The 55475-nt window shown below is 25.6% G+C and overlaps 5 protein-coding genes across 5 annotated transcripts in view; 1 reads left to right on the top strand and 4 right to left on the bottom strand.

The window, feature by feature from the left end:
• The first annotated feature begins 3237 nt into the window (after positions 1–3237).
• On the top strand, positions 3238–7996 carry LOC135926671 (uncharacterized). The gene is made up of 6 exons (XM_065462599.1): positions 3238–3398; positions 3908–4114; positions 4687–4799; positions 4847–5022; positions 6717–6770; positions 7928–7996. Exons 1-6 carry the CDS (start codon positions 3238–3240, stop codon positions 7994–7996), a joined length of 780 nt encoding a protein of 259 aa, XP_065318671.1.
• A 9725-nt stretch (positions 7997–17721) lies between these two features.
• On the bottom strand, positions 17722–28774 carry LOC135926670 (transmembrane protein 98-like). Its single transcript, XM_065462598.1, has 6 exons — positions 28623–28774; positions 26936–27133; positions 18992–19063; positions 18710–18850; positions 17974–18112; positions 17722–17856 (listed from the first exon to the last, which is right to left on the bottom strand). The coding sequence occupies exons 1-6, from the start codon at positions 28772–28774 to the stop codon at positions 17722–17724; spliced, it is 837 nt and encodes a 278-aa protein (XP_065318670.1).
• Positions 28775–31252: 2478 nt separating this feature from the next.
• On the bottom strand, positions 31253–33557 carry LOC135926371 (uncharacterized). Its single transcript, XM_065462224.1, has 5 exons — positions 33367–33557; positions 32477–32625; positions 32338–32393; positions 32200–32294; positions 31253–32146 (listed from the first exon to the last, which is right to left on the bottom strand). The coding sequence occupies exons 1-5, from the start codon at positions 33437–33439 to the stop codon at positions 31332–31334; spliced, it is 1188 nt and encodes a 395-aa protein (XP_065318296.1). The 5' UTR covers positions 33440–33557; the 3' UTR covers positions 31253–31331.
• Positions 33558–43828: 10271 nt separating this feature from the next.
• Positions 43829–50120, bottom strand: LOC135926369 (uncharacterized). The gene is made up of 8 exons (XM_065462221.1): positions 50059–50120; positions 49887–50016; positions 49704–49846; positions 49458–49661; positions 48199–48576; positions 45433–45584; positions 44495–44707; positions 43829–44262 (listed from the first exon to the last, which is right to left on the bottom strand). Exons 5-8 carry the CDS (start codon positions 48529–48531, stop codon positions 44034–44036), a joined length of 927 nt encoding a protein of 308 aa, XP_065318293.1. The 5' UTR covers positions 48532–48576; positions 49458–49661; positions 49704–49846; positions 49887–50016; positions 50059–50120; the 3' UTR covers positions 43829–44033.
• Positions 50121–55126: 5006 nt separating this feature from the next.
• The window catches only part of LOC135927244 (transcription factor COE1-like), a 24378-nt gene continuing 24029 nt past the window's right edge, over positions 55127–55475 (bottom strand). The window contains exon 14 of the mRNA XM_065463199.1: positions 55127–55475. This exon is cut by the window's right edge and continues 793 nt beyond it. Coding sequence (XP_065319271.1) covers positions 55288–55475 — 188 coding nt within the window. The 3' untranslated portion in view covers positions 55127–55287.

Raw genomic sequence — 55475 nt, 5'->3', positions numbered from 1 at the left:
TAGTCTCACGTATAAATCATTTTATGTGTTCAGTCTACCTCTCTTGGATGCCTATTCCCTATCAAATTTTGCACAATAACTTCTACCACTCTGTACATCCTGATTTTTACTAGAGATCTGCAAGGCCTATTATTTTTTAATTAAATTTGGTTCAGATTGTGTCGGGTCTATTTTTTACAAAAAAATTCAGGCCAGACTTAAATTTTTAAATATTATACCATATCAATTTTGTAAATAATTTTGACAAATTTTAAAATTTTTGCAGGAAGCAAGGGGCCAATATTATCTATTATAATATTATTTTTGCAATTAAAAATTAATGAAAAGTTTCCATATTAAAATAAATTCAGGCTGGAAGGACAAATAATCTTTATTTTAATTTCAAGTCGAGCTTTTTCTGATAAATTAATAAAAAAATAATGTTCGGGATAGGGCAGAGACGGACAAATTTTTTACAAAATATTTCAAGCATGACGGGGCTTAAAAATTTTGGCCCTATTTTTATTTTATTCTATTATTAAACGTAAAATTATCCATATTCGTACTACTATTTTATAATAGTCTTTATGGAGAGAGATGATTTTTGCAAATATCTAATGGAAAGTATAATATTTTTAATTTTATATAAGAAAAAATGTTATTTTTAAATTATTTATTGAACATGATTAGAAATGACTTTTTATTATAAAAAAAATCTAGTTTTATTTCTTTATAATATTTAAATATAAGGAGTCTTTAAAATATTTTATATTCATATAGATTATAATACCGGAGAGAAACGTAAGTTTTTTTTATGTTATTTCGAACTATGAGTTGTGTCATAACTTGAAAATTGTTCTTAATTAACTATGATACTCGTTTATATTTATATTTAGTTCTTGATGGATGACCTTACTAAAACAACTTCTTTGAATCTATTTTTTGAAATAAAGAATAATTATTTAGAATTTCTGCAATAATTATAAATCACTTATATAATTTAGTTTTTTTATTAGATAAGTCATATAATGAGAAATATGTTAAACCGGGGCTAGTGTTAGCCCTGGGTGTGTAATTTTTTATCATTTTCATTTATTTTCTTTATTAAGGCATTTATAAATATAAAATTTGATAAATCTCCGATTAGAATTGTTTTATTAATGTTTTACCAACTTCAAAGTTTTCCAAACAGGCTCACGCTGGATCTTTATATTTTTCGACCTCGTATGTTTTATTTTTATCTTAAGGAAATAAATTTTCAGCATATTTAGAAAAATATACCATGTAAAATTCAAACATGCCTTAAATTTTTGAATCTTAAAATTTATATAAAAAATCTATATAGTATATTATTTATTTATAAAATATAGTAATTGATATAAAACTACTTTCTTTAATACGATATATTATATATGATCAAAATTGACAAGCTTTTTTCATATATAAAAAGTCTTAATTTTATTATATAATATATCATAATAATTATTCATAGTGATATAAATATAAATATAAGCTCTCGCATTCCCCGCTATATTTCCTACAAAATCTATGAAAAAACTAGTATAAATTATATTGAGTTTAACAAAACTTTTATAACAAGGTTTTCAGCACATGTTGGAATAGTTATAATAAAAATATTTGTGTTTATAAAAACTTCCAGTTTTTTATCAAAAATCAATTAGATAATTGAACATCTTTAATTAATAAATAAAATTAGATATATTTTCATATTAAGAATCCTCATTAAATTAGAAAAAGAAATATTTAAAAAAAAAAAAATTTTTTTTAATTTTTTTTTTCTAAAACTTTACAAAAATATTTTTAAGAATAAATTTTTTATAACTATAATATTATATCAAATTTGATTGTGATTACGAAATATATAAATTTATATATTTTTTTAGAAATTTTACAAAAAAATTTTTAATTAATAAAAAAATAAATTTTTCTAAGTAAATATTATAAATCGATATAACATATAATTAAATTGCAAATTTAATGAGAATTCAAGATATTTATTAATTAAGGATGCACAAATGTCTAATTGCAATCTTTTCTCAGAAATGGAAGTATCAACAATATTTTTATTTACATTTTCATAAATGCTTTAATTTTAGTTATATTTCCTTTATTTTTTTTTTATTTAATTGATTTTGTCCAAAACATTTAGTATTCATTCTAAATTTTGGAGCGTTGAAAAATAATTAACACATTGACTGAAAAAACATATTAAAGCTAACATATATACATATTATTATATAAAATCAATATACATATATTAATTCAATTTATTATTTTATTTAGAATATTATGGTAACTTTTTTGAACTTAATTAAAATTATTTTATTTGGTAATAAAGTTTCAATAATTTTGTTAAGTAATCAATATAAAAATTTCCTAAATTTCAAATAAAAAGAAGTTATTTTATAAAATTTTATACCTATATTATATTGTCTTTTTAAAAAAATTCATAATCCATGTATTCAAGAATTTTTTGGTTGGATTCAATTTAGTTTTCAATCAAAACAAAATTTTTTAATAATCTTTATTCACTTTAAGATTCTCATCAATCTTACAGACTTTTGTAATACAATACCTTTTAAACTTTCTTAGGATCCAAACACTTAGCTCAGAGAGATATTAGATCATTTCTACTTTACCAAGTAAGAAATTTCGAACTCAACTATTTCTTAATAATAGTAATTCTGTTGTCCTCACATAGTTCAGATCCCTATTGGTGAGAAATAATACAAGTCTCTTTTTTAAGTTTTTTAGGGGTATTGGGTCTATTTTGGTATTATTTTAATAACTTTATGCCCATAGAAAATTTAAAACATCCTAAAGGTGCATATTTTTAATTCAGCTGTGATTTTCTGTGTAGCAGATTTGACTATTAAATCAAAAATGTCCTTTTAAAATCACAATCTACGATTAAACTTTATAAATATAGGTCATGTTGCCCAGAGTTGTTAAAGTAGCGCGCTACTTAGGGCGCTATCTATTTTGGTAGCTATAGCTAATAGCCGCTACTTTTTTTTAAATTATTTAATTTTTTTAGCGCGCTACTTTTTTTTAAAGTAGCTAAGTAGCGCGCTACTTCGCTACTTTTAAAAAATATAATGAATGTAAATATAAACATGAAAATTTAAATATAATATCATAATTAATTATAATTTTTATAATTTATTATTTAATTTTGAAATTTAAATATATTTTCAATTTTTAATTTATATTTTCAATCTGTGTTAATAATCTAAAATGGCATCGCCCATGGATATCCAAATCCTTGAAAGTGATTCGGACATGGAAGATTCAATGGAAGAAAATGTACTTAATAACTCTAATAATGATTTCCCATTCCCTAGATTTGAAAAATTTTTTAAAATAAATATTAAAACAAAATCTGGATTCAAATTCCTGTGCTTAAAATGTAAAAAAAAATATATCATCAAATCAATTGAGTAGCTATAACCTGAAGAAACACCTAAAGGTAAATTGTTATTTTTACATTATAATATTATTTATTTTATTAGACTGTTCACGCCAATTGCTATAAGGAAATAGAGAAACATATAAAAAATTTTGGTATAGGAGAATCTTCATTCAAAAAGACAAATACTATCCAAACCAAATTAACTGATAATAAACATGCCAATATTTCACAAAAATTGGCTGAGTAATTGTTGATTTTATTATTGACACAGTTCAGCCATTGTCCTTGGTTGATAATCCATCATTTACTATGATGACAACAGTTTTATGTCGCCAGACACTTATGAATAAAATAGCTTACAAAAGTGATGAAAGATGCTCTAATAGTAGAGTTATCAGATATATCTTATGTATGTACCACGGCAGATATTTGGACACATAACAGAAGGTAAAAACTTATTTATATTTATAAATTGATATGATTAAATATTTTTAGAACTTATTTGGGAATCACAGGCCATTGGTTAGACCCTAGGACTTTAAAAAGAAGATCTGTAGCCTTAGCCCTTAAAAGGATTATAGGATGCCAGACATATGACGTACTTGCAAATAAAATTATTGACATCCACAAGTCTTTTAGGATTCATAATAAAGTTTGCAAGATGGTTACTGATAATGGGTCTAACTACCTGAAGGCATTTAGGTTATATCACAAATTTATTTATAATATTTATTTTAAGTTATGATTTTTTGGGCAGTAAATTAATCAGAATGGAATGGTTATTATTTAATCTATAAAATATTTAGTATTTTAATATTTCACATTATTTATAGAATTTTTATTAACTAAATACACACATATTTAAGTAATATTATGATTATCATAATTTATATCAAATTATAAATAAAATTAGTGAAATTAACTAATAAAATATAAAACAGAGGTGGATTATTTCATTAATTTTTATTGTACAGTGTCATTGAGCTAATCTAACATTTAATAAGATATGGTTATTGAATATTTCATGGATGATTAGATTTTTACTATATTTATTTCTTATTGATTAATTGCCATCAATTTATATACAGTACAGGGAATTCATTCAATGTATTCATTTGATAAAATATTTTTGCTTAGTTACATTATAATTCTTGAGGTTCAAAATTTAGAATACTAAGAAATGATTTTTCCACACCATTTTTGATAAATATTACTAGACATTTCTATTAAAACTGGATGAATAATTTAATTTGTCCTATTTAATATGAATATAGAATATTTGGTGAGGATAATGCTGAAGATGAGATACAGAATGATAGTCAACATGCATTGGAAGAGGAGGAAATAGGTGTTGATGCCAATGATATTAATGAGATCTTAGAAGAAGGTTTAAATTATTTTATAATACATGTTAATTTAATCAATATTCTATAGGATCTTCAACTAACTCCACAATGTTACCCAGCCATCAGAGATGCTCCTGTCATAATTTAAATTTGATAGCAACAGTAGATGCTGAAGGAGCTTTAAATGATGAAGATTTTAAAAGGGTGTCAAGATCGACATTTTATGTCAAACTTTATGGAATAAGCAGAACAAATCTCCTAAAAGTTCTAACATGTTTAAAAAAAAATTAGGGAGGTATTTATTAACCCCTAATCGTACAAGATGGAATTCTGTATACCAAGCAATAAAACTAATCGCTTTTTTTCTGGAGGAAAGAAGATTAGAGATTAATTATCTCTGTGATCTTGTTAAAATTGAATATATTAACGATGAAGAGCATACTTTTATAAAAGAGTATACAGAAGTAATTCTAATTAATAATGATTCATTTCCATATCAAATATTTATTTATATTGCTTATTTTTTTATAATCTAAACTAACTATATTTTTATATTTATAAATGTTGATTTTTATATATTATTTATTATACATTTACATTATAAGCAAAAAAAAATAAAAAAAAATTGTTTCATTTGTTTCTAAATTTTTTTTTATAAAAAGTAGCTTAAAAGTATCTAATAGCGCGCTACTTTTTTTGACAAATAGCGAAAGCGGTAGCGCGCTACTTTTAAAAATAGCGTTTAACAACTCTGATGTTGCCAACCCATTGCAACCACATTTCTTTATATGACTTTATCGTTGCTACCTTATATTTACCAGTGATTTTTGACTTCTAAATTAAAATATAATAATTCAACCACGATCCCTATTTAACTTAGCTATATGATCTTGTTCTTCGCCTCTCTTAATTATAACTATATTCTTTAATTTCTATAAGAAATCAAGAACTAGGGGTTTTCATGAGAAAGACGAATTAATTTTTCAGTAGCTTTGGATAAGATTCATTGTCGTAATTCTTTATTACCTAATATTAATTTTGATTTCTATTTTAACTAATATCCGAAATGAATCATACATTAGACTATTTTTCAAGCTTTAAGCCTAAAAAATTGGCCAAAGCATATAATACAAGGCAGAATTCTTACATATAAAATTGCTTCTTTACCTTCCTCCCTTTCCTTTCTTTATTTTCTCTTTATTCTCCATACCCTCTTCCCACTATTTTAATTTTTTTTATACAACTTAATTTCATTCTTTATTTAAATATTTAGCAATTTTATTTTCATATTACATTCATTCAATTATTTGTAAAACGCCATAAGTTTTAATTTATTTAATATTTACAGAGAATCAATTATTTTCAATAATAGTATATAAACTTTAATGTATTAAATGTTTTTCAGGAGATGGATTCTTTGAAACACCTCTAAGTGAATATTATAGCGATTTAATAATATAATATATAAAATACTTTACTACTAATAATTTAGGAAAATACCTGTTAAAATGTCATTTAAATTATATTATTATACGTTCGTAAAAAAATAATACAAAACATCCCTTATTTGCCTCATTCTGATAATTTAAATTACCAAATAAATTTTGTATATATTGGCCTATTTTATTTTTAATTTTAAAGAATAGCATAAAATTATAAAAGTATATATGATCCTTACACTCTTTCCTTTCATTAGAATTCATGCGATTATTTTTGAAACGTCAAAAGTTTTAAATTTATTTAATTTTTTTTACAGAGAACAAAGATGATAAATAATAATATATCATTTTATGTATCTAATGTATTTCAGGTAGAATTTCAAGTAATTTATAAGATATTTTATTATTAATAATTGAGGAATACTTGTTAAAACTTTATTTAAATTGTATATGTATCTATCGGAGCAATTACCATGATATTCATAGTTAATTTAAGATTCCATATTTTTTTTCTCTTAGAAAAACGACGTATTCAGATACCTCACGCTAGGATTTAGAATATCTCAGTTTCAAGTAAGTTTTCACAGAAATTGATATCAGCCATATAAATTTTAGACAATTCCTACATTAATTTTTCTGTATTTTTTTTTATATAAAAATCCCTTTATTTATAAAATTAATGTAAAAATAAGAGTATGTAGTTCAAAAGTTCACTACCCAATTATCTAAAAATTTACAGGGTAAATATACTCTATACCATCTGAAATACAACTTCTGTAGAAAATTAGATTTTTAAAACCTTCCTCCTAAAATGAAAATTGAGAGAGTCTGAATCCTCGCGTGAATATACCTGATGCCATTGAGAATATTATTTACTTTCTTAAATATCCAAGAATTATATTCATTCATCATAAATATTATAACAAAACACATTTTTTTTGTACTATTTCATTTATTTAACTTTTTCAAGTTACCTGGCCATCCGATGTCATTTATATCGACAGTAAAATACATAAAAGCTACTAATTTTATATACACGAACCTCTTAAAAATCAATGCTAACCTTCCCAAATCACATGTCATAATCCATTAAAATAAAATTAATCTTATCAAATAATTCAATTTAACAAGATAAGGTAATGATAGATTCTTAAATATATTTTTAATAGTGTTGTTTTAGGTATAGATTTTGAAAAAAAAACAACTGTAATGGGTTATTTTTGAAAAGCGACAAAACTTAACTAGTTACTTCAAATTAATTATTAAAATAAATATAAAATATTCATTGATTTTCGAAATTTTAAAGTTGCTGTTTATTAAATTTAATGTCTCACTTACAAAAAGCACTCCCATATAACATTTGTTTAGTCTAGGGAAGCTTATTTTGAATAAATATTTAGCACATCTTACATAAATTTTTAAAAAATGAATATTGTTTAAAGTCAGATAAAAATTTAAAAACTAAAAATTTTATGAAAAATAATATATTGTATTATTTTTAAATTTTTTCGCTATAATCAATTATAATCTATAATTTTATATGAAAATAATTTAGAATATAAAATTAAAATAAGGGAATAACTAAAAAAAATCATATATCTTAAAATAAGTAAATCAAAAAATTAAAAAATGAGATCATTAACAATTATCTATTAAATAGTAATAATTTACATTTAGTAATTGGTTTTAATTTAAAGAATATAATTAAATTATTTACATTTATGCTAAAGACCAAAAAGATCGATATTGGAGTAAGTAGTAATAAACTTTATATGGACAATATAATGCCACGCTTATGATAATTTTTTAATAAAAACGTCTTTTTCATGGAAACTCCTAAATTTATTAATATTTATATTTTACAGGAGACGCAGAACCTCAAAAATATGACGGTGAGAATTTATATCGTACTATTTATTAAACTAAATTAATTGCAGAATATTGCTATAATACTTAAGTCTTCTTCCATTTATTATCTCATTCACCGGATTATCATTCTCCATTCATTTGAATTCCGTTATTTCTCCAGAGGTTATATCCAGGTTTTCTTTTTCCTAAGAGATGCAAAAGTTCTCACCATGCCCTTTTACACATTTTTTTTCCATGACTATTTAATAATTAACCCTTTAAAAAATGTACCACCTCTATCCATAAAATATTATTTTTGAATATAGGTGAATACTTTAATATAAAATAATTATACAAAAAATCATACCTTTAACGTTAATTCTATACTATTATATATAATTTTTAAAAAATAATTAAAAAAATATGTTGGTAAAATTTTAATGAAATGATAGTATTCTAAAATATAATAAAAAAAGATTCCGTGGAAAATTATTTTTCACCAAAAAATATTTTTATATAGTAAATAGAAAAAATTATATTATATATGTTTTAAAATAATTTGCATGTCTTTTATATTTATTTATAATATAGTTTTATAAAAAAATTTAATATTTCAAAAGAGGTATTGTTACTACCCTGAACCCTAAATTTTTTTTTAAAAAAGGGTTAGTTTACTAAAATATTAAAGGTTAAAGAGTTCTGGTTCACAGCCTTGCTTCTTCAGCTTTATAAATTTGTCATATTTATCGATCACCCTTATTTTGCCTGAAATACCATCGTCAATTTTCCGATATTCTTTCTAACATAAGGGGATTCTAATTGGTACTCCTGAACTTTATCAACCTCAAATTAAATATGTTAGCTCTTCCCTCAATTCATAATTATTATCATTAAAAAGACACTATTTCTCAAAATACTTATTTCTGCATTTTCACCATATGGCATAATAATATAATTCTTTTAAAGTTTTTACAGAGAGTTGCTCATATTGATCTGCATCGGGCCTAATTTTTAAAGCCCGGCCCGGCCCGAAATTTATTTTATAAAGTTTTGCCCGGTCCGGCCCGAATTTATTTAAATATAGGAATTAATTTTTATAATTACTCAAAATAAACGATATAGTTATTTGACGTCTACTTTCTATAAATATATCACATATTTTTATTTTACATAAAAAATTCAACATTAAATTGATAAATTTAGATATATTTTAAAAAATTTATAAGGCCCGACCCGAATTTTCTTAAAAAATGTTAGACCGGTTTTGGCCGGGTACGCAGATCTCTAACTCATACGCCTTTATATATCAAAAATTCATATAATTTAAGTTAACGGTATTTTTTTTAACCCCCTAAGTCTCTCTTAATAACTTCATCATATCCATAGATAGGGAAATGGAAGTGGGTGAGGCTCATAAGCAAATATAATTTGATATATATTATTTATTTTTATTTACCATCATATATATTTATATTATTTTTTAATTTAGAAGTAGAAAAGGGTATATTATTATTTTTATAATACTATTCTTATTTTATTAAAAGTTTATTCTGTTATACTCACAATTTTTTGATGGTTTGGTGTATTTAAGTTAAAAATATATGAAGGGATTACATAATTAAGTAATTAATAATGTTAGAGTATTGCCGCCGAAGGTGGTGAAACATTTTTAGGGTGCTATGGTTATTGAGGAAGGTTTACCTTCAACGAATATTCTGCCGTTTTAGACGCAGTAAGGTTAAACATGCAACAAAATTACTACAAAAGTTACTGCATCACTATAATAAAAATTAAATTAAAGTGCATTTAGTATAACTTTTTATGTATAGAATAAATTGTCACAATAAGTATAAATATTTAATTTAAATTACTAAATAAATCTAATCATAAAATGTATAAATATAATTTTAAAGAAACGCTTATTTAAAACTATACTTTTTCTTAATATATTCTTTTCTTTTAATTTTATTCTCAATTATTTATCGATATGTAAAAAATCCTCCCATGGTGATTAGGATTCTCATAACCATTTACTCAAGGCCATTTATAATGCGAAAATAGACCTAATTTTGCCAGAAACAAATTCCAGCATTTGTATTGTTCTAAAAATTTTAGACAATGTTTCTATATATCTTTCTGTTATTTTTTAAAATTTTATATAAAACAATCTATAAATATAAATTAAAAATATTTAAAATTTTTCTCAGTATAAATTCTTTATAATATGCAAGATAGGTACATATATATTATTTAATAGTGATCTGCACCAAGCCTAATCTTTCTCCCGACTTGCCCCAAATTTTTTTTTTACGAAAAGTCTGATATGAAAATAAAAATATAAATTATTTGTTGACCCATGTCCGAATTTTATTTAAATATAGAAAAATTTAATTATTTTTTTTTATTGTAAAAAAAAATTATTCTACAAATAAAAAAATTATTAACGCCTTGTTTCTTGCAAGAATATAAAAAATATATCAATTTTAAAATTTAATAATATCTTACTTAGCCCGAATTTTTTAAAAAAAATATTAGACCTGAACCGAAATTATCTTTAAAAAGTATCGGACCAGGCAGTGATTTACATCAATCCCTGTTGTAATTTATTTTCGATTAAAATCAGATTTTCAAATTTAAGAATCGCCTCTTTAGTATAATTTATAATTGAAAGAATAATTAATCACCGTGGGAGGATTGTGGATTATTCTTTATTACATAAAAACTAATGTAATACTATCTTATCTAAGAATAAAATAAATAATATATTTGTTATAAGTATTACTTTAATTTTAGAAAAATAATTTTAAAATCTTTCTCTCATATTTTATTACTTGACATCTGATAGAACCAATATCCGAATCTGGAGAAGAGTCGTCTACTATGAAAAAAGGTACACAAATACTTTTCTTAAAAAAATATTTTTATTCACTTCATATTATATATACAAAATAAACAATTAATCGAGTTGGAAGATTATTTTACACCTTCTCTTTATTACAATATAGACAGGAATAAATTTGAAGGTATAAAAAAAAATAGGGCTCAAATAGGATATTAAAGTTATAAAATAATTATATTTTAAAGAATTAACGAATATTTTAAATAAACCCGAATGTTATTTTATTTAGAAAATCTTGTTCATTTCAATTATATCAGTGTTTTAGACATTTTACCAAATATAGTTAAAGTTTTTTCAAACTTTTTATTAAAAGGTGTCATCAAAAAATCTTCATTCTCAGGTAAATATTTATTTATGAGTGTTGGAAGCTTAGTTTATTAATTAAATTATAATAATTTGGCTCAGAGGCCTTCAGAGTTACTTTATTTTACACGGCCCGGCCCGGATTTTTTAATATATATTTTGTAAAAATTTTTATATAGCTATTTAAAATATTAGGTTTTTATAACATATTGCCCGGCTTATTTTAAAATTTTTTTAGGCCCTGTTCGGGTATATTTAAAAAGGCTTATTCGGCCCGTGTTCACGAGTCGGGCTTAGGGCCAGGCCTGTAGATCTCTGATTTAGCTATACAAAAATTGAACTCTGCTTGTGAAATATTTAAATAAGTCATTTAATTAAATAATTTATGTGCATCATGCATATTAACACATTGCATATTTGAACATAATGTGAATAGCCAATAAACTCTCTCACTCTCATTAAAGTTATTAAATTGTTTTTTAGTTAAAAAAATTCTACCAAAAGGAGAGGAAACTGCTATTGAACATTGAAAAATTTTAATTTATATATATTATCGTTTTCAATATATTTAAATTATGGATTTAATTATTATTATATAAAACACTAATTAAAACAAATATGGTTTGTGATTATTGCATTTGCGGGATAAAATTTTAACAAATGTATGGGTTTTTTTTGTATTAGGGTTTACAACTTTAAAAGAATTTGAATAAAGACTTTGATTATAAAAAAAATCTACTAAATTTAATATAATTTAATCATTACATTTATGTTTAGATTATTATTAATAGAATGTTTATTATGAATTTTAAGGCTTATGGAAAGCTTATATCGTTTCATCACGAATTTAAACATCATTAACTTAACTGATCACTTCCATTGTCGATAGCAAAATAAGTTTAGAATTTGATGTGTTTCAATAAGATTGGATATTATTTTAAATTTATTGTTTTAAAATTTTTTTTACCACTATCCATTGCAGAAATTTAAATATAGATAATAATATTTAATAAATCAATAATTTATAATATATCGTAGGAAGAAATCTGGGTTTTATTTAACAAATTTTTAACACACAATCTATTAAAGCTCTTTAATTTTTGATAATTTGATTTCTCTGAAATATATTTACTATTTATCAAAAAAAATTTCTGTAAATTTAAAATATTTTAATTTAATTTGTGGAGTGGTCAAAAAATACTTTTCTTGAGCAAAATCTTCAAAAACATACCCAAATGCTAGATATAGATATAATTTTCCCTTAATAATTGTAGTTCAAAAATGCTTTATTTTCCCATCATTCGAAAATTCCAGAGTTGTTAAAGTAGCGCGCTACTTAGCGCGCTATCTTTTTTGGTAGCTATAGCTAATAGCCGCTACTTTTTTAAAATTATTTAATTTTTTAGCGCGCTACTTTTTTTAAAAGTAGCTAAGCGCGCTACTTCGCTACTTTTAAAAATATAATGAATGTAAGTATAAACATAAAAATTTAAATATAATATCATAATTAATTATAATTTATTATTTAATTTTGAAATTTAAATATGTTTTCAATTTTTAATTTATATTTTCAATCTGTGTTAATAATCTAAAATGGCATCGTCCATGGATATCCAAATCCTTGAAAGTGATTCAGATATGGAAGATTCAATGGAAGAAAATGTACTTAATAGCTCTAATAACGTTTTTCCATTCCCTAAATTTGAAAAATTTTTTAAAATAAATATTAAAACAAAATCTGGATTCAAATTCATGTGCTTAAAATGTAAAAAAAATATATCATCAAATCAATCGAGTAGCTATAACCTGAAGAAACACCTAAAGGTAAATTGTTATTTTTACATTATAATAATATTTATTTTATTAGACTGTTCACGCCAATTGCTATAAGGAAATAGAGAAACATATAAAAAATTTTGGTATAGGAGAATCTTCATTCAAAAAGACAAATACTATCCAAACCAAATTAACGGATAATAAACATGCCAATATTTCACAAAAATTGGCTGATAAAGTTATTGTTGATTTTATTATTGACACAGATCAGCCAGTGTCTTTGGTTGATAATCCATCATTTACTCTGATGATTAAAACTTTATCCCCTGGCACAACAGTTTATGTCGCCAGACACTTATGAATAAAATAGCCGACAACTTCAAAGTGATGAAAGATGCTCTAATAGTAGAGTTATCAGATATATCTTATGTATGTACCATAGCAGATAGTTGGACACATAACAGAAGGTAAAAACTTATTTATATTTATAAATTGATCTGATTAAATATTTTTAGAGCTTATTTGGGAATCACAGGCCATTGGTTAGACCCTAGGACTTTAAAAAGAAGATCTGTTTTTTGAAATTAAAGATGATTTAATATAAAATCCAATTGATATTTTTTTTCAATCAAAAAATATTGAAATGAATATTTTTGATAATTTTTCATATATTAAAAATTTATATATAAAATTTAATACCCCCTTGCCCTCAAGTGCTAGTGTCGAGAGATTATTTAGTAAAGCAAAGCTTATAATTTCTGATCGTCGCTCTAGACTTGGGGATGATAATATTGAAATGATATTATTATTAAAATGCAACAAATTAAAATAAATATTTATTTATATTACTTATTTTTTTATAATCTAAACTAACTATATTTTTATATTTATAAATGTTGATTTTTATATATTATTTATTATACATTTACATTATAAGAAAAAAAAAATAAAAAAAATTTGTTTCATTTGTTACTAAATTTTTTTTTATAAAAAGTAGCTTAAAAGTAGCTAAAGCTACTTTTGAAAAAAAGTAGCTAATAGCGCGCTACTTTTTTTGACAAATAGCGAAAGCGGTAGCGCGCTACTTTTTTTGACAAATAGCTATTACGGTAGCGCGCTACTTTTAAAAATAGCGTTTAACAACTCTGGAAAATTCTATCAATGTTTCTAGGCAAGTTGTATTTTTATTGAGGTGGGGGGGGGGGGGTAGTATTTTGTCATTTTAATATAAGGAATTTAAAGAAAGAAAGGAAAGAAAGAATAAAGAAAGAGAATTGAAAATGGCTCAGTACATTACTATTGGTGACAAAATTAGTTGTTAAATCTTCTAAAAGTGCTTGGGTTATGATTTAAGATCTTTTTACAAAATTATCAATAGGTGACTTTTTGATAATGAAAATGTCGGTGAATAGCCTAAATCAGGATTTTCTTTATTTACTTTATTTTACTTCTGCTTTTTTATTTTCAATAAAAGCCTATTATGTTTTATCCAAAAATAATAAATAATATTAGAATTATTAATATATAATTTCATTAATATGTCAATTTAAAAAATAATCACATTTGTTAGTATATCTTTTAAAGATAAATAATAATATTTAAATAATATAAATAAATATATAGTAAATTAATATAATAAATTGAGCATATGATATAAAAGAATTATGAGTTTTCATAGTTTGCCCTTCGGTTTTTCTTCTTCTTAAGTAGTTTACAATGTTGAATATTGGAATAATAAATGAAAGACACGGCAAACATTTTATGAAGGAATTTTATGGTTATACTTTGACATTTTATTCTAAAGTAGGTTTTATAAATTGACTAAGGGAAATTCAATATTTTAAATAATTGATTTTGGGTACATTATTAAAAAAATATTGTATATATGAATATTTATTAAATGTAATTATAATTTAAAATTTACCATGTTGGCGTCATCAAAGCGTAAAATAAAATTTTTAATGAAGAATTGAAATATTATATTTGTTATGATAAAAACTTAAATTAAAATTATGTCAAAATATATCCAAAAATACATATAGTTACAGATATTTTTATAATCGCATCCAAATACAAAATTTTTATTTATTTAAAGTTTCCTAATAAATAAAAATATATAGCTAAATATTATTGAAATCATAAGGTAGATATTAACTAATGTTAATTGATAGCCAGAATGGGGTGTTTCCCCCTACTATGGAAAAGGATATTTTTAACAAATATAACAGAGTCGCCTCCTGTTTAGATCTATTTTTTATTATTAACTGATTTCTATTCAGAATAGCACCCTGAACACTATATATTATTATAATAATAAATCTTGACATCGGATTATATCCTAAAAATACACCTAACCCTTAATTCATAGCTAGCGCAAATTCACGTTCATTGTAAATGTGTACTTACATCAAATTATTAAATACAAAATATAATGATGAGCTAGAAATAGCCTAAGGACTTCAAAAACTCCTCAAAATAAAAACTCAAATGCCTCGAAAGAAAATCTTTCCAGGTCAATTTTTTTTTTACTGAAAATCTTAGATATATATTTCCTACTAACCAAATTTTTTTCGTATTAATGTTAGATATTATGGATGTTTTTGTTAGAACTAACTGTTTTTCATATAATTTTAATTTTTTAAACTAGTTGGCATTGGAAGCTAAATTTTTAAAGGAACATCAAGGAAGGGGTTTAACGCAGGCGCTTAATGCTGCGATGTGGGGGTATTTACCTCGACTCGTAGCAAGGCAAGCCTATCATTCCAATATTAATATAGGGTCAGTCAAAGAATACTATAGAATAAATCTCTTTATTCCCTTCTTACTTGAATAAATACCCCCTTTTAAGGTCTGGCGTAATTACCTTCCAAAAATTAAAAATAAATTCTTAATTAATCAGGCAGTACTTACAAATCAGCATATATTATTACCTCAGAACCCTTCCGAATCTATTTCATATCTATTTTGTTGTGAGGATGCTAAAGTATCCCACGATGCATTACTAGTTTAATACAAATTATGAAAGGTTAAATAAATAAATATGGTAGGAAATGTCCTCCAAAATTGCTATAGATGCTTTGCATAATTTCAGACTATTTTCCTAATGTATACAAATTATATTTTTCTTTACCAATAAAAGAACATTTTCTTTAACAATAATAAAAGATACCTAAAAAGTAGTGTTGTTAAATGCTAGATTTGAGCCGATTTTTAATATTAAGAAAAATATTGACCAATCCTCAAGTTTTCGCAAATAGATGTCCAAATTAGATTTCTGCAAAGGGCGGGTTTTCGCAAAAAGCCCACTAATAAATGTCCAAATATTTGGGCCATATATGAGCCAAATCTTCAGACTTGCGTTAAATTTTTCTGGATAGAGTATTGGTTTGGCATTTTTAGAAATCGGCTTAAATCGAGCCATAATCACTAAGTCTTAATAAATTTATGAAACTTAAGTTATTCAATAACTCCTAGAATAATTTTTGTAAATAAATTTAATTATTCAACCCCTCCGCGTACGTGCCTAGTTGAACAAGAATTATTAGAAGATCATATATTGCTCTATAATAATTCATATAATCGTAAAATAAAATTTTTATGGCACAATGATAAAATAGATTTAATGGATTTAAATATCTTTCTGTCTTTGATTTTTAAATTTCATGAAATTAATAGACTAGCTACAGCTTTTTTAATTTTTTAATTTTTTTGGGCGTGCAATTGTTTCCTTTTCTGTTTAACTAACCCTTAAATTATTAAAATGTAATAATAGTTGCCTTGGAATATTATCATATTTCTACATTAAGACTTTCTAATATCATTTTTTTATATTTTATATAAGAGAATATTTATTCAAATATTCACGAGTTCTTTGGTCTAATAAACTTGGATAGTACTTTTAGTTAAAGTTTTCTGAAATCTACTAGAAAATAAATATATCAAATTAAAAAAAAAAATAGGGTAGCTTTAAATCCCGATGATTTTTCCTAAAGAAGCTGATCGATTTCCCCAACGATTTATCTTAATTATAACTATTATTGTCGTTCATTCTTTTTATATTATTATAACGAAATTATTTTTCTTATTATTCTTAAATTACAATTTTTTACCATATTTTTCGATTATATTGAATTAAATCATGTAATAATCTAATCATTGCCTCAAAGAAATATAGAAATACCTATGTAAATAAAGTTTTTAATATTTTAAAAAGGACCCTCGAATAGAGCGTTCAAGTCAATAAAAACTATTCGTACGGGCCAGGTTAGAGCTTAATTTTTTTTTTAAATAAAGCTCTGACAAGGCTCGAATTTTAAAAAAAATTCTAAGAAATGAACTAAATAGGATACGATACATCATTTTATCAAAATTTTTCTGTTATTAGGAAAGCGAAATTGGCGATTTTTTTATTTCCATTGAACATAATAAAATGTGTTTTCTATATTTTCCGATTAAAAATTTCCCGAAATAAAATGGAATTTGCTGGGTTTCCAATCTCTAAAAATATGGGGAAGGGGTTCCTATAAATTTTGCAATATTGAAATTTCAGGGTATTCTGGAGATAGGAGGGATGGGACTAATTATTATAAAAATTAGTTTATATAATATTTAAAAAATATAGCTAAAGTTTTTGATTCATTTGTTTCACTCTAAGTTTTTAGAATATGGTGAAGAAGAAAATAAACTATGATCGTTCATTTATAAACTAATCACGGCTATATTTTGATTAGGAAAATTTTTTCCAATTTTATCGTAGCGAAAATTTTCGGTAGCATAACTCAAGTTTTGTAGCTGTATGCAGGTGTCAAAAGCTAGTGATACTTTTCTCAAAACCTATATATATGCAAAAAATATATTATTAACATGCTAAATACCTATGGTTATTTTTTTTTAATAAATATGTGCCTAGCTATTAAGGTTCAGACACAGAGAGACATATAACAAATAAACCTTCAAATTATCTTCGATACGTAGTATGCTCTGATTTAGCCAATGTTTTTGCATAGCAATTTCATTTTGAAATTCTGAGGACATTGATTTATTGGTAACGTAAACCAAATGGCAAACCGCTAGGTATAAAGACGTTAATCTATAAATATATATTGTGTATTTGAATAAATTTAAAGCCAATATTATGTCATAGAATTGAATATTTAGTGAATTCAGTAGTGTAGAAATAAATCTTTAAAGTTTAAATCGTTTGTGGATGATGACTTCCTTTAATTTTGAAAGATTTTATTATTGAGTGAAACCCTATAAATTTCATAAAATTTAGCAATGAATGCTTAAATAAATTTTAATTCCCTGCATTTTTGTATATTAATTAAATTTAACCAAAATTTTACTATAAATCTGTCTGAAAGGCCAAAAAAAGACTTTCAATATGAATTATTTTTAAATCTAAAAAAAGCGAATCAGTGAAGTATAATCCTGATTTCGGTTAAATCTTAATTACATGATGTTTTTTCTATATAATTTCAGTAAAAAAAAATATAATCTTTGCAAAAATTGTTTATATATAAAACATATGAAGGTAAGTAGCTTTACATATAATTTCGCTTAAAATGGTTAAGTTAAATTACATTTACTAGAAATGTTGAGAGATTAACTAATTTAAACTTTAAAGCAATAAACATATTATCTTTTAATATAAAACATCATCAATAAAGCTTAAGGTTTGGCATACCGGGCCTCCAGTAATCTCGGATCCAAAGGAGGGTACATAGCTCTCACCACATCATCTACCCTCGGGCCGATGGCTCTTGTGATTATGACTATTTCGGCTCTTTGTTCTTTGCTCAAATTTTTTTCCAACGTTGAAAACAAACTTTCGGATTTTATTTCTTCATTTATAACCGAGTTCGATGATTTACTATTTGGTTTGTAATAATCAGACGCGCTGTCAATTTGTCTAGGAGAAAAGCTCGAATAGCAGAGAGAAATGTCATCCTTGTCACATTCTCCGTACTTACCGGACACAAGTCGACGGGTTATATTTTGGCAAAGCTTCAATATGCTAAGACAGTGTGGCATCAAATTGCTTAATGAAATTATGTATTTTTTTTCAAAAAATTACTAATATAATTTAACACATTTTGAATTTAATGTTTGCGTTTTGAATTTAAGCTTCGTCCTATTTAAAGTACAGCCCAGGTAATGAGTCATATACGAGCGCCAGACAAATAAATTTAAACATGAAACCTCGGATATTCTGCAAATCTCTCATACTTATTACAAGGATTTTATAGTATAAAAAAACAGATATGATAATTATTACTTTATATTTTGATAGAAAGAGACTATAATAATCAAAGTACAACGTAGAAATGAAAATGCCATATATATTCAATTCATTAAATATTAATTGGAGTGGGTATATGAAGTTGAGATCCTCAAATCACGGCCGGTTCATACCTGGCCCGAACGGGTTTCGGGCCGGGCGGGCTGAGTCGTGCTATTTTAAAATTATATTTTGTGAAACAAATTAATATATTTTAATATTCTTTCAGGAAACAGGCTTTAAATTTTTTTTACGATCAAAAAATATATTAAATTTATCTATATTTAAATAAATTCGGGCCGGCACGGGCGGACAATTAATTTTTATTTTTATTTCGGGTCGGGTTTTTCGCAACGTTCAAAAAAAATTCGGGCCGGGTATGAAAAATAAGGCCAGAAGTAACTCACTAATATGAAGTGTTTTTATCTTTGTTGAATTACGAAACTAATTCACGGTATGAGGATTTGTATATTAAAGGAATATATTGGAACAATGTGGATTTATATATATAATTTAATGATAGTCGATTTATTTGATAATATTGATATATAAAATAATAAATAACTTGTAAATTGTACTAAAATAATTATATTTATTTTATGGTAAAAAATCCATTATTTATCGATTAAAATTAATTTTATAAAATGAGGGTTATTATTTAACACAAATATATCGTTCATATTTTATTTCAATTTATGGCGATATTGGGTCAAATATAGCTCAGATTGGATGAAGGGTAGTTCTGAGATAAGTGAATCTGTTTTTCCTCGCTCTATTCTATAATTTTTATTAATTGGATAATTTAGATGAAAGTCAAATTTTAATGGTCAATAGGCATACACCAAAGTATGGCATGAACTAATGTTATTAAACAGCTCGTTTTTTAAGCCGATTTTTAAAAACGGCTAACTCATCCATAAAAATATTACAAAGCCTGAAGATTTTGTTCATAGAATGAAATAAAGGTCTAAACATATATTATAAATCTCGAGACTTAGGCAATATTTTTTCGAAAGTTCATTTTTAGTTTATCAAATTTATAATATTATATAATTAATAAAAGTAGGAGTATAAATCTTCCAAAAAAAAAAATTGTTATTAAATCAAAAGATTTTAAAAGAAAACTCTTTAAAACTAGATTAAAGAAATTAGTTGATTCGTTTCTTTTTCGGAATTTGTTTAAAATTATATTCCAATTTATTTTTTGCCTTAAAACAAATTTTTACAAAAGCATGTGAAAGGATTTTGTATTTGTGTTGTCTCGATTTTAGCCTATTTTTAATAACGGGTAATTCAATATTTTAGCCAGAAAAATATTGAATAAACTTCGAGATTTGGCTAATAGATGTCCAAACCTTTGTGTCATCTATGGGCAACAAAACATTGAGTTAGCCCTTTTAAAAAAATCGGCTCAAATCGAACCGTTTAACATGACTATTTTGTATTTAGGGATAATTTTTTTTAAAAAAAATTTAATAATTTTTTAATGGATTATTCAAATTGAATAAATGAACATAGGTAGGTTAAAAAGGATTTGGGACTTATATTGTTAAATTCTATACGTAATGAAAAATTAGTTCAATATATATTTTTTTGTTATGACGAAATATTTTCTTGTAGTATAAGCTAGAGATTAAATCTTTACAAGGCACAAACAATAAAACTTTTTTTTTCTCTTATATTAGGTAAATGTATTATGCTTATTTACCATTTACTAAAATTAAATATAGCCATCTTATATAACCCAAAAGTTAATGTACAATTTATAAATCATGTTAAAAAAAAATCCGTAGGTTGGCGTTTATTTTTTGAAAAAAAGTATTTTCAATTTTAAATCGGCGATATTTTTATGTTTTGGGTTGTAAATAATGGGGAAAGTTTGAAAATAAAGTAGAATATAAGATTTTTTTAAAATTTAATCTTAATTATTGCAATTAAATATAGTTTATTATAAAGGTAATTTACTACACTATAATTTACATTCACCTTTCTCCTATTTAGTAAAATATAATTTATTAATCACAAAGAAAAAGAAATTCTTTAGAAACAGAATCTGTTTGGGAAAGTTAGAAAAATTTATTTCACTTGAAATTTTGAATGATAGAATGATTCGAATACTCTTCCTGGTTATGTTCTAGAACATTTATAAGTATATCCCAGCCTTCCAGCATAATTCCCATCTAAAATCTTCTTTGAATAAAAATTTAACATTTCATTGAGTCTCTTTTGGTCTTAAAGTTTTCTGATTTTTGGCCATTTGCCTCTTTGCCAGGGCCTTAAATTTTTACCCCCTATTTAATAAAAACTTCTTGTTTCCTTTTGTCTTGGATATCTTTTAATAATTCTATTTCCTTGCTTATTTAGTATGCTGAGAAATCATAATCTTTCCTTAAGATCCTTATTTTTTCAAAATGTTTATTAAATTAACCACATATATAATTAGCTTCCATTTAAAATATTATGACTTTTGAACAATAAAATAATAAAATTATTCGATACGTATCATAATTATTAAATAAAAATTCATTTCAATTCATTATAACAAAAAAAATTAATGGTTTAGGAAGCCCATTGCGGTGGTTGGGGCTTGTTGGGCAGAATTATATTTTAAAAAATATTTACAAGACAGAGAGTATAATTATAGGTATCGATTCATATATTGTTCTCTATAATATCTAAAAAAAAACCAAGGAGTTATAGCCGATTTGCAAAAATCGGTTCTACCAGCCCCAGTCTCCCCTACATATGATATATATTCCAAAATAACTTTTTCGAAAAAACAAAGAAAAACTAAATTTTCAAAATAAAATTTACAACGTAATTATCACATATTACCATCATCCAAAATGAAAAATCTTCTCGATTGCAAGGAACTTACTTTTAACATTTCAATCTATTCTCAATATTCGAATAATAATCAAGCTATCGAAAATGACAACGAAAACACTAATCCTCTTTATCAAGTGTAAAATTGATATTGAAATAAAAAATTCTGACGGCATTACCCCTTAAAACAATTTACATAGAAAAAGTCAGGCAAGAATTTTGCCATTAATCATTTCTGGCATTCCTTAAGGTCCCCGGCATTAAAAATCTATTTTGAGGGAATCAATTTGCTTTTGGCATATTAACTCTCACAAATAATGGAAAAATTTTCTTCTCCTTTTACGGTCACTTAAAAAAAGGATCTGACGGAGTTACTAGATTAATGGGAAGCTGTCAAGTTTCTTGGCATGGGATTTTTCTTGCATCGATCCACTAGCACGATCAAATTTTAACAAATATCTAATTGTAACAAAATACAAAACAGTTGTAATGTGATAGATGCATTCTTACTTATTACGTTGTGACCGTCTAAAGTTTTTCTTATTCGATTGTTAAAATTTTCCACCACAATGATTTAGAGTAATCCCAACTTTATTTCAATCCAATAAAAATAAATTTATAATCCAAAACCAAAAAAAAACAATAATTTAATAATAATCATAAAAAATTAATTTAAAAAAATTTAAAAAAAAATTAATTTAAAAAAAAAATTAATTAAAAAAAAAAATTAATTAAAAAAAAAATTAATTTAAAAAAAAATGAATTTAAAAAAAAATGAATTCAAAAAAGAAATGAATTCAAAAAAGAAATGAATTCAAAAAAGAAATGAATTGATTATTTACAATTTTCGCTTCCCTTTTATAGGGAAGCAATAATCATCACAAATAAATAATTAAATCCTATCATCATAATTTTACAATAATAAACTTTTATAAATCTAAAAATAAAATTTTAACGCGATTAAACTAAAACATAAAATTATAAAAATAACAATGACTCACCAATTTAACTAAAACATAAAATTATAAAAATAAAAATGACTCATCAAACGCAATACATACTGACTTTACCAAAAATCAAATTTTACAAATCAAAGTCTCCCAATTATGACATTACTAGAACAACCCGTAGATCCTATCATTATGATCGCAATCCTCAAGTAGCCCAAGATCTAATAAAAAAAAACTGGGCGGTAATTAAATTGTGGCGAAACAGAGGACCCCAAAGAAGGTTTTTACTTTCATCAAATACTAGAAATCCAAATCATCAAATCAAAGAAATTTTGATGTCTCTAACTGATTCTTTATTTACTTACCCTTATTCCGATCTCTTCCCTCACCTTTCCCCTAAAAATTAACCAAAAACATTTCCCTATATAATTTTTATTTTTCTTTTTATAAAACTTTCTTTTTTAGAGATTATTTTAAAAAATTCAGTTTTTAGTTAGCAATAGGAAAATAGTCCTCTATATCATAACGTGCCCATTTTTTATATGTATAAATATGTTTGTAACACCAATTTTAAGTTTTTTATAATCTCCATCCTTATAAACATTTTTATATGTGCAATATATAATAAAAGAATTTATGTAATTTTTTATATAATATCATTTTTGATTATTTTTTGAAAATTTATTTCTGATATACTAAATCCAATCTGATTTTTTCAAATTCGATCTAGCACGACCAATTCTATTTCAGTGTCAGTTTTAAATTGAGAAAATTTTTCCCTGCCAACTACCAGATATAAACTTGAGACCTTTCGTTTCAGAGACGAAGATTGGAGTCTTCGCTATTTGCAGATTTTTTTATACCTTATTTTGCTGTAAAAAAAATAGATAACGCCGTTCTTTAAGGTAACTAAATGTTTAAATTGACCATAAGTGACCCCTTTAACAGAGGTTTTAGCTATTTTTAAAAAGGATATTTATACTACTATCTGTCTAAATTAACCAGTTTTATTAAAATGACCACTTTATTGAGGTTTTTTTGTCAAATGAAACATATGAAAGTGACTTGTAATTGTAAATTAAATGACTCGCAATCTTTTGCAAAAATGATCCATCAAAAAAATTTCTAAGTTACAGCACCAATTTTATCAATTTTATCATATGGGGTAGTTAGCATACATATTAGATATAAGTTATGGCATGATTTTACTATTTTGGAATTGTTAATTATAAATACAATCAGAGTTGTTAAACGCTATTTTTAAAAGTAGCGCGCTACCGTAATAGCTATTTGTCAAAAAAAGTAGCGCGCTACCGCTTTCGCTATTTGTCAAAAAAAGTAGCGCGCTATTAGCTACTTTTTTTCAAAAGTAGCTTTAGCTACTTTTAAGCTACTTTTATAAAAAAAAATTTAGAAACAAATGAAACAAATTTTTTTTATTTTTTTTTTGCTTATAATGTAAATGTATAATAAATAATATATAAAAATCAACATTTATAAATATAAAAATATAGTTAGTTTAAATTATAAAAAAATAAGCAATATAAATAAATATTTATTTTAATTTGTTGCATTTTAATAATAATATCATTTCAATATTATCATCCCCAAGTCTAGAGCGACGATCAGAAAGTATAAGCTTTGCTTTACTAAATAATCTCTCGACACTAGCACTTGAGGGCAAGGGGGTATTAAATTTCATATATAAATTTTTAATATATGAAAAATTATCAAAAATATTCATCTCAATATTTTTTGATTGAAAAAAAAGATCAATTGGATTTTCTATTAAATCATCTTTAATTTCAAAAAAATTATTTGAGGATGTCTTCGTGGTAGATACTCGGCAATCTCTTCTCTGTTTGTTGGAGTAAGAATATTCAGCTTCGCCAATAGCCTATCTTATTTATAATTTGATACAAATTATGATAATCATAATATTACTAAAATATGTGTGTATTTAGTTAATAAAAATTCTATAAATAATGTGAAATATTAAAATACTAAATATTTTATAGATTAAATAATAACCATTCCATTCTGATAAAAATCATAACTTAAAATAAATATTATAAATAAATTTGTGATATAACCTAAATGCCTTCAGGTAGTTAGACCCATTATCAGTAACCATCTTGCAAACTTTATTATGAATCCTAAAAGACTTGTGGATGTCAATAATTTTATTTGCAAGTACGTCATATGTCTGGCATCCTATAATCCTTTTAAGGGCTAAGGCTACAGATCTTCTTTTTAAAGTCCTAGGGTCTAACCAATGGCCTGTGATTCCCAAATAAGCTCTAAAAATATTTAATCAGATCAATTTATAAATATAAATAAGTTTTTACCTTCTGTTATGTGTCCAACTATCTGCCGTGGTACATACATAAGATATATATGATAACTCTACTATTAGAGCATCTTTCATCACTTTGAAGTTGTCGGCTATTTTATTCATAAGTGTCTGGCGACATAAAACTGTTGCTGTTGTTCCAGGGGATAAAGTTTTAATCATCAGAGTAAATGATGGATTATCAACCAAAGACACTGGCTGAACTGTGTCAATAATAAAATCAACAATAACTTTATCAACCAATTTTTGTGAAATATTGGCATGTTTATTATCAGTTAATTTGGTTTGGATAGTATCTCTTTTTGAATGAAGATTCTCCTATACCAAATTTTTTTATATGTTTCTCTATTTCCTTATAGCAATTGGCGTGAACAGTCTAATAAAATAAATAATATTATAATGTAAAAATAACAATTTACCTTTAGGTGTTTTTCAGGTTATAGCTACTCGATTGATTTGATGATATATTTTTTTTACATTTTAAGCACATGAATTTGAATCCAGATTTTGTTTAATATTTATTTTAAAAAATTTTTCAAATTTAGGGAATGGAAAAACGTTATTAGAGCTATTAATTCCATTGAATCTTCCATATCTGAATCACTTTCAAAGATTTGGATATCCATGGACGATGCCATTTTAGATTATTAACACAGATTGAAAATATAAATTAAAAATTGAAAATATATTTAAATTTCAAAATTAAATAATAAATTATAAAAATTATAATTAATTATGATATTATATTTAAATTTTCATGTTGTTTATACTTACATTCATTATATTTTTTAAAAGTAGCGAAGTAGCGCGCTACTTAGCTACTTTTAAAAAAAGTAGCGCGCTAAAAAATTAAATAATTTAAAAAAAGTAGCGCGATACTTTAACAACTCTGAATACAATGTCCTTTATAATTATTAAGCGTCATTTTTTACGATGCCACACCCATCATGCTTCCAGTGCAAATTGACGAATTTTGGATAAGATGGAAAATTTAAATATTCATCAATGGCTCTGAAATTAAATTATGTTTATTCTACCCTTAAAAAATATGAAGATGAATAAATATTAGATGTTTTCCGTCGCTCTATTTTTGAGATTTTCTTGTTTTTAATTTACTTTTTTATTGTAATATTCATTGTAAAAAAGAGCAAAAAACCTTCCATATAACCCCGGTCTCCCCCTGCAATCTATTATTTCGATGTCAAATGTTATGGCCACTTTATACCCAGTCTCCTAAGATGATTGTTAATATTTATTTGGTTTTTAGTTTTAGAATATAAATATTTAAAAAGAAAACATTTTTCATATATTCCTTTCCATTATTTCATCCATAATTTCTCATTTATTCTATTCCCATGAATTAATGCCATAGGTATAATATTGATGAGGAGAGATGGATTTTCTTTCTTTCTTTCTTTCTTTCTTTCTTTCTTTCTTTCTTTCTTTCTTTCTTTCTTTCTTTCTATCTTTCTTTCTAATTTTTATTTAAAAATATTATAATACCTCACTTCTTCCGCCCATTTTTGATTCTTCACAAATGTTTCGTTGAATTGCAATAGTCGTTCAGATATTACAAGTCTGTTAGGATCATTAGAAGAACTATTTGCAGCGGATACGGTGGAGATTGAGTCCTCTTTTGTGTCATGTTTAATCATTCCTACTTTCCAATCAGGCTCATTTTCATTTTTTACTAATATAGCCCTAAAAATAAAATTATAAAAGCATTAGCAAGTTATTTTTTCAAAATTTGCAAACAAAATAAAAGCTTAACCATTCTTATGTATCTTTTTTAAGAAATATTTCATATCTAAAAAAATATATAATAATATTCTTAAAGTATTTAAATTCGCCTAAACAAAATTGTTGTTATATCATTTATTTAAGTTATACCTTCCATCATTATACCAAGATTATTAACATTGGTCTTACATAAAACCTATCAATACACATAATTTTTATCGACATCTTCATCCGATTCTAGACAATCGAACTGAATTTTCATAGGGAAAACACTCATTGATAAAGAATTCGTACTCGCGAAATTAAAAAACTTTAAAAAATACTTTAAACTAAACCTTAAAAATCATATTAACAATAATAAAACTGATCGAAACGGCTTAAAAAAATATAGTATGAGAAAGGATTACAAATCACTTAACTAACAGTCTTAAACCAAAATGTTTTAGTCTAGGGATAAAGAATGGGCCATATTTAAAAATAGTCGAAAATATATTAACATTTTTCTTAACAAATTATTATACTTACCAAAAAATGCACAAGAATACAATTTAAGACTAAAATTTATAAAAAATCATAAAAATAAGCATTGTAATTTTTACAAGAATAAAGCAATTTTTAAAAAATAACTGTAATATTTTCTTTTCGTAATTATACCATTATTATCGGATATAGTAAACTTACACTACCTTTAACTAAATTTTTGTCCTCTCGTGGCTAACAATAACGAGGGCTTACTGTACAATTCTCCCTCTTAATAAATTTCTAAATAAAAGTGTATTATTTCAAATCTGTAAATAGTTTTAACAAATTAGATGGCGAGGCCGTTTTCCACGGCATATAAACTTGAACCGACCGGTATTTTTAGAACCGATGGAAATCGTCCTGATAGAATGTTCTTAATTCCTTGGTCATGGGGGCAGCTCCTCATTTGAGACTTCATTTGCATTAATCCAAATGCACCATTTAACCACAACGTAGATGCCCTCGCCCTCGCATAAACCCTAAAAATGACCAAATACAGTTTAGATATTTCTTTTTCATTCCTACCCATTATCTCATTCTCACCATCTTCGGTATCAAAATTGGGTAGACGGATTCGTGAAAAACCCGATTAATCTAAGAATTCCCTTTTCTTACAGACTTTTTACCGCCATTATTCACTCTAAATATCTAAATTTTATTTCTTCTATGTAGTTTTTATACTATTTTCTTTCATCCTCTTTTCCTTATCATTTCTCTTAAATTCTATTTTTATATTTTTCACCTCCATTAATTTTTTTTCTTAGACAAACCTATTGATAATATATTATATCAGCCTATTCATAAATAAACCAATGACTAGTTAAAAAAATAAAATAAATATGTAAGATATACGAAATAAAGTGTTATATTTAATATCATTATCAAATTTTTTTATATTAGTAATTATTTTAAAGAAAAAATATGTAACCCCTGTGATTCGTCCTCTAACACAGAATAAATGTTCATATATTTTTTTGACCTGGACCAGAATTTGTATTTTAGTATAAATCCTATAGATATGACAGCGAAAATAAGTATAATCATTAAAACTGTTATGGCTAAGATCACCACTGTCTCCATAATGACGATTAGTTATAGGATTTCGAATTTAATATCATGATATAGCTTTTGTGTAACATTCTCTAAAAAGTGATATTGTAATAAGAATTATGATGTCTCAGGGAATTACATGCCTATATTTTGCTTGTATAATAAAAATTTGAAAAAAAATTATTAAATAGCAAAAATAAATATATAATTATAAACAATTTATTTAATAGAAATAATAATAATAGGTAATGAAAGTGAAGAAATATAAGTTTAGGTCGATATTTACGGTAGAACGATTTTCAAAAGCTTGCACATTATGATTATCCTGTGTTCATGATGATATAAAAATTGATTATCATTTTCTTTCTTTCTTTCTTTTATTTATTTATATTATTTTGAATTGCATGATTTGTCCCACATCATGTTTTTCATAGAATCATATGTATTTTAATTTATTTGAAGGTTAGATTCAGATATAGACATAGTGAAAATTTTCTTAAAGTATTGAATTTTGTATTGCGTACCTATATATTTATCTTAGAGGTTTAGACACACTTTTTGCAGATCTCGTTTATTTAATGTTTTTTTTTCTGAAAAATTTCAAGTAATAATTATTATTTATACTTTATATATATTTTTAGTTATTGTTTATAATGACATATTTTATTACGGGGAGAGAGATGAGGGAAGCATATAGATAATAATTTTTATCAGCTTAAAATAAAATGCTATAATATAAACCTTAGCCAATTTGCTAATGAACTAGAACCCACATAAAAGTTTTCCAACTATCCCCGGTCTCTAGTGGCCCTACAAAGTAGGGGAGGGGTCCGAGGCAACTACTTCATAAAATTTAATAAAAAAATTAACTAATCAAAAAAAAAACAATCAATCCCTCTTTAATATTATAAAAAAATAAACGTAAAAAAAATTATATAAAATATAATAAATATCCCTCAAATAAAAAACTGCCCGATTAAGATTATAATCAAAATAATATTATGTAAACTTTGAGATTTTCTTCATTAGATGACCAGAAAATATCTATTTGCTAAATCTCGACTTACATAATATTATTTTGGCTAAAATCTTCGGGTCATTTTTGAAAATCGACCATGGGCTTTTTGCGACAACCAAAATTATTAAATTTTTTTTTGATTATATCAAAAAAATATTTTTTTTACAATAATTGCGGCAAGTAAAAATAACTGTATATATAAGAAAATTGTTTTTATATAAATACAAATATATTATGTGTTACATTGCAATAAATATATTATATTTTCCAAAAAAAAAATATGAAACGAAAAATTATATAAAGATCAAAGAATTTTTTTTTAATTAGTAAAGATGACTAGAGGGTATACTAATTTTTGGAAAAAAAATAAAATAAATATTAGCCAAAAGTCGCGTATCCAGGATTTTAAAGGGGGGGGGGGGGCATATTCAAAAAGTTGTTCTATTAATTTCAAATTCTTCATTATAGCGATACATTGTATACATTATTTGGGGATAGGAGGGAGGGTGAGGGAGGTTAATTCCTTAGACAGATTGAGACAGTCCCCCATGTTGGCTAATAATTATTCTTTCGCGAACTCGCGATACCAAAACCAAATATCCGTTCCAGTAACTTACAAAACTACCATCACCAAGAAACAGATGTCCAATTCATTCACCAAGACTGGTTATCTATTACCGACTATCAGCGAGAACATGTGCTCATATCACCCTAATGGTATGAGGGAAAATTTTTATTAGATTAAAATGATATTTACGAGATCAGGCATTTTTTTATAGTTTTTTTAAATAAGTTATATCCCTATAAAAGAAACTGAAAAAGATATTTTACTTAAAAATTTTAATAAATATGAATAAAAAACATATTAACCAGAATTATTTTAAATTGATTATGGTCTATTAGCTACGGATATTTTAATTTAGGCGATACCTATTGATCTATGCTGATTATGAAGATTGTTCAGTAAATTAATTAAAAATACGGAATGCAATTATTATTGTAAACTTCTTTAAAATTGGCAAAATAAGATGAAGAATCTTAACAGTAATATATTTTAATTATATAAATTAACATCCAAGATTTTAAAATCTGAAGATGATTTTAGAATATTTTGTTATAAATATATACCACTTCAATTTTTAATTAAGCAAAACTAATTGACAATGATAGAAATGCAAATAGGGGATTCAAAACAATGATTAAACTAGTACTCAAATAAATTGAACAGATCTATATCGGATAAACCTAAGCGTTTACGGTTATTGCGAAACTGGATTTAAATTTAAAGATGAGGCACTCACAATATCTTTCCCAACCTAATACATAGTATTCTAATTCAAATATCTTTGATAAAAAATATTTAAGTTAAATTGTACTCTTTTGTATTACAAATAGGTGTGATTTTTAACGATATTACTTAATCTACTAGATTATATACGGTAGATTACTGCCTAAAAGATTTATGTTATGCGCACCAAGTTATACACCTTATATTTTATTTAATCAAAATGTAAATTTTGAAACACAATAGATAAATACAATAATTTATTTAAATAATCCATAAAAATTTTAATATTCGTAAGAGTTGGGGGAATGTTCAGGATACTTAGAATTATCGGGCTGCTTATCCTTATAACTTGATGCCATATCCTTATATGATGGTCTATCATCATAATTAGAATTATCGGGATGTGTATCCTTATAACTTGATGCCTTATACTTATATGATGGCCTATTATTTTCATAATTAGAATCATACGAGTTTACATTAATTTGGTTGTAAGGATTTGGTTGATACTTTAATCTTTTGTTATTATCATCTTTGTATCTAAAATAATTTCTTTGATTGGACAGAGGTCGGATTTCTTGATAATTATCATTATAACGATTAGGAACTGGAATAGAAAGTTTTGAATAAGAGTTACTTTGATATCCAGAAGATGATCTATCTTTTGAATGAGGATCTTTATAATTCTTTGGTGCCTTTATTGCATAATCGGTTCTGTAAAATGGACTAGACTCATCATAGGATATTACCTTAATTTTGGGTTTGTAGCTTGATACATCATTATAGTCATCATCATCTGGAATAGGGGAATAACTAGATAAATCGTCGCCATAGTCATTCCTATAGGCAATGGGAGCATTGTGGTCAACTCCTCTTGATATGCGGAATCCTGTATTTCTTTTCTTTTTGGAAGGATAAATAGAGGATCTTATGCAAGTCAATAAACGTTGATCCCATATTGTTCCTTTAGCACATAGCATTACGTAGTTAATACTAGTCAAGGAACATTGAATGAACTTATAAGGCAAAGCTGGGTGAGGGTAATAAAAACGTTGAATAGGATCATATGGGTATAAGATAGGACAAGGGTTGGGACCTATATAAAAATTAATATGATAAATAAAACAAAATTATCTATATAATCTATACTTATATCAAGTTCGCACACGTAGGGTAGTAAGGTGTAACAAGATTCAATAACTAAACTTGGCCCATGGTGTTTTAAGCATGAATGGCTAGGATAACTAAATAAAATAAAATATTTTTTAAACAAAATATTATTTAAACCTAATTTCATCTCCAACCCATATGTCAGTTCCTTGGGAAATTTGAGAGACTAATTCCTTGTTTATTCATAAAATGATATTAAATTATATATATACACATGAACCTAAATTATTTTGTTATTAAATATATTTTTTTTTACTAGTTCCGGACCATTATCAATTATGACTAAAGCGGAATTTTTATAAGACGAACAGTAACCTTTTGCGTTATACCAAGTGGATGGTTGTGCTATAAATTTATAGCAAGTATAACTGTTTGGTAGCAACACCCACCCAGGAGGACATGAAACTAAATAAAATAGTATTAAATGTTTAAAAAATATCACGTAATCCATAATTTTTAAGATAATAGAAATTAAACAGCCCAAACTTATTTAATGATTTTATATAGATTTTTCATAGTGTTGTTAAAAGGCTCAATTTGAGCCAATTTTTATAAACTCATTAATTTAGCCTGAACAATATTGCCTAAACCTAAATAAATTCTTCATGCTTGTGTAATATTTTTCTGGTTAGCCGTTAATAAAAATCGGCTCAAATCGAGCCGTTACAACACTACACAAATTTTTATGGCGAAAATTCTGAAATTCATAGGTCCAGTGAAATCAGATTTTTAAATTTTAAAAATGACCCTTAGTTAATGATATAAACTTTTGGGACTCCCACATGAATTAAATAGTGGATATGTAATTCTTAGGGAAAAAAATCCCATCCACATCCCAATACGACATATCGTCACCCGAGAATCAGGTTATTCACAAATCAATTTTTTATAATTATACTATTCTATTAACAAAAATATCCAAAAAATTTAATAAAATAAGTCAAATGATAGCCAGCCAATATGGTTAACCATCCTACTAAAAATAGAAACTCTAATTTTTAAAATTGCTTTTCAAATTTACAAAAAGATAGAATAATATAATTCTCAGGCAAGGATATGCATAAGTTGCCTGCAATTATGTAAAAAGGTTCCACGACATTTAAAAATGGGTTCTGGTTCTTATAACTTAATATCTATAGTTTTTACTTGGAGGTCCATAACCAAGAACGGAATCAAGCAATGTTAATAAATATATAAATACAATAGAATTTAATAGCATTATATTGGAATTTAAGAGAGTTTAAATTTAAGAGAATTTATTTAAAATTTTAAAAGAATTAAATTATTTAAGTGATATTTCTTAAAATTTAAGAGAATTAAATTAAATGCTATAAAGGTTAAAATGATTCAATTATATATAAACGTTTAGACAAATTTGGACCAATTTTAGTTTAATATATATATATATATATTACAATAAATTAATTAGACAAATCGATTTAGATTTAATTTATTTTAAAACATTTTAAAAATGTTTGTGTAATTTCTAAATTTCACAACGCCTACAGCTTATCAAAATCTTCTTATTTTTTTAATTATTACAATTTATTATTCACACACAATCACTTTTACATTTGTAAAATGAAATATATTGAATATTTAAATTCTAATTATTATACCAATTGCCATTTTATTAAAAATATTATCGAATTAATTTAGAATAATTATTGAGCCTATATTTATTTACATCTTAAAAATATCAAAATAAATCTAAAATCTTACGCTTGGCTACTTTCTCTATCTCTCACTTTGTTACACATATGAGAGCGACTCGTTGGAATCGCCCGTTTAAATTTATAGTAACCTCGTTTATTGTTGTCGAGAGCGAAAAATAGCTGGCTAAAAATTTTAAATCAAATAAATATTATCTAAGCTTCTAGTTTGCTAATATAGATGGCAGAAAGTTTGATAAAAGCTAGAGGCTAGGGTAATATTTTCGGGAAAAAATCATGATGTTTATTTTTTTAAAAAATGGTTTTCCTCAACCCTAAATAGGAATTTATTAGACTTATAAGAGAGAGATTTTTTTACATATAAATATGATGGGGACTTGAATTTGCATATTATAGTATCTGGTAGAATTTTAAAAAAGTATCTAAATAAAGAATGGGTTAAAGGGTTATTCGAATAGTGCATTGGAGATCTGGGATCTCATGAGCATAAAATTCCTTCGAGAGCTCCTAGAATATTAAATTCTAACTTAACGCTTTTATGCATTTGCGTCTTTGAAAAAATATTTTTTATATATTGGACAATTTATATGAATTTAACACTTAAAAGTAACTTTTTCTTGCCTATACAATTATTCAAAAATGAAAACAAAATTAATAGAAGCTTAATTTTATAATAAATACGTTATATAAAAAGGATAAAAAAAAATATTAATAAAAACTTATACGATAAAAATTAAATTTTAGATCTTATAAAAAAAACCTGGGGATAGTTTTCAAAGGATCATTAGCAATTTTAAGATTTATAATATGACCTAATAAATTATGATTTTAATTTATTTTTAATATTTTTTTAAAAAAATAAATTAATATTTTATATAGTTCCCATGTATATCGACAAAACACCTTTACTCGGGTGCGGTGTATTCTTTCCCGAGATGTTTTTGGAAAAAAAATTAATATTTTGGATGTAAAAAAATATTAAGGCCGTCTACTAGGTCGGCTTAATTTGGATACTTGATTGTTTTTTAATATAAGTTAAAAAGTAAATATTTGATGGCATTATTATTTTTCATATTATTTTATTCTAAATTTTTTTTTCTTTTGCTTTTTTGGGCTATTTAGCCGATAATTAAAAGACGGCTAAATAGCCGGCTATAAAAGTATTAAATCCGACTAGAACACGGCCTAAATTATTTTTTATAACTTTTTTTTTATATGATGTAAAAATAAAGTAAGTAAAGAGAACAAAATAAGATAATAATAAATTTAATAAAGAAGTATAAAATTTGTTCTGCTTTTATTGCAGTTTGCCCTTTATAAAATATAAATAATGCAAAAAAAAAAGACTCAAAAATGTAGAAATTACTTTAATAAAAATGGTAAAAATGATAGGTCATAATTTGAAAAATGGAAGAATTAAATGGATAAACTAAAAAAAAAAAGCTCCAAAAAAATAATAAATGAATGTAATTTTTTTTATTGATAAATGCACTATTACTAGTGTTGTTAAACGGCTCGTTTTGAACCGATTTTTAAAAACGGCTAACTCAATATTTTAGCCAGAAAAACATTGCCTAAGCCCCGAGATTTTGCTAATAGATGTCCAAACCTTTGTTACTTCTATAGAAATATTGAGTTAGCCGTTTTTAATGATTAACAACACTAAGTTGTTAAATTCCCTCAATGGTAAGGTCTAACAAGTTATAGAATAAACTGTATAATTTAAAAAAGATAAATCTTTCAGGGAAAATAAGTAAATTAAAAGTGCACATTCAAGTCGACATTATGTAAGCCTGGAGATTTCGTTCATAGGTGGCAGAAAGGTTTGGAAATTCTATTTGCCAAATCTCTAAGGATTACATAATATTATTATGGTTAAAATTTTAATTGGGCTAAAAAATTGACCCAAATCCGACCATTAAACAAGTAGGTTAATAAAGGAAACTAAATAACAATCTCGATTGTTAAATTTAGAAATAATTAAAGCACTTACATTTGGGATAGGGGAGGATCTGGTTGCATTTTCTCGTTTTGAGGTTACTCTCAAGACTTAAAAAATTTAAAAGGTAGAGGTGTTTATGAAGCCAACCTGAACTAGTTTAAATTTATTCAATACTAATCTTTCGAATGCTTGTAAATCTCCGTTAAAGCCAATGGGTTGAAAAAGATTTATTTATAATATTGAATTAAAAATGAAAAGTCAAGTAAATATAAAAGGGCGGCTTTATTCAATCAAAAAGAAGGCCTAATATTAGGGTATCTAAAAAAAAGTAGGGATAAACAATATAAGAAAAACACTAAAACTTCGGTAGAAAGGTAGTAAAAATGCAGTCAAAACGTTTTTGGATTGGTGATTGGCGGGCTCTAATAAAAGCTATCTTGTCATTAAAAGGGGGGTTGGAGGGGGTTGCTGTTTGAGAGCAAAATAATATTTATGGATTGAATTTGTAACTATTTGCTATAATAGAACAGAATTGTGCGGAGGGTTTTGCAATTAATTAACGAGAATCGGCTATGAGAAATATGGTGTTAATACTGTGAAAGGCGGAGAACGAATAACGAATAGAACTTTTGAGTCTTTATCGGTTGATTAAAAAAAAAATTTTTTTATTAATTAATTTAAAAATTGAAAAATAAATGGACGCAAAAAAAAATGGGAAAAAAATTTTTTAAAAACAATTGTCAACTCACCAGTCCGCTTTCACTACACTTGCATCACTCTGTTTCTCAGAGAGCATGACTGATTATTGTAGCGTAGCGTCTTAGAATGAATTTTGACGTTAATATTAGTGTCAAGTGAACAAGGCTCAATCAATAAATATTACCTTAGGATTTGTATATAGAAATAGCTGCCTTTAGTTTAAAAGGTAGCTTACATTTTGGTGAAAATGTTATTTCCTAAAAAACGCCTAAACGAGGGTTTCGCAAACTTTATATCAGCAGGTCATACCACCAGGTTTTAAGGAATCTACGTGAGATAAATTTGTAAGCTCAAGATCGTTAGTAATCAGCTGTAACCTCCATTTATTACATGGTTTATTGATATGTGGGGCTGGTGTTACCCTTGACTCTATTTACTTGATTCGTATTTCTATTTTTTTTTTATAATTATTCAAGATATTTCTTTGTACAAATTTTTTTTATTATGATTTCAAATCACAAATTTAACGAATAGGCCAGTCTAACCATTTAGATTATTTTACATGTTCATTATATCTCTTAACTATTCTGAATACAATAAAATCTACAAAAAGTACAACATAGCAAATAGAACTCGCCTTAAATCATTATATATTATGTAAGTGACATTTTGACAAGTAAAATAGACCTACGAATAAGAAAGGTAAATAAAGAATTGATATTTGAGAAAAGTTATTAGAAAAAAAAATCAAAAGTAACAAAGATAAAATTGAAATACCTGTCTATTAGCTCAATAGCCTAGTTTAAAAAATAAAATTTTCACTTCCCGAAATTTTTTAAGATATATAACGATTATTTTAGCATTTATAATATTTATCCACAAATCTCGCTAGTTCTAAATAATGATATATACGTAATAGGAATAAAGTGGGTATACCTTAATTATGGAAATTACATGGATATAATCCATATATATATATTCACTGTAAAAATACTCTAAAAAGACAAATTTTAGTTGAAAAAAAATTATAACAAAATACTAATGGAGAGGGATGGGAGGAGTGGGATAATTTTTTAAATAACTTAAAATAATATTTACGAAAAGAGACCAATTTCTGGAATATGGGACCCCCTTTTAGCTATAACTGCAACTTTCTTATTATACAAATATATGCCAAGGACCGCATTAATCACTGAATGTTTTATTTATTCAAATTTTTATGACCAGTGTCTATAAACCATTTATATATTGAAAAATATTTACAATTTTAGCTTTAAAAAAGTTAAGTTTTTGCAATTTTTTTGTATTGTTTAAAAAAAATATTCTATTACTACTAGATTTTACAAAAACACATATTAGCTATTAATCGACCTGGTTGTTGATCGAATGAGTCTATCTAGGGTTTTATCAAAAGCTTAACTATTATATACATAATTTTATATTAGCATAACTATTTTAGAATAAATATCCTTGACAAATGAAAATTTAGCTGCCACGGAACCGGGTTTAATAGTCAAATTTGGGCTGGTCTAGGACAAATAAAATTGAACTAAGACTTTACTAAAGATTGAACTATAAAAATGGCATATATATATATGTACAAAAAAAAAGACTAAGAAAAATTTCAAAATTCAGTATTCAAAAACTATTATAATTTTATTATAACTTCTAAGATCAAATGTATAAATTATTCTTATACAAAAATAATTATTCATAAAATAATAAAAGTTCTTTCCCGTGATTGAAACCTCTTTACAAAGAAAATGTATTTTAATTAATATCTAACAAGAAACATTTTTTGATAACCAGCAAATCCAATCATTATTAATTTTTTTCTAGCTTATAATTTAAAGTGGCTATTTTTATTTTTCTTGACATTTCTCAAATATCTTTCCTTAAATCCATTTAACGCAAAATGAACTTTATTATTTGCAATGATAAATTTGAATCAATATTTTAATACATAAAGCAAAAAAAAAATTATTTATGGGGCCCATCGAGTTGTAGAAGTAGTAGGAGTGGTAACTTCAGGAGCTGTAGGAGCTGTAGGAGTTGTAGGAGTGGTAGGAGTGGTAGTATATTTTGTATATGTATTTGTAGGAAAGGTTCGATAAGTGGTTCGAGAAGTTCTATAAGTAGTTCGAGGAGAAGTTCTATAAGTGGTTATAGGAGAAGTTCTATAAGTGGTTATAGGAGAAGTTTTATAAGTGGTTGGAGGTGGAGTAGTATTAGTGGTTGGAAGTGAAGTTGCATTAGTGAAACCCCACGGTTCTGGATAAGGGTCTTGAGGAAAGTATTCTGGAAGAGGTACATTTACAGAATTGTAATCGACAATAGGCTGAAGTCTATAAAAATTTGGCTCATAATTATACGATGCCTCTTTTTTATACGAGGGGCCATAGAAAGGGCTAGGCTGATATTTGTTGTTAGGTACCACAATCTTGTTGTAATTTGGTTTTTCGGGATATGGTTTTGGAAGGTTGTATATAGGTTTATCATATGATAATATAGGGCGATCATTGTAAATTGGCCTCTTAGGTGCGTATTTGTATGGCTTTGGTTGATATATAGGTATCTCATCAGGTCTCTCTGGTAGATATGCAGGTTGGTTAGGAAAGGGGTAAGAATTATCAGAAGAAATGGGCAGATATTTCGATTTTGATGCTTGGTAATTTGATGAGGCGTAGTCTCTATAAAATGGATTTGATTGATAATTATTTTTCTTAGGTTTATATTCAGATTCCCTTGGGTAATCAGATATATAAGGATGATAATTGGATATATATGAAGGATACTTAGGTTTTTCTAGATAACGATCGTAATCAGAGTTGGATGATTTATAATAAGGGTTTTCTGAATGTCTGTAATCAGAATAGGTTTGACGTTTAGACGGGCATTTTTTATTTATCCAGGCAGCTCGTTTCTTGCGTGGATGATCGCAAACTCGCAAATTAGGATTGTAAACGGTACCTTTGGCACAGAGTCTAACAAATGTTCTTCCCATAGAGCATTCCACATATTTGTAAGGTAAGGAAAGATGAGGGTAAAATGTTACCCCTGGTTCAAAGGGTGGATAAAGTCTACAAGGGGATGGACCTAATTTATACAAAATACAATAAATTATATTATAAATTAGCTTTACTTATATCAAGTTCGCAAACGAAAGGAAGAAGATTTGAGCATGACGTTAGCACCAATTTTATGGAATTAGAATAGAAAGCAGCCTTGAAACAAGACTTTTCGTATAAACTCCTAAGGACATTTTAAGGCATAATTTAAGATGAGATGAGAAAAAAAATAGATTATATTACGATGATATCTCGTCTCCCACCCATATTTCAGCGCCTTGTGCTAAAGATGATACCAAACTCTGTATTTATATAATTTAAAAAAAAAAAATGTAATTAAATATCAAAAAAGTGAGAAAATTTTATAAAACAAACCAATTTTTCTAGATATCTTATTATATATCATTGGATTATTATATATCTACTTTGTCAAAAATGACTTTATATATATCAATTCTTTATTTATCATATCATTTTATTTACATGAAAAAATCCGAAATAATAAAATAACTCAATTCGATACAAGGTTGACCATCCTATTGAAAACAATAAAAACTTTATACCTGTAAAATTACAAAAAGAGGAGATGGAATATTCTAATTCTCAGACGACAATATATATTTATATATACTAGTCAAAATATTTTACGCTAACCAATTCTGGAGCATTATCTATGATACCTAATGCTGAATTTGGCGCGATTGAGTAACAAAAGGCTTTGGCGTTTTGCCACGGCAGCGGTTGCGGAATGAATATGTAGCAGGTTTGACTATCGGGCAGTGCCACCCAACCAGGTGGGCAAGGTCTTACTACTAAAACAAAATCAATTTAAATGTGATTCGTATATTACTTGGTGGTGGCGCTCCTCCGATACACATATGTATACCGATACAGAGAAAATAGAAGAAATAAATCATTTTACTATTAAAGAAATTAGTCGTTAGAATATTTTTTAAATTAAATGTATAAGAATTTATTATATTTTTTTGACAAATTTTTATTTATCTCAAAAAAAAATTATTAATGAAAATATATATACAAAAAAAATAAATAGTGGAGTGGACGCTTTACAAGTAATATATTATTCGCATTTTATATCTTTGTTAAACAATTAAATAAGTTTTAAGGCGGGTTATGTGTATATTTAAAATAGCCTAGATAACCAATTAATTTCTATTGATTTGTTCTATTTCATATATCTATTTCATGTGTACAAAAAGAAGTATTTAAACTTATTTCCATGCAATTTGAATATTGATATATTTTTTTATGGTGTATGTGTAACTTACCAATTAATGAAAGATAAGTTATTTGATTTTAAATAGACCGTGTATTTATCTAAATAATCTCCCGGCAAAAATATATTTATATCGTAAGAATTTTTAATCTAAAACAAATTTTCATTATGCAATTGTTTCAAATTTTAAAAAAAATTATAGGAGATATTAATAATATCTTCCAAATATTAATACAATTTTCGTTAGCTGAGTTTAAAAATAAATTCAACAGATCTATCAGGGTTTATTGAACAAGAAACAAAATTTGGCGACCCATAAAAAAAAAGTCATTTTACCCGGGGAGCGAATATAAACTTAGTTTTTCTTACAAATAGTATTATAAATGTAAAAATTATAAGTATAGTTGACTCAATGGTCTAACCTGGTTTAGACACACTAAGATTCCTGGAAGGGGCATTGAATTCTAAAGAACCAATCATTTTTAATCGAAAACAAAGTTATATATATAAAAACCTACATATTTACAATATTCGGTCCGGCATTTTTTTAAAAAAAAATATGGCCTCGGCCCGTATACCAGAGCCTTTGGGTCTCTAATAATTTGTGTTATATGAAATATAATCGAAAATGAACAAAATTGTAAAAAAAAGTTATACAATCAAAACATGAATTATTGTTAATAACTGATTAAATTCAAAATTGTAATAAAAATATTTCCAAACTTTACTCAACGGTACCTACCTGAAAAAATAAAAATCAATCTCTTAATAAAAAAAATAAACACTATTTAGATTTTCGGGTTCGATATGGTTTTATGTTCTTTCTTCAAAGATATCCTTCAGAGTTGACTTTTGCCAAACAACCTTGACTTACTATAGTTTTCCAAGGATCCGAGTACCCGTTTCCAGTCATTTAAAGAGCTTCCTAGTTCCCATGATTCAATGTGCATTTAAAAAAATTTTTTGTGCCCCGATCTAAATAACCTTCAACTGATCAGAAACACAAAAAAAAACCTAACGGCCATGAATGGCTAGACGCGATTCCGAGTGGAAAAAAGTAAATGTTACTCACAAACTATGAGTTTCAAACTACCAGTGGACATAGGCTATTTCTTATCCCGTCTGTTGACATCTGTGTTGCCCGCAATAAGCAAGTTGATCCATTTTCAAGATATTGTTTCTCTTGTCTCAAAGTCAGTGGCCGTTTTTTCCGACCTGACTCTAAATAGGTTGATCTGAAAATCTTTGATTTTAGCCGATTTCCCCAATTAGTAAGAAGCCGTTAAGTCTCCTAAATGAGTATGGTAAGCGTCCCGATGGCATGCCTTTAACATCTTGGCTCGGCGGCAAAAGACTTGTCTGGAATGTCTCATGTGTTGCCTTATTTCTGGTTAATCAAAATTATGACCTCTTGGAACTCCAAGAAATCAGAAAATGAAATAAATATAGGTCCCTTCTAAATTCTTTTATATTTAGGAAACCCCGGCCCCAAATATATAAAAACTTTAAATCAATTGGGTAGAAAATTTTCAATTAGGACAGGGGTTAAAAACGTATCCCCATCCCTCAAACAAAAAATTCAGTTTGAAATCCTAAAAGGGAACTACAAATGTTGCTTCGAAACATGCACTTTTCTCTCTTAGTTCGACACACGACATTCTTCCTTTTTTTTCTTTATAAATTTTTTTTATTATTTTTCCCTTTTTTCTTGTTGTGTTTTTATAAAGATTTATAATGATAGTATAAATTAAAAAAAATTTTATATACATATATCTTTAATTTTTATACATAATATAGATTTAATATATGTAAAGTATATTAATTTGAAATTTGATTTATGAAATTACATAAAACTATACTAATTATAATACTATATATTTTATAATTTTTTTTAAAAAAGAATCTTACTTCAATCAAGAAAATTTACTCAGATTATCAAGAACGGAGATTAAGCAAATTAGACCACCAAGTAACCCAATATTTAGATTATTTGTTAAAGGTTGACATAGATTGAAAAATAAAACAAATATATGAGTGTTGAAAATATTTTAAAAGAAAAAATTATTAAAATTTTCATTTCATCTAAAATTAGCTAAGAATTTTCTCGCCGAATTTAGATACTTAAATTCAAAAAAGTATTACGTCATGGACTCTTATATATTTGACAACATTAATCAAATTCATTAATTTAAGAATATGAGGTTCTTTTTTTATAAATATAAAATATATTGTTTTTTAGTAACAGTGTTACTTTTTTAAAATTATAGTGATTTATTTCATAAATAAGCAGGCAAAAATAACATAATTTGATTATTGTAGATTATGAATCCCCCCCCCAACAAAAAAAATTGTAGCGCGTTTCGTTTTGTAGACGCAAGAAAGGCCTACATGTGATTATACTTGTATAGGCAAAATCGAACGTACATTACGCATCCATTGCGGCAGCCGAATTAACCAAACGTAACAAATATTCGCAAATGTACTATTTCTACCCTTTATTACTACCACATTAGGGAGCTTCGGCGAAGGTGAAATTCTCTTTTTAAAAACTTTAGGTAAACAATCACTGGAGATAAGAAAATTTATATCTCATACAAAGAATATCTCTTGAGATATGTAAAACTAATTTATCTCCATCCTGGGCTCTATGCCTTTTTTAAATTTTATTAATTAAATATTTTAATTAGATTATTTCAACCGAGTTTTCAGAATATAACTAGCAAAATTTTTAGGCTCATTTCCTTTTCAATTATATTTTTGAAAATCTTATACAAAAATAAAAAAATTCTAATCTTATTTAAAATCAAGGTTACTATATTATTTATATTAAAAAAATTAACAAGAAACGGCATTACTTTTTCGAAAAATTGAAGTAGCGCTTTTATTTTCTTTTAGTAAAGTAACGAGAGAAAAATAATAAAATATGACTGATAAATGATAAAATAGTAATTTAATTAATTTTATTTTCGATTATCGTTCGTCTTTGCTACCGTTATATATTAAATTTTATTATTTACAATATTTGTAAAATAATTTTTTTTTCAAATAAATAATCTACAATATAAATGTATATATAAAAACACAATCTTGTTTTTAAATTCTAATTTCTGTAAGAAGTGATTATGTAATAATAATAAAAATAAAAGCATTCTATTGGTTCAAAAATTTATAAGCAAACATCCTCCAAAATTCGTTCACGAGTCTTTGTTAATATCCGGCGCTAATAAGTATGCCGTATCGCTAGGTTCCTTGGAGTCGGAATCATTTCCATCAACTCTGAGACTCTTCAAGATCTTGAGGGTACCAAAGGTGTAAGCAAAAAAGACTAGGGATAAAGGTACTCCGAAACCGAAACTAATCAATAAAATTATGAAAAACGATATGGAGTCCTTGGGCGGATGGCCGTAACCTAAAACGCATTGCCTTTTTTATAATAAAATATAAAAATTTTAATTTTTTTTTTTAAACAAAAAAATCAATAAAATTTTAGGCCTTTTAATTGATTTAAATCAAATATATTTGCAAATAAAATGATTTAAAAACAAAATTTTAACTCTAAAATTAAAAAAAAGGATAAATATTCGAAAAGGATCCGAGCCGTGAAAAAAAAATGAGTGACAAATGCAATGACACTTAAAATAAATAATAGAAATACCACGATATATATTGAGCCAAAGATGTGGAATCGTATTCATTCGAGCCTCCTAAGCTGGAGTCGGAGGAAATAAAATTCATGTCCCCGTATTGAAGGATCAGATTGGCGTTCTTACTACATACGGGAAATATATTACGGAATGTTCTGTCCACCAAAATAGAATGCAAGAATGAGGGAAGAGAGTAATTCAATGAGGAGTGGTTGTTTGAGAATCTTAGAAATATAATTAATTTTTTTGTAAAAAAAAAACATAATGAACTATTCAGAAATGTTAGTCTTATTGCAAAAATTATGATATTTACTAATATAAAAATGGCGCCTTATGATAAATAAGAACAGGGGAATCAAACACTAACAGGTTCAACTAGTTCAAACACCGGGGTGTGCGGCATAATAGAAGAGGTAATGATGATTGATGGAAATGGTAAGAGTAAAGAGAGAAATAGTGAAATTATGGTATGTATATTGGTATGAATGAAATTTTACAATTAATTTTGATGAATATATAATTAGATTTAATTTTATAAATATATATTTTATATATGATATAGGGATATTAGAATGGAAATATTAATAATAATAATAATAAAGAAATATCAATAATAAAATTATAGGAAAATTGGAGCAGATTAAACCATGGAAAAAAAAAGAAAAGTAAATAATGATATAAGGAGAAAGGATATTATGAATATATAAGGTTAAATATAATTAATTACAAACTATATGAAAGAGGAATTGAATACATAAGGTTCTATTGATATAAATTTGACAATATATATTAGATAAAATAAGGACATTTTTTGAATAAAGTAGTTAAAATAAAATTTAAGGAGAACTAGAATTTTAGTGAGTTAATAAAAAGGTATAAAGTCAATATTTGAGGTTAAATAAATGTTGATTAATTATATCATCACTCAGAAAAATATAATAATATTTACTGATTAGACACGACGCAGGATTTGAGCTGGGATAGGCTGACAGGTTTTGAATCCCTATAATTAGTAGGAAAGAGTCTGTCAAAGAAAAGAGGTTTCCATTGCAAGTAGCCAGAGAGCTGCCTGCGAGAAGATTTAGAAATGATTTCATCGATCTTACGAATATATAATAGAAATAAAAATAAATATGGTATTAGTAAACACTAATTCATATTTTTATTTCTGAAAATTCCTGAATTTGTCTTCTAAAATTAATATGAGAATATTATAATAATTAGCAAAAAACGATTTAAATTGTTTTGTATACAACTTTATTTGTCATAAATCAAATATAAAAGATCTATTTTCTTGATTTCCGAAATTAATGATATTTTTCAAAATTTCCCTCTATAAAAACTAACTCTGGGTAATGTTTGGGTAAAATCAATGTTTATTATATAGTCGACATCAGTATATATCATCAAAAAACATATTTTCTTGATTTCCGAAATTCATGTTATTTTTCAAAATTTCCCTCTATAAAAACTAACTCTGGGTAAGGTTTGGGTACAATCAATGTTTAATATATAGTCGACATCAGTATATATCATCAAAAAACAAGAATGAACTAGTGATATATTTAAGATCAAAATAAAATCCTAAATTAAATATGGATTTAGAAATTTTTTAAAAAAATTTTCCACATGTACTCATTTCATTTGTACCCAGAGTCAGAGATGGTTTGTGTTTCTAAATATTACGTAATTCCTTCTCACAAATATAAATATAATATATATCGATATACTATATATTCATTATTTAAAGAAATATATATTAAAAGATTGAAAATCATTCTTTCATGTCGTGGTTACAGTAGCCCTATATCGTGGTTGGGGTATGATGTAATAAATTTATTAGATGGGGGTGTGGTATGCATCAATAACATGATGGTCATTTTAAGGTGGCCCCTTTCATTTTTTAGAATATAAAATTATATAATGAGCTCTCCCCCATTCCCAAATTATTTTTTAAAAAATTATTCTCATTCTTTGAACATCAATATATATTTTTTTTAAATTGATGCATTAATTATATTTAAAAACATTAAACAAAGGTATTCAAGCTTTGTTAAGTACAAGCATGAAGCTAAAGTTTTTTTTAAAAAAGCTTTAAATTATTTTTTATATTATAATAGAAAATTTTTAAGACACATTTTAAAAAAAACAAAGCAGTTAGTACTTCAATTACTATAATCTTTCAGCCTAGCTTCAAATTGGAGGCAACAGCTTTAGATTTGTCTCATACACTAAAAATATTTTACACCCCTACCCCCTATGAGTATAAAGTCCAGTCTAAACGATATATGAAGGCAAATGATGCATACCCCACCTACTCAGATTATGTAAAACCTTGCATGCTGTAAAAGAACTAGGAAATATGTTAAGAATTAGTGATTTAAAAAAACACGTATATATTTTCAATGCGGTGTATAGAGACTGTCAGTGCCACATACAATGTCAGAGCAAAATATTAGCAAAATGATTACCAATTAACAACACAATGTAACTTTATTATGATCTTAAGCTAATTTAAGCTATAGAATGTACAAGCACAACCTTTAATGGGGGGGGCGTGCCTGTATCATATGACATTCTATTAAGGGAGGGGGTCTCAGCACCATGATCTCATAGAAGGGAATTGCTTTGTTGCATTTAACGGGATAGAGTAAGATTTCTCTAATGTGAATCATTAATCTTTAAAGGTTAAAGGCTGGTCAAAGGCTTTAAAAAAATAGAATCCCGTTGATGCAAATTTTTTCAAAATTTTACATTATATATTTCATGATTTGTTTGCGATATATTGAGTTATTAATAAAGAGTTTCAAGATTCATGATAATTTAAAAACTATGTATATTCCCTTTAAAATATACTTGGATAATTACTATATTTTTAGCCGTTTAAGCCAATTTTTAACCGGTTAAAAATTTGGTGAAATCAAGTTTTTAGCCAAAAATTATCACTTTGGCCTTAGAGTTTTTTTTAAAGAGATAACAGTTCAAATTTGAAAGAAGTTAATATAAATTAAAACGCCTTAATACTAACAGATCTTCTGCGGCAGGCGCCTGAATATTGAGCCGAATTCGCCGACGTCATTTCCCAATTATACTTTGAAGGAATTTACAGTGTATTATAAGGAGATATCACTATGCTAAGATATAGTGCTATCATCGTGTCATTTATTTTTTTATAATAAATACAGAAGTTTAGCAGGTAAAAAAGAAAAAAGGCAGTTAGCCAAGATCTACCAGTCCAGCCGACAGTACTAAATTTCTAAAAAGTGGACATAAATTCAGCCTGACAAAACCAATTAGTTTTACTGTTTTTAAAATCCATCTTCAGGACAAATTTTTCAAAAATTTGTCCAGTTCATGGTATGGGTAGGACCAGAGCATTGGTCTACACTCCAAGGATGATAGTTTTTAAAGAAGCCTGGTAAAACATGATATGCAGATTTCCTTATAAAGTAGTTTTCATATTTTAAATATATATAAAATCAATGCCATATACTTATTATAAAAAAAATCAAGATTTTCTATTTAACAGAAAAGTAATCTATTTTAATATAGTAGCATCTTGAGGTAATGAATTAAAAAATAACTGAATCTCTTTCAATATCGATAGTTAATTAGTTCATTTATAAATAAATACTTATTGTCAAAATAAAATAAATTTGACAGCCTTGAAATGTCATTCGGTTAACATGACTGATAAATAAAATATTTTTAGTACCCTAAAGAGGCCCGGAGTGTATTCATCATCTATGGATTTTTTGATAAGATATATAAATGGATCTCTATCTTCGCTCTCCATGCAAAAGGTAGTATTATGAATCATGTTTGGATAAAAATAATTGTCATCGCCAAAATCTTTGGGGAACTTACTTTCAATGACAACTATTCTCAAACTCAAAATTGGTTTAGAGAATATAACAGGATCAGGAGATGGTGCGGCATGATGCAAATCAAAATTGTCAATCTCTGGATTTAATGATTCATTTTCATGGTAGTGAGTTGTTTGATTGAGGGTCAACAAAAACTCAGTTGAGTTTACTGTGTATAACATATGAGGGTAAATTGTAGAACGTGAATCTTTGTCGAAGAATGATATCTAATCAATGTAAGATGTAAAGCATAAATAAAAAAGACATTGTAAAAAATTAACCTATATTAATTTTTATATATTTAAAAGAACAATATAAGTTAATTATCAAGTGCTATATAATTTGAATAAATGTTTTTAAAATGAAAAGATTATATCTTAAACATCATTTAACATGGGCCCATTTAAAAAATAATGTGTATCACATCTTTATTAAGGAGCATATATAATGTAAAATGCCTTGTAAAATAAAAATAAAAATGACTATAATAAATAAACCAAAAACATATAAAGTATTTATTGAAGGTGTTGATGATAATCAAGCATCATTATATTATAATTATTATAAAGTTTATTATATTTAAATATCAGTTATTACTTATTAGTATCATGGTGATAACAGGTAATGAATGGAAGAGCTTTCCCAATCCCCCCCCCTCTTCTCTTCATGAATATTTTAAAAAAAATTAAATGTTACAAAAAAACTAATACTAGCATTGTCAAATATATGAAAACATCATAATTATATAAAGAATTGAACTATTTTTCTAGATTAATAAAAAAAATTAAATTTTTTATTATTGTATTAATATTATTCTATTATATATTTAAATGGTCTTTTGTTATAATTTTATATTATCTGTTTGTATATTGTTTTGCGGCTATAAATAAAATATTTAAATTATTGCTATATGTAAAGGTTAATTTATTTTCTTGTTGAAATAATATTCAAATGTTTTTTACATTCAATTAAATTTAACCAAAAGATATATACGCTTATAAATTATGAAAAAGATTATTTTACCACCAATTAGATAAATATCTTTAATTATTGTCTATTTCAATCTTTAAAATCCCTACAATTTTATAAATAATAAAAAAATTATTACTTTAAAGGATATATTTGTGTTTGATTTATTATGGTGTCCTTTTAATATTCCAAAATTTTGATGAATATTATATGTTTTTCTAAAATCTTCCCATATAACTTCAGTTAAATTATAAGAAATTGTTATATTTGGGTGTATAATTTCTCTTTTCTTTTTTGATATATATCCATCAAATTTGGTATTATTAAGATATGTCTCTATTAACTATTTAAAAATGGTACATAATAACATGTATAATTAAATTACATTTGGAAAAAATAATGCAAATTTATAAATTATAGTTCCATTAAAAATTATGGCTTGATCAGGATTATTGGATAAAAATTTGAGCCAGTTAACATCTAATGTAGTATTATGTGAGGTGTAGAAAAGATAGAAAGATGGAACACCTAATATTTAAGCATGTAATATTATAATAGCATTTATTACCAAAGGTAGTCCATATAAAATGGATATCATCATTTGTACTTTGTGAAACAACATGTATAAAATTAATATAAGAATCATTAATTTTTATACATTTTTCACTGTCACAACCCGGATTCCAATAAAATGACACCTAATAAATAATTTATAAGATATATTTAAAATTAGTGTTTACATTTCTATAAGAATTACATTTTATGAGATATATTATGTTCAACAAAATTACGAATATTTTGGGATTAGTATATTCTAGCCGCATCATATATTTTTAAATTAGATGGCGTTAGTGATCAATATTAGTTAAAGTGTTCTTACTTTGATTTTTCCTCACCCTTATAACTCTAATATTATAATGGGATATCTTCTAATCTAAAATGGATATTAATATTATATATACATAATATACACAGATTTTGATTCCTTCAATAAAATGAAGACTCATATTATAAGAACAAAAATACGATATCACTTTTTTTAAAACCTTTCTAAAATAACATAAATAAATATAGTATTAAAGATATTTTTGACTTTTAATATAAATTTTCTCATTTTCATTTATTATTAAAGTCTATGTCCGTATTTGGACAAAAGATCAACATGTTTAAAAATATTGAGCACTTTTTTGGTTAGGTTTTTTTCATACGATTCAAGAAATTCTTAGCATAGTTGTATCATATTAAACATATGCATTTGGTAACTAATAAAAAATAACCCTTGAGAAGTATGGAGATATTATTTATTGCAGTTTTAGTATAATTCTCCCTTTCATTATGACAACACCCGATTATACCTTTTTATTAACTCCTGATAAATAAACTTTCGTTCATTAAGTCCATATGTTAAATTCGAAAATTAACTGCAATCATTACCAAAGAAAGAAATTCGAAAATATTGTGTAATCATTACCAAATTAATGTTTTAATTATGTGAATAAAACCTGAAAAAAAATTTTAACATAAAGGCTACTTTTAATAATTCACAAGATTTATTAAACCAAATTATAGTGAGAAATAGATATTGGATCATATGGAAACACATAGAGCTACAACAGATAGTTCATTGTCAAGAAAAACAATGATAAATATTAAATGCCTTGAAATAATTTTTTGGAAAAATCTTTATGAATCGTTTTCTAGGATCACATGGAATATATAAAGATTAGCATAAATTGATGTATAAGACAGAAATGGGAAATACATTAGATGTGAATAGGATTATAAATGTAATGGGATTAAATGGTAATATGATATAATGGAAACTATTCTTTTGATTACAAGTTATATTATATATTTCATACTTTACCTTTTAGGAAAATTGGAACCAAATAATTCTTGCATTAATAATGTCAATTTACAAATATTCTTATGGTTTCAAACAAAATGATATTAATATATTTTATAATTTTATTACTCTCTTATTTTACCTTCTTCCAAATTATTATAAAATTACTATCTTCATTCTAATATGTTATTTTTTAATAACCTTTTTATCCCTTACTAATGATATGTAAGAAGCCAAAAGTTCTTCATTTATCTAAATTACACAGAATAGTTTAAAAATTTAATATATATATTTCTTCTTTTTCCCCCCTTTTTTAATCTTATTTTTTAATTACCTTACAATTAATTAACCTTGGGATAAGCTATCATAACCAAAAGAATTTTAAAAAGGTGATAACCATTTGAAGTGTCAAGCCTTAATATACTTAGCATGTCCATGTTAAATTAGGAATGTGGTATGGTACCCCTTAAATGGTGCACTGTGACAACATTAGGTTAATATGTTGTTAATATATTTGATTAATATTTTTATTAAGGCATATATAATGAAGAATTCAAAGAAATTTTGAAAATGTACCAACAATTACTACACAGTTATAACCTTTCCCTTTTAGCTTTAACTAAATGTTGCCCTAGTACCTCATTTCTACCCTTGAAAAATATTGAAGATGATTTTAAGCTTCTTGATTTAATTAAAAACAATCATAACAATAAAAATTTGAATAACATCCATGTAATTGAAACATTTTCCAGTAATAATTATAATAATATTTGCTTAAATAGAATTAATGATATCAGGGGATGCTCAAATTTATCCAAGAATATATAAAACAAAATTATTTTATAAAATAAATATAATTTAAACCCCAACTCAATTTCAGCATTATTTTTTATATAAAAAACTTATTATCAAAAGTGATAAAAATCCATATCCAACCTACAGCTTTAGCTAGAAGAGAAAGAATAAATAAATAAAACACAAATATTAACTAATCTTTTATATATATTATTTACATAACTATTTTTTTATAATATTTTTGGCAAGTATTTTTAAAGATATTTATCTTTATTGGTATTCATTATATTTTTTATACATCTTATATAGTTGAATTAAAAATAAACAAACTAATTAAATTTTAATATTTTTTCTATAACAATGTATAGAATACAATACTAAGCCAAAATAATTTGGAAGATCTTGATTATAAGCCTAAATTAAAATTATGACTAATAGGAAATTTTACCCTTCTTAATGCTAAAAATTACAAGTGATTTACATTAAAAACAAAATTAAAATGCAATTTTAAATAATAATTTACATAAATAATTCTTTGGTTTATTTTTAAACCCTTGCCAATGAATCATTGTAAATTAAAATAAAATTTAAAAAAAACCATATGAAATGCATAACCATAAAGGTGCTCCATATTTCAACACGATGAGCTTTTAAATGCCTGTCCAAATAAATGCTTATTTTAAAATGTAACTTTTACTTTTTTAAATTTAAAAGTTTTTGACATAGGGTAAAGGGAATATCTACTTCCATTTAATTTTAAAAAGTGGTTACTTCAATTTTATTTATTTTTTATAGAAAAAATGCCTTAATTTTTATCTTAATATTTCTGAACGGTTTAAAATTTACCCTATATTTTTTTGAAAGCTGAATTTCTTTATCGGTGAAATATAAGTATCTTTCATTCATAAGATAAACACAAACAATTCTATCGTAAATGCATCATATCCTAGCAGGCGCTTACCAGTAATTTTCTACAAGAGGGGGAGGATTAATTTTTTTTATACTTAAAAATTTATTAGAACTATTTATATAAGTTTATTTGAACAAAACATATTTTAAAAATGACAATTTAAATTTAAGAGCGAATATATTATAGTTAAAAATTATTATAGCTAAATAAACCGCTATATAAATCAAAATATAATATAAAATTAAACATTATATGATACCATAAAAAGATAATCAAGATATTGTTCATATATGAAAGTTTAATCTTCTTAGCAATAGCCCTAACTTATTAGATAGGTTTTTCTTAATTGGGGATTAAATCTCTAATAAATAGAGTTGGTAGCTTCACTATAGGCGCGCAAAACGGTTCGAGCCCCATAAATAATTTGTCGATCCCCCTTAAAATTTTGAATTATTTATTTTTATACCACTAAAATAAATAAGTGGTGATTTAGAAAATGTTAGCTATAAAAAAGAGAAGATAATAAAAAATATTTTTTAAGCCCCCTGATAAATGTTAGGATGTCCCCCCCCCCTGACTAGAGTTAATCCATGCAATAGATTTTTTGATGCCATACTTCTGGGAGGGTTTTTAATTCCCTTAACGAAGTTGAGGTTCTTTTCAGTGATTGTATTAATTCATATTGTTGCCAAAAAAATACAGTGATTTTGATATACAATTGGGAAAAAACTCCAAAATATATTTGAAAGAATGCAATATTTCAATGAAATAAATAAAAAATAATCTTGCAAAAAATATCAATCAAACAGTTATCCTACTCTGTTTTTAAATATAAAAAATTGCTGGAAACATGCCTAGGAAACTCCATTGTAAACGAAGTCTTGGAAGAGGTCTATCACATAGTCTTGTTAAACAGCTCGATATGGATCGATTTATAAAAATGCCCAGATTAAGATTTTACTTAAGATAATATTATGTAATGAGATTTTGTTTGTAGATGGCAAAAAGGTTTGGACATCTACTTGCCAAAACTCGAGGTTTACAAAGTATTATTTTGGCTTAATCTGACAGTTTTTAGTAAATACTATTACGACATATATGTTACTAAGAATATTATCTAGAATAATTTAATCTTTATTTTTTTTTGTTTGCCTTAAAATCAAGAAATTTGATTGTTCTTAACGTCTACGCGGAGATAGGTAGAGCATTTTGCTTCCAAATTTTTTGAAAGGGAGTACGTGGGGGGGGGGGGGGGGGGGGGTTAGATAAGTGAAAATATATTGCTGTAAAAATTTATTTAATACTTTTATTAATGACTCATTATTATAATATATTATATGTTAAACAGACAAAATCTATATTTTTAAAATAATGAAAGGATTACAATTATAATTAAAAACTTGAAATTAATAACGTGGGTATATCGCCGCAGCGAAATTATTTTAAATGGGTAGGTTATAGGTTTTTGAGAAAGGGGTCGGGTTAGCCTACAGTGAATATTCTGGCATTTAGACGCTGGTTTTTTTACTATTATAATAACCATATTAAAGTAATGGGTCCCTAAAAAGTTTGGAAATTCATCCAAAATTATTTTTATAAAAATCAAAAAAAAATTTGATATGGATTTTCTTCCTTCGATTTTTTTTTTGTTAATTCTAGGTAAGTTTTCCATTTTCTTAATTTAAAAAAAAAAGTGAAACCAGTCACTCCACTAATATAAACCAATTTGTGCCAATGTTGTAATCAATCAAATATTATGTTAAACTCGCTTCTAACGGATATATCTAAATTTTATAAGAAGTTTAAAAATTATAATCAGGCAAAGTGTGTAATAATAATATCAAACAAAATTGCCCAAAATTATAGGGCAGATATTTAGCGTGATCTATTTCTTTTAAATTTAAAAAAACCTGCTAAATAAATGAAACTTTAAAAATGGGAAAAAAATGGTGGTGATTATGTTTATATATTTAAGATTGGAATTTGCCAAAATTGTATTCCATTTGTTCCAATATGATCCTATAAATTTTATAGAATTTGGTCGTGGACATTTTATATACTAAATTTCTAGGGTGATACGCGTGTTGCCTGATTACGCTTAGGATTAAAAGTATACTTAGTACAAACCGATTATTAATAATATAAGAGCATAATTTAAATCTAAAAAAAAAATTGTTATTAAAAATTTAATTTTCCTAGCGTAATAACTTCTTCCTTGTCTCCTGGGAATATCTTCTATTCATGCTAATTATTATTTTATTTTTTATATATGTAACTTTTGTTATATTTTGTGAAAAACATATTATTTCACAGCAATAATAATAAAAACGGAAGACATTATTTAGTAGTATGTTAATTTTATAAAATAATTGAGATCAATAAATAATTATTATTTAATTATTTTCTCCAGAAAAAGTTTTATATTTCATAACGGGTGCTGAAAGATGTGGTGTTCTGGAAATTGTGCTTGATAGTGGAATATGTTTTGCTTGTAGATTGATTCAAATCCGCTGTTGATTTCTCAGTATTTTCAGGTTTGTTAAAAGTATTAACTTTGTCTTCAATGTTTTTTCCCGCGCTTATTGTTTTGTTGGCTTCGTATGCAT

This window comes from Gordionus sp. m RMFG-2023, chromosome 3 (genome assembly GCF_954871325.1).
Source record: "Gordionus sp. m RMFG-2023 chromosome 3, tfGorSpeb1-WG-v2, whole genome shotgun sequence".
Taxonomy (NCBI): Eukaryota; Metazoa; Nematomorpha; class Gordioida; order Chordodea; family Parachordodidae; genus Gordionus; species Gordionus sp. m RMFG-2023.
Note: the sequence above shows the minus strand (reverse complement) of the source record. Positions and strands in the feature narration are given on the sequence as shown.

Bases quoted from the DNA above. Each gene is read 5' to 3' on its own strand.
- LOC135926670 (XM_065462598.1), bottom strand. From the start codon at position 28,774: ATGGAGACAGTGGTGATCTTAGCCATAACAGTTTTAATGATTATACTT. The intron at 27,134-28,622 runs GTTACATATTTT...TTTTATTTTTAG, and splicing joins TTAGAGGACGAATCACAGGG to GGCTATATTAGTAAAAAATG. The intron at 18,113-18,709 runs GTATGCCAAACC...ATATATTTATAG, and splicing joins CCGAGATTACTGGAGGCCCG to ATTAACGTCTTTATACCTAG.
- LOC135926671 (XM_065462599.1), top strand. From the start codon at position 3,238: ATGGCATCGCCCATGGATATCCAAATCCTTGAAAGTGATTCGGACATG. The intron at 4,115-4,686 runs GTTATATCACAA...ATATGAATATAG, and splicing joins AACTACCTGAAGGCATTTAG to AATATTTGGTGAGGATAATG. The intron at 4,800-4,846 runs GTTTAAATTATT...AATATTCTATAG, and splicing joins TAATGAGATCTTAGAAGAAG to GATCTTCAACTAACTCCACA.
- LOC135926369 (XM_065462221.1), bottom strand. From the start codon at position 48,531: ATGTTATACACAGTAAACTCAACTGAGTTTTTGTTGACCCTCAATCAA. The intron at 45,585-48,198 runs GTACTAAAAATA...TATATTCGTAAG, and splicing joins ACACTCCGGGCCTCTTTAGG to ATCGATGAAATCATTTCTAA. The intron at 44,263-44,494 runs GTATTTCTATTA...ATTATAAAAAAG, and splicing joins TTGGCTCAATATATATCGTG to GCAATGCGTTTTAGGTTACG.
- LOC135926371 (XM_065462224.1), bottom strand. From the start codon at position 33,439: ATGCTATTAAATTCTATTGTATTTATATATTTATTAACATTGCTTGAT. The intron at 32,626-33,366 runs GTAAAAACTATA...TATTTTATTTAG, and splicing joins TCTTGGTTATGGACCTCCAA to TTTCATGTCCTCCTGGGTGG. The intron at 32,394-32,476 runs GTAAAAAAAAAT...TGAATAAACAAG, and splicing joins TTGATAATGGTCCGGAACTA to GAATTAGTCTCTCAAATTTC.